This window comes from Zingiber officinale, chromosome 2B, assembly GCF_018446385.1.
Source record: "Zingiber officinale cultivar Zhangliang chromosome 2B, Zo_v1.1, whole genome shotgun sequence".
NCBI lineage: Eukaryota > Viridiplantae > Streptophyta > Magnoliopsida > Zingiberales > Zingiberaceae > Zingiber > Zingiber officinale.
The window spans coordinates 118489837-118561925 of NC_055989.1; the positions used below are offsets into that span (position 1 = coordinate 118489837).

General features: G+C 40.9%; 3 protein-coding genes across 4 annotated transcripts; 2 read left to right on the plus strand and 1 right to left on the minus strand.

Annotated features, from left to right (window-relative positions):
• The first annotated feature begins 12278 nt into the window (after positions 1 to 12278).
• LOC122048605 (UDP-glycosyltransferase 73C4-like) lies at positions 12279 to 13697 on the plus strand. The gene has a single exon (XM_042610153.1). The coding sequence runs from the start codon at positions 12279 to 12281 to the stop codon at positions 13695 to 13697; it is 1419 nt and encodes a 472-aa protein (XP_042466087.1).
• A 20434-nt stretch (positions 13698 to 34131) lies between these two features.
• LOC122048606 (UDP-glycosyltransferase 73C4-like) lies at positions 34132 to 35559 on the plus strand. Its single transcript, XM_042610154.1, has one exon. It carries the CDS (start codon positions 34132 to 34134, stop codon positions 35557 to 35559), a length of 1428 nt encoding a protein of 475 aa, XP_042466088.1.
• A 3459-nt stretch (positions 35560 to 39018) lies between these two features.
• Positions 39019 to 43849, minus strand: LOC122046922. 2 transcript variants are annotated; one of them, XM_042607882.1, is made up of 4 exons: positions 43719 to 43849; positions 42649 to 42840; positions 40127 to 40492; positions 39019 to 39989 (listed from the first exon to the last, which is right to left on the minus strand). In XM_042607882.1, the coding sequence occupies exons 2-4, from the start codon at positions 42836 to 42838 to the stop codon at positions 39286 to 39288; spliced, it is 1260 nt and encodes a 419-aa protein (XP_042463816.1). In that variant the 5' UTR covers positions 42839 to 42840; positions 43719 to 43849; the 3' UTR covers positions 39019 to 39285. The 2 variants fall into 2 exon arrangements, with proteins under 2 accessions (XP_042463816.1, XP_042463815.1); XM_042607881.1 differs by lacking the exon at positions 43719 to 43849 and having other exon boundaries at positions 42649 to 42863.
• Positions 43850 to 72089: the final 28240 nt, after the last annotated feature.

The following is a 72089-nucleotide window of genomic DNA, read 5'->3' on the forward strand; positions in this document are numbered from 1 at the left end:
TATACTCTCCGTGTCAACGAGAAGAGTGACATCTACAGCTTTGGAGTGGTAATTCTCGAGCTGGTCATTGGGAAACTTCCCATCGATCCAGAGTACAATGAGAAAGATCTCGTGAAGTGGGTGTGCAGTACGATAGAATAGAAGGGCATTGAGCATGTGATTGATCCAAAGTTTGATATGCGCTACAAGCAGGAGATATTGAAGGTACTAAACATTGGTTTACTCTGTGCCAACTCTCTCCCAATCAATCGTCCGTCAATGAGGGTGGTGGTGAAGATGCTGCAAGAAGTTCGACTATAGAACAAGGCCAAGCGGGTAACGATCATGGCAACATAATCTGAGTAGTGAAGGAATTGTTTCAGATCAATGGTGGTTTGGGGCAAGAACTGCTAAAGATTGAATTCTCCTTGTGCTCTATTTTTATCCAACCTTTTTTTTTCCCTTCTGTGGTATCTTCGACGGTGTTAGTAGTAAAAATTGCATCTGTAACAATTGGGAATGTGGCATCTGTATCTGCTTTATGAAAGAGAGCTTGTAAAATTTTATAAGAGTTTTTCTTATAAAATTTTATAAAAATAAAATTCCTTTTTTTCCCTTGATGAGGTGGCCGACCATCTTGCTTGGTGCCCAAGCAAGTGGTCGACCATATTAATTTAATTAAAATCATCACAAAATTAAAATTAGTGATTGATTCAATCAAGAGGAAAGAAAAGGAAAAATTAAAAGGGAAAAGGGAAAAGGAAAAACTCTTGGATGATTTTATTTTTTATAAAAAGTTTTTCCTTATTTGCCTTGGGCAAGTAATATAAAAGAAGGGGTAAGGGGGCTTCATGAGATACAACTCTTATTCTCTTGCTTGGAGATCTCTTGGTGGTCGGCCCTTTTCCTTCTCCCTTTCCCTTTGCTCTCTTCTCCTTGGTGGTGGTGGTGGCCGAATTCTAGAGGAAGAGGAAGGACTCTTTTGGGTGGTGTTCATCTTGGAGGATCGTCGCCCACACGACGTCCAAGGCGAGGCGAGGAATACGGCAGAAGATCTCGAGGTCATTAGCTTACAAAGAGAAGGTATAACTAGTAATTTTCTTCCGCATCATACTAGTTATTTTCTTTGTAAGAATTCTAAATACAAGAGGTAATTAGATCTAGTTTATCGAATTTATTTTTCGATTTTGTGTTTTCTTCTTTTTCGAATTTGTGATTCGATTGTTCTTTTTGGTTAACCTAGAGTTATTTAAGGAAATAAATATTAGCTTTCCTTAAAAGGCTTTGCCTAGGCGGTGGTAGTCGCTCTCATATCCAAGAAGGTCATGTGCCTCGCCATGCAGTCCTGGAAGCTAATTTTGAAAATTAATATTTATGGAATTAATAACTTAGGTAGATTTGAATCAATAGTGTTAAGTTCCGCTTGCGATTCAAATCTAAACCATTAAGAATAGATAAGTTAAATTTGGAATCAATGATGTTAAGTTCCGTCTGCGATTCCGAATTTAACTTCTAAAGAACATAATAGGTTATTTAAGGAAAAGTTCGACACTTGTACAAAATTTTTTATACAGTGGAATCGGTACGTTTTCCTAGGACTAACCAACAACCACGTGTTCTGGCTTGCTTGCAAGCTTGCCACGTGGCGAGCAGGCAAGCTTGCCATGTGGTGTGCAGGTAAGTTGGTGACCTTCTTTGTCTTGTATGCTGGCCAACAAGTTGTCTGACTGATGTTACAAACAATGGGATTCACAAAAAGACCCCTCGGGTTGATGTTATCCGGGTCCTGGATTCTCACCCCCTTTGTTCTGAATCAGCCGGAAGGCTTCACTTTCTTTGTGGGACTGAAACCCACACGTCGTATTTGTAAGACCGATGCGGCCGGCTAGAAGGGGGGTTGAATAGCCCTGAAAAATCAAACACAACCCTTTCTCGTACGATTAAACTAACACATAAAAAATAGATTAAACAAAAAATAAAGCATAAAAACGAGGCACCGAATTTGACTTGGTTACAACCGGGGAGGTTGTTAATCCAAGGATGAAGATCGCACTAAGAGCTCCTTCAGGCGGAGAAGCCTCGTTTACAGCAGTGTAAGCACAGAAAAACAGAAGCTAATCTAAACAGTGGAAGCACACAAGTGTTGTTTACAATTTCTGAACTGATCTAAAGCTTCTGGACCAAGGCTGTATTTATAGCCTTGGTCGGGGCGCCTGGAAGCACCCACAGGGGATAAATTTTATCCCCAACGTTGATCGAGAATACTCTGCTTAGCTTGTGTGACCGGTGACCATTACTGAACCAAAGTCAACATTGACTTTTCATCACTTTTCAATCGTTTATTTCAATTTGTCTCCGCTTGGGTGATCTCTGCCTCGGGAAAAGGGCTCACCCGAACCCAACTTCCGTCTTCTCGAGCGTGCTTCCTCCGGCTTCGTCCCTCGGAATTGCCGTTTCCTTCTCGTCCGCCAACTCATCCGCTCTTCCCTCGTGCGTCGACCTTCTCGCTACTTGTCTCTTGCTCCCCGAGCAATCTTCCGCTCCGGCTTCGTCCCTCGGAACCACCGCGCTTCCTTCTCGTCCGCCGTGTACTCTTCTAAGGCCTCGTCCCTCGGACGCACATCCTTCTCGCTAGCTGCGTCTTCCACTCGAGTACCTGTGTTCCTAAGCTCCTGCACACTTAGACACAAGGTTAAATACACAGGACCTAACTTAACTTGTTGATCACACCAAAACAACCTTGGGGTTCCAACAATCTCCCCCTTTTTGGTGTGATCAACCCAAGTTAAGCTAGGGTTAAAATAGACATAAAATTGAATTAAGTAAATTAACTTAAATTGCAATTTAAGTGCAAAAAGATAGAAAAAAATTAAATCTATCTACCTCCCCCTAGACTTATACTTTCCCTTCTCCCCCTTTGATCACAAAAAAAATGGGGTTCCAAGAAAAATAATCTAAGGGTTAAAGACTTAGAAAAAGTATTTCAAAAAAAAAAATCTAAGTTTTTAAGAAATTTAGAAAATTTTTCTAAGTAATTAAAGCTGAGATTTCTAGTTTCAAGAAAAAAAGTTCTTAACTTAGGAAAAAATAATTTTTGAGAATATTTCTAAGTATAAAAATAAAAAAAATTCTAAGTAGGTAAATTGAAATAAAATGTTTTGAATAACCTTTTTCAAGCACTAATTAATTCTTATATTAATGCTACATTAGTAAGTTAATTAAACATTTATTTCAATATTTTGACTTCCAGGTCGTGGCGAGGCACTAGGCCTTCTTGGTTATTGGAGCAACAACCACTTCCTTAGACAAAGCCTCATAAAGAAATTCTTTATTTAATTTTCTCACTTAAAGCGCTAATTTTACTTTTAAAATTAATTTAAGCATGATTTAGGAACCCAATATAGGTTCCAACCTACTGGATTAACTAAAAAGTTTTTAGGGACATATTTTCTAGAGATATTTTTAATTTGTCCCTGGTGATATCTATAATACCAATTCAAATTATTGAACCTTCTAAAATTGGTTTTAGATGAGCAAGCAGAGTTTTTCAAATTTTCTACTTGAAAAATTAAATTTTGAATTTCTAATTTTAATTTTTCATTTTCTAAATTTGATTTATCTAGCATTTCTAACGGACAAGATGTAGCTAATATTGCTTTTAAATCTTTATTTTCATTTTCTAATTTGCAGCAATCTTTTGTTAAAATTTTAATGAATTTAAACATTTTATTAGGAGGAAGAGATCGTACCTCACTTACCTTGTCGATCTCGTTGTCGGTTTCTCCCCCTGAACTGCTGCTCTCTTCGGACGTGGCTCCCCCTTCATTGATGCTTTCGATGCTCATTTCGGAAGAGCTTGATTCGCAGTCGTCGTCTTGATGACTCGCCATTAACGCGAGCCCGGAGAACTCCTTGACTTCTGATTCTGACGACGTATCGTCCCACGTCGCTTTTAGGGCCTTGCGATTTTGGATAGGCTTCTTACCCTTGTCCTTCCCGTTGTTCTTCAGTTTAGGGCAATTGTCCTTGACGTGCCCTTCTTCATCGCAATGGTAGCAGCGGATGGTTCTTTTCTTTCTTCCCTGCGGATGGTTAGATTTCCTAGATTTACAAATATTTTTAAATCGTCTTACCATCATTACCATTTCCTCGTCGTCGAGAGAAGATTCTGACTTAGGTCTCTTGAAGCTTTAAGAGCGACATTATTCTTGGGCTCCTTCGGACCTGCACATCTTGACTCATGCACTTCAAAAGTTGAAAAGAATTCGTCTAATGAAATTTTTCTAGATTTTCGAAATGTAAAAGGCATCTACTAGTGATGCCCATTTTGAGTTTCTAGGAAAGGAATTTAGGGCATACCTTAGCGAATCTCGGTTACTTACCTCTTCTCCGAGATTCGTAAGTCGGTGAGTTCCTGAATCTTCGAGTGTAGATGTGCAATTGTTTCACCTTCTTCAAATCGGAGGTTTGTAAGCTGGTTACGAAGTAAATCCCGTCTTGCAAGTTTGGCTTTGGATGTTCCTTCGTGTAACTCAAGGAATTTATCCCAAAGCTCCTTTGCCGAGTTGTAGGTACCGACTCGATTGACTTCTTGTGTTGGAAGTACACTTAGCAGATGAAATTCTGCTTTCTTGTTTGCCACGTGGTCAGCCTGCTCCTTCTTTGACCATTGATTTCTTGCTTTGCCCTCTGGTGCTTCATAGCCAAATTCCATTGTTAGTAATAAATCATAATCTGTTTCAAGAAATACCTTCATTCGCTTTTTCCAGCTAGCGAAGTCCCCTTCGAATTTTGGTGCGTGGATGTTGGATCCGGCCATCTTGTTGCTTCGTTCGGCGGTTAGTCCTCCTGAAGCGCCTTGGCTCTGATACCACTTGTAAGACCGATGCGGCCGGCTAGAAGGGGGGGTTGAATAGCCCTGAAAAATCAAACACAACCCTTTCTCGTACGATTAAACTAACACATAAAAAATAGATTAAACAGAAAATAAAGCATAAAAACGAGGCACCGAATTTGACTTGGTTACAACCGGGGAGGTTGTTAATCCAAGGATGAAGATCGCACTAAGAGCTCCGTTTACAGCAGTGTAAGCACAGAAAAACAGAAGCTAATCTAAACAGTGGAAGCACACAAGTGTTGTTTACAATTTCTGAACTGATCTAAAGCTTCTGGACCAAGGCTGTATTTATAGCCTTGGTCGGGGCGCCTGGAAAGGTTCCGGGCGCCCTGGGGGGGATAAATTTTATCCCCCAACATTCAGATCGAGATAATTCTCGATCTGGTCAACATTACTGTTCCGGGCGCCCGGAAGGGTTCCGGGCGCCCCGGATGGGTCCGGGCGCCCCGGACCCCGAAAGTCAACACAGTTGACTTTTTCATCCGGGACCGCTTCTCTGGTTCAGTCCCGCTTCGGTCCGGTTCTTCCGCTCCGGATCCGCTCGTTTGGGTGATCTCTGCCTTCCGGAAAAGGGCTCACCCGAACCCAACTTCCGGTCTTCTCGAGCGTGCTTCCCTCCGGCTTCTCGTCCCTCGGAATTGCCGCGTGTTTCCTTCTCGTCCGCCAGCGTACTCATCCGCAGTCTTCGTCCCTCGGTCGTCGACCTTCTCGCTAGCTGCGTCTCTTGCTCCCCGAGCAATCTTCCGCTCCGGCTTTCATCCCTCGGAACCACCGCGCGCTTCCTTCTCGTCCGCCGGTGTACTCTTCCGTAGCGCCTCGTCCCTCGGACGCACAGCGTGCCGTCCTTCTCGCTAGCTGCGTCTTCCACTCGAGTACCTGTGTTCCTAAGCTCCTGCACACTTAGACACAAGGTTAAATACACAGGACCTAACTTAACTTGTTGATCACACCAAAACAACCTTGGGGTTCCAACAGTATTTTCATTCAAGTTTTTCCAACAATCCCCCACATGAATGGAAACAAGGATGTGTGATAGTCTTCGACAGTTGAGTCGAGTATAGGATAGGTAGGTGTTACCCTTTGAACCTTCCCTTGTAAACTCTGTTTGCTCACTAGCTGATTAGTAGACGTGAGGTCTTTGAACTGTTCGGTCGTTGGTGTAAGCATGGACAGAGGTGTACCCACGACTCTCCCTGATATAGCTCAGGTCTTATGAGTATGTTCGTTCTTGGTCATGAACACGCCTGATTCTGTGAGAAGTTCTAAGAATTGTGCCTTCAATTCTTTTCGAAGCGGCCTCACTTCTTTCGCACATAGGTGATTCCTCAAGAGTTACACTTTACTCTTCTTGATCATTAAAAGTCTATCGGCTTACCCTAGTCTGGTCACTGTTTCATTGGGCTACCCACAATGTGTCTAGTTAGTGCAGATTAGTTGGCCCTTTGAACCTAGTTCTTGGGATCTCCAGTCAGCATAGGTTGGGTGTCCTCTGCATTGATTGCTGACAACGGCATCAAGCCAATTCCCTGTAATGAGCTTGCAACTAACTCTCGATTTAACTCCTTGGTTAGTGGATCCGCTAAGTTATCCTTTGACTTCACATAGTCAACAGTGATAACACCAGTTGAGAGTAGTTGTCTCATGGTATTATGTCTACGACGTAGATGTCTAGACTTACCATTATACAGATGGCTCTGTGCCCGACCGATTGCTGATCTACTATCGCAATGTATGCAAATCGCCGGCATAGGTTTTAGCCAATGTGGAATGTCTTCTAAGAATTGTCGTAGTCATTCAATCTCTTCACCATATTTGTCAAGATCTATAAACTCAGATTCCATCATGGATCTGGTTATTACGGTTTGCTTAGAAGATTTCCAGGAAATGACTGCACCAACTATAGTGAAGACATACCACTCGTAGACTTAGAGTCTTGTATATCAGATATCCAACTTGCATCATTATATCCTTCGATCACAGCAGGATATCTTGTATAGTGCAGTCCATATTCACGAGTGTACCTTAAGTACCTCAATACTCTTATTATCCCTTTCCAGTGCTCAATACCGGGATTACTCGTGTATCTGCTCAGTCTGCTTACAGCGTAGGCTAAGTCTGGTCGTGTACAACTCATCAAGTACATCAGACTTCCAATCACTCGAGAGTACTCTATCTGCGAGATACTTTCACCTCGATTTCTCGATAGATGTTGACTTGTATCTATCGGCGTTCATGCCAATGCAGTATCACCCTTGATGAATTTCTCAAGAATCTTGTCCACGTAATGAGACTGACTAAGAACAAGTCCTTCTGTCGTTCTAAGAATTTTGATTCCTAGAATCACATCAGCTAGGCCCATGTCTTTCATGCCAAATCTTGAGTTCAACATATCTTTAGTGGATTCGATTATCTTATCATTACTCCCAATGATAAGTATGTCATCTACATAGAGGCACAAGATGACATAGTCACTCTCTGTGGTTCTCATGTAGACACATTTATCACATTCATTGATCTTGAAGTCACATTCCTTCATGGCATTATCAAATGTCTTATACCACTGCTTTGGAGCTTGTTTCAAACCATATAATGACTTCACCAATCTACAGACCTTATTTTTCTGTCCTGACACAGAAAACCCCTCAGGTTGGTTCATATAGATTTCCTCTTCTAAATTCTTGTTTAGAAAGACTGTCTTTACGTCCATTTGATGTATTTCGAGATTCTATAGAGCATCGATAGCCAACAATACTCTAATGGAAGTTATTCTAGATATCAGAGAGTATGTATCGAAGTAATCAAGGCATTCTCATTGTCGGTATCCTTTGATTACCAATCTGGCCTTATATTTATTGATTGTACTATCTGATTTCATTTTCTTCTTGAAGATCCACTTACACCCTAGTGGTTTACTTCCCGGAGGAAGATCCACAAGTTCCCAAGTGTGAATTTGCAAGATAGATTCTATCTCAAATGCAATTGCCTCTTTCCAGTGAGGTCCATCAAAAGAGCCTACAACTTCTGAGTAACTTCGGGGCTCACTTTCCAACATGAATGTGATAAAATATGATCCATAGGATTTTTCTACCCGAACTCTTTTACTCCGTCTAGGCTCAACCTCCACGGTTTCCTCGTCATCATCATCTTCTTCTTCGCCTGGTGTTTCGGTTGCCCGTTTTGAGGAGCTAGCATCCTCCCGGGTCTTATATGGAAACACATGCTTGAAGAACGAGGCATTTCTCGATTCGATTATCGAGTTCTTGTGTATCTCCGGTATGTGTGACTCATACACACAAAATCTATACGTAGTGCTGTTTTGTGCATAGACAATGAAGATGCAATCAACAGTCTTTGGTCCTATCTTAATCCTTTTCGGATCAGGCACCAACACTTTGGCAAGACACCCCCACATTCGTAAATATTTGTAGGACGGTTGTCTTCTATTCCACAACTCATAAGGACTCTTATCTATTTTCTTCCGGGGTACCTTATTTAAAAGGTAATTAGCTGTTAACACAGCTTCCCCCCACATGAACTCTGGCAGTCCAGAGCTTAATAGAAGAGCCTTCATCATCTCCTTTAGAGTTCGATTCTTTCGCTCAGCAACTCCATTTTGCTGAGGAGTATAAGGAGCTGTTGTTTCGTGTCTGATCCCATGTTCAACACACAACTCAGCGAATGGTGATACATATTCACCGCCTCGGTCACTTCGAACCACCTTAATCTTTCTATTACGCTGGTTTTCAACCTCATTTTTATAGAGAGCGAATTTCTCTATAGCTTCATCCTTATTTTTGAGAAGATACACATAACAATATTTTGTGTTATCATCTACAAAAGTGATGAAATATTTATTACCACCACGTGTTGGCGTACCTTTTAGGTCGCACACATCAGTGTGGATTAGGTCAAGTGGTTCATTACTTCTTTTAATATGTTGAAAGGATGACCTTGTCATTTTCGCTTCAACACAAATCTCACACTTGTGTTTTGGGTCAAGGTGGAATGTATGTATGCTTTGCATGTTTATTAATCTACGCAATACATCGTAGTTAACATGTCCTAGTCTACCATGCCATAAACACGAAGACTCAAGCATATAAGTGGAAGAGCTTTCATTTTTATTTATCTTGGGCGTAATGGCCATTACATTGAGCTTAAATAGCCCATCAGATACATAACCCCTTCCTATAAACACTCCGTTCTTGGACAGTACAACTCTGTTTGACTCAAAGACAATGTGAAAGCCATGCTTGCTTAACAGTGATCCGGATACTAGATTCTTTCGAATCTCCGGAACATACAGCACATTGTTCAGAGTGAGATCCTTGCTTGAGGTCATTTTCAGCACCACCTTTCCTCGGCCCATTATGTCCGAGGTTGCTGAGTTCCCCATGAACAGTTTATCTCCAGTGACTTCTTCGAAGTTGTGGAGTAGCTCCTTGCTGCAGCACACATGTCTAGTGGCTCCAGTATCGATCCACCATTATCGAGGATTGGAACCTATTAGGTTCACCTCAGAGATCACAGCGCAGAGATCCATATCCTGTTCTCCTGCCAGGTTGGTCTAAGGCTTTTTCTTCTTTGGCCTTTTACAGTCTGAAGCCTTGTGACCCATACGATCACAATTGTAGCATTTCCCTAAGAACTTCTTTTTCATGTTTTGTCCTTTGGGTTGCTTCGTGGAAGATTTTGGATGTTTCCGTTTTGAGCTTTGTCCGTGCTCAACAACATTGACTTTTACAATAGCTTGAGAGAACAGTTTTCTCTCCGAATTCTTGTTGTATTCTTCTATATGAAGGCGAACAACAAGTTCCTCTAGGTTCATTTCCTTCCGCTTGTGTTTCAGATAATTCTTAAAGTCCTTCCAGCCAGTTGGTAGCTTTTCGATGATAGCTGCCACTTGGAAGGTTTCGCTCAGAGTCATACCTTCTGAGTGAATTTCTTGTAAGAGTACTTGAAGCTCCTGGACTTGACTGATTACAGACTTCGAGTCACTCATCTTATAGTCCAGGAAACGACCAACAATAAACTTTTTGGCCCCAGCATCCTCCGATTTATATTTCTTGTCCAGAGATTCCCACAGTTCCTTTGTCGTTTTCATCTCACAATACACAAGATAGAGTGAGTCGGCAAGATTGTTAAGGATGTAGTTTCGATAGAGGAACTCAGAATTGTTCCATTTGTCGATCAGAAGGAGAGTGTTCACCTCATCTGCACCCTTAACAACCTTGGAAGTTTCCTCGGTCAAGATACGTGTCAGACCTAGCGTGGTTAAGTAGAAGAACAACTTCTGCTGCCACTGCTTGAAATTCACTCATGTGAATTTTTATAGCTTTTCCCCATGATTGATTGACACATTCCCAATCGGGGCGGAGGAGGTCGGCACATGTTGAGCCTGTTGCATCTCAACATTTTCTGCCGCCATGGTAACAGAACGAATCTGTTTTAAGTTTTGTTGGGAGTAAACCCGTTACAATCTGTGTGATCGTCTCAGAAGCTTTTTTCCACGATTCTGAGTGTGTACCAGAGTCACAAGGACTTACAATCAAGTAGGTTGAGCAGATAATCTCAAACTGTCGACTCTAGCGAGCCGAGCCACGCGTCGAGTAGGTGAGTCGCGGACACCGTGAGTTGTCGAGTGGCGCCAAGTTGCTGCTGAGAGTTGCTGACAGGATGTCGAGAGCTGCAACACGAATTCAGAGTGGATGTCGAGTCTAGCAGAGCACTGTCTCCTTAAAACAGATTCGGCCCCTCTGCGGTGCTCAGAGGATTAGGTGGACGTCTGTTTCCCAGGATAAAATGGCAAGATCACGAGCACAACCGAGCACTGGTTGTCGTGACGATCTGAACTAGATCCGAAAACTATCACTATTTCTGTTGAGCAAAAGAAGTATACAACAGAAGGGAAGGAAACATGGGGATTCAAGGAGGACAAAGCTCATAGATCACTTGAGTTTTTTTTTTTTTTTTCTCTACTTTTGCTTCAATCCTCTCAAGGTCTTATATAGACCTCTGTTGACCTCTGTTCTGCTTGCAAACTTGTTGCAAGCACAACGAGCAAGTCACGTTGTGGCTTGCATGCAAGCTGTGGCAAGCTTGCAAGCTTGCCACGTGTTGTGGCTTGCTTGCAAGCTTGCCACGTGGCGTGTAGGTAAGTTGGCGATCTTCTTTGTCTTATATGCTGGTCAATGAGTTATTTGACTGATGTTATAAATAATGGGGTTCATAAAAAAATCCCTCAGGTTGATGTCATCCGGGTCCTGGATTCTCACCCATTTTGTTCCGAATCAACCGGAAGACTTCACTTTCTTTGTAAGAATGAAATTTACACGTCGTATTTCCATTCAAAATTTTCCAACATGTTCGTCATGAGAGCATCGATCCAATTGCTTTGGTAAGAGGGAATCTGGGAAGAAAAGCTTCGCATCAGGATAACAACAAACCTTCAAGGCTGTCGGGGACCACTAAGGGAAAAACTAGAAGAGGGTGATGATGCAGGAGCTTAAACGGTGATGCAGGTGGTTGGCGATGATATAAGAGATTGGTCGGGAGAATAGGATTTCGAAAAAAAATTTATGAACAAATGCTTAGAGCGAGAAATGCCATCCGATGACATCAGGAATTAGAGACTTACATTTGCAAAATGGTTCAAATGTTGCTTTCGTGAACACTAAAAAAGGCGAAGAGGTATAAAGAGAATATGCTGTGTTTTTAAAATTATAAAAGTTAGGTAGCCAAAATGGATAATATGGAAATCAGCATAGTTAGTTCAGTAAAATATTTCAACTTTTCAAGAGAGAGATATTTTAAATAATAATAATAATAATATTCTTTAATTTTTTTTCCAATTGTGTTGGACTTTAAATTGAGACAAACACTTGGTGGTAAACTAGAAAAATCTTAATTCTCCAACCATGTTATCCATAACATGAGAGGTGCAAGCATTTGTAGCAGTCCACCTTTAGCTAAAAATAGTCAAACCAATTATGATCTAAAGTCCAATCTCAATTCTCAACTCTCCCGTAAATTTCAACCAGTCGATCCAATTTAGTAACTTTTCCGCTCCCATCATTTCATAGATGGCAATGATTCAAGCCAGGAAACGAAAGTGGCACTATGACAGTGAGGTGGGAAAGCCAAGAATCTCATCCGGTACCTTAACAAGATGGGGCATTGCCCCTCGTCATTCCATTGCATTTTATATGCCCAAATCGCATGTCAGAGAGAGACTTGAGCGCCAAGGCATCCGAGAGGCGTAATTGGAGTCCGCTTCCTCCTTCCTTCCTCTCGGTGTGTATTAAACCCAACCCAGAATGGGGGCGGGGGCGAAGTTGCCAGAAGCTAGAGATCGATAGAGATCGATCGAGTAGGGAGGAGAGTGTCGACAGACAGAATCGGGATGGCCGAAGCTATTCCTAACTTGGAGGTTGACATCGTGGTGGTGCCGTTCCCTAACGCCGGACACATCTTCCCGGCCACCCAACTCTGCGCTCACTTCGCCCGCCGAAACTACAGGGTCGCTATCCTCCTGCCTACCTCCTCCACCGCCTTCGCTTCTCCTCACCCCCTCGTCCGCCCCCTCCAGATCATCCCCTTGCCGGACCCCTTCCGCGTCCAGGCCAAGCCTGTCGAGGACGCCCTCGACTCTCTCCTCCTCGCCTTCTTCGCCCGGAACACCTCCCTCCTCTGCGTTGTCGTCGACGACATGCTCAGCGGCCTCATCGACACCTGTCTCGCGCACTCCGTCCCCGCCGTCAGCCTCTTCACGTCCGGCGCATGCGCCGCAGCCCTCGACTACGTATCCTGGCAACTGGACGTCGACGCCCTCCCCGACTCCTCCACCGCGGTTCCCATCCCCGGCCTCCCCGACGACATAGCCCTCACCCCAGCCGACATCCTCAGCACCCGCCACAGGCCCTTCGGCGGCCCGGCTTGCCCCGGTGGACCTCGCCGCCAGAGGGGCGTCGAGGGGGCCGACGGCGCCATCGCGCTGCTCATCAACACGTGCGGCGATCTGGAGCGTCCCTTCTTGGACTACGTCTCCAAGGCGGCGGGGAAGCCGGCCTGGGGCGTCGGCCCGTTGCTGCCTGATTCGTTCTGGCGAGCCGCGGCGGGGTCGACGGGGGAGGGCGAGGTCCGTTCCGGGAAAGAGTTCGGCGTGGACGTGAAGGAGCTCGTGCAATGGTTGGACGCGAAGCCGACGGGATCGGTGATCTTTATCTCGTTCGGATCACTGGTCGCCCCCTCAGGCGAGGAGCTGGCCCAGCTTGCGGCTGCCTTGGACGACGTGAACCTGCCGTTCGTGTGGGTTATGCAGCCGGAGGCGGAGGCAGAGGACGCAATGGGACAGCCGACGGAGAGCGATGGCCGATTGCTGCTGCAGGCAGAGGAAGTGGCAAAGCGAAGGCAGGGAATGGTAATCCGAGGGTGGGCGCCTCAGCTGTTGATCCTAGGCCACCCAGCGGTGGGGGTTTTTTTAAGCCATTGCGGTTGGAATTCGACGGTGGAAGCGGTGGCGCGCGGGGTGCCGATTCTGGCGTGGCCCGTGCGGGGGGACCAGCACCATAACGCCAAGTTGGTAGTGAGTCACCTCAAGGTGGGGTGTGCCGTCCGACGCCCCGTCGACGGGTTGAGCTCGGCGACTGCAGTGACGAAGGAGGACTTGGCGAGCGGTATCCGAAGATTGATGGGTGACGAAGGCATCAGGAGGCGCGCGCGGGCATTCTTCGCCGGCGGATTTCCTGAGAGCTCGTCTTCCTCCCTGGATGCTTTTTTGGAATTAGCCTCGTCTCAATTTCGGCCAGGATTCTCGCACTGAGTAGGCTTACGGTCTACGGAGATGCCCTCCCTAATCACCATGATTCAATACAAATGTACGACCATTTCAAAATAAGTACGTAGTCTGTCCAGGATTTAATAGTCTTGTTTTCACATGACACGGCTTTGTATTCTCCGTCATAGTCATGTGAAAATACACGGTCAAAAACTTTTTATTGGCTCTAGAAGATGGGCACGATAGTGTGGTCATGTGTTGTCTGGCCACAAGAGAAGGGATATGTCCATGTGGTTTCATACGACTTGAGCTTGATTTACCTCTGGTAGGGGCATGATAATATGGGTTTATACGGTTGTGACCTTCTCCTCTGGGCATGTGGCACGGCAATATGGATTCCATATGACCGGACTCTTTTTCTTCATTTGTTCTTTGAGTCATCTACCAGAGTCGTTTTCGTTCCAAAAGTGCATCCTGTCAAATAAAACAAGCAAAGAGTAGATCTCCGAATAAAAAGAATAAAAATATGACATAATAATAAAATAGGGTGCAGTGAACATATATTATGTCCATAAAATATAAATAGATGTGCATTAAAATATGTATAAAAGTGAATATAATTTACGTACATCATCTATTTGATTGCTGTGTCAAATACATCTAGCCACCAATATGCTCAAAAAAGGGTTGGTTAATACCCTAGATATATCAAATAAAATCTTACCATTACTAATAACTGAAGAGAGTAAATCATTGAATATAGTTTTAGATGTGGATAGGAAATGAACTAGGTCCGGTGGTAGTGCCATTAAAAGAGATGATTCTTGGGGCATTGCTTATACAACACAAATCCTTACACTTTCATCCCTAATATCACCATGGTCAAGACAAAATATATCATCATCAACAACAGGAGTATCAATAATATCAGTAGATATAACTAAATCATTTTTGCAATTAATACCTCAGTGTCTTCATCCTATTTGTCCTAGTTGTTTTGAGTTGCAATAAAATTTTTCCACTTGATTTGTAAATCACGTAACTTGTTGTAAATATCGATTGTATGTCCTGTTTCTTCACACATCTCACAATACAGCTGTTGTAGCCATTAAAGATATTTGGGGGCAATATCTCGTTTTTCTCCATGCACTCTATATGCAGGGTCTAAAATCATTGGGCAATCATTGACATCATGCCATCTTACACCTTAAAGCTCACAATATCATTTTAAAAAATTTACAACATCCAATAAGTCAAACCATTAAGTTTGAGCATTCGTCTTGTTTATAAAGAAAACTTGTCCACCTGAAATAAAGAGGTCAGAAAGGACAACAAAACATTAGAAGAAGAATGAAAGATATCGTAGCAAAGAAATACAGAAAGAAATATAGATTAACTAAATTGTTAATCAATTAATATTAATTGAAATAGTCCTTGATAATGACACCAAAAATTTGATGCGGTAAATAGTAAGTGCGTGATTTTATTGTCAAGTAATACAAATATCGATCTATAGAGACTGTTGATTAAACACTAGTTGAAGTCTCAAAGCAAGTTGTCTAAGCAGTCGAAGGTTATGTGTGGTCATGAGAACAAGAGATTGAGAAAGAGAGAGAGTTGAGAGAGCAAGAGGGAAAGGTTTGAGAGAAGCCTAGAGCAAAGGTGGTTAAGGGAAGGCAAATGGTCAAAGAGAGAAGTCAGAATTGGGGGGAACAATTCTAAGACTTTGATTTCACTATAATGCTTGTAAACGCGTAATCTATGTTTGGTGTTCTATCCTCAATGATTATTTATGTAAGTAGACTATCGTATGATATCCGATATGAACTTCGGGGATTACACCGACATATCCATTCCAATTTATCGTCTACTTTCAGAGCGACGGAGCTAAGGGATTGTTTTCTTAAGGTTCCTTGTCACATGATCCCACAACCCTCGAGTTGCCTTCTCCTAATGTGTGGCGATAAATTAGAACCGATCCATTAAGATTTATGATAGCCTATTGCTCCTCGTTGCATAGGTGGCTCTCCACATCTCGGGTTTTTATGGGTCGGAAGGATTAGGTTATCCTTTCGGTTCATCCCTGCACCTCATAGGATACGAATCTTATGTTTTTAGCATCAAGATCATGTGTACATAGTAGGTCCGGACCACAAAGAAACATATCATAGAATATGGAAATGACCAAATACATAGTTCATGCATCAACAATCACATCATTGTTACTCCCTACTCCTAGAATTTAGAGATCTCTATGAAGACCGAAATATAACCAAGAGACAAAGAAAATTACAATCTACAACTTAATACACAAGATAGAGAGAAGAGAATGTTTATTGATGTGTTGTTAGTCTTCTCGGATGAAATCCTTGCTCTGGAAGTGGACGGATCGTCGAGATGGATGAAGATGGTTGCTCTAGGATTTCCCTAGAGAGAAGAACTCTCTCCCAAGGAAGGGGTCATCCCCTGGTCAGAGATGATCAAAAGAAGAGTTTCCTTCACCCTTTTATATCTTCCCCAAGCTGTCCAGATTTGTACATTTGGTTAGCTCCACCCAAATAGGTTTTTCAACTCTTAAAGTTGGTTTTCTCATGTTAGACCTTAAATCAAAATTATAGATTTTGAAATTATCTAACTTTTAATAGGTCATACGACTCATGACTCGAACCGAGCTAAAAGTTATGGTTGTTCAAACTTTGGTACACAGTGCAGTTCAGAGGCTAACACACCCGACCGTGGTTAGCTCTAGAAAATCTCCATTTTTGACACGATCGTGCTCGCCGGCAGGGTCAGGCCGTGGTGGAAGCTGTTGGCTCCATTTTAACACTGTTTAGCACCCGATTTCTTCTGAATGAACACACTCATGTTATGGGACACGACCGAAGCATGTTCTTTGATTAAAACTTTATATTAAAAGTCTTTTTCTTCATATATACTTCACATGTTTGGCTCGATAATGAGGCTCGATGATGTGGCATGGATAGCCTGTGTTTAGCATTTTCTCGCTCCATTTTTCATTTTTCTTGGTCGTAGTAGCACGTCCATATCTTGAGACACGACCATAGAGTACTGTTGGTGTGGTTAGTACTAACGATCTAACTCAAGTTTTGATGAATGACAAAGTAGGTTAAGTTAGTTTCATTGTGACTAATGCTTTGACCAAGTGTGCAAGAGAAGCCCAATTAGGTCGACGGGCCGACCGGATGGTTGGCACGAAGTCCAGACAGGTCGACGGGCCGATCAGATGTCTTGCAGGAAGCCCAGCTAGGTTGACGGGCCGACCGAATAGCTAACACGAAGTCCAGACAGATCGACGGGCTGACCAGATGTCAGGCACGAAGTCCAACTAGGTCAACGGGCTGACCTGATAGCTGGGACGAAGTCCAGATGGGTCGAAGGGCTGACCGGACGTCTGGCAGGTAAGTTAAGGTAAGTCACTGGAGGGGAGTGATTGTCAGGACACATTCTCGGGAAGGGAACTTAGGCGCCGATCCAACTTAGAACTATTTCGAAATTCTAAGTTGAGATCTTGACTAGATTTCGGTCTCGGTGAGATGGAATCTAATGAATACTCTATTTGATTATTATAACTGTGTTAACACTTTGTTTTGCAGGGTAATATAATTTTCATTGTGCTTTAGACTAACATTTTCTTGCAGGGAGTTGAAGCTGCTGGAAAATGGGGTCCGAGCGCCCGGAATGCAAACTCTATCACTTCGTCGCTTCGCCACGTGAAGCTCTCTGGTTGGTTGATCTATGTCAGAGTCCAGGCGCCCGGAAGGGATCTGGGCGCCCAAAGCTTTCTATATAAGGAGGGTGAGCCCTAGAGCAAAATACAATTCACTACAACGTCTTCCAACGCTTGCTCTACTGTGTTGTGCTCCTGCGACGCTGCGAAGCTTCTCCGACAACGTGCTGCTTTCTCTTTACTTAATTGTTGTCGGTATTTTACTTCTAAGCATTTCTGTACTTTCATTTGTAATATTCTTTTCAAACTGCTAGTGGATTGCCCAACAAAAGCACTCGACGAGTGCGGGCCTTGGAGTAGGAGTCGACGAAGGCTCTGAACCAAGTAAAACAGTTCTTGTTAGCGTTGTGACCCTACTTTTTTGCTGCTTACTCTACGAACATTTTCGATCGATATTCACCCCCCTGTCGATTTTCACGATCCAACAAGTGGTATCAGAGCAGGTACTGCTCTGATTAGCTGCAACCATCAATCAGACAAGGGGGTGAAATTCTTTTTCAATTTTTTTTTTTCGATTTTCAGTTTTACGTTATAATCAAAACTGGTATCGTTACCTTTTTGGAAAATTTCTCGTAGCAATTATTCTGAATTGGTGCAACACTAATTCAGTCTTAGATACTTTTTATTTAAATACCGCACTACTAATTCAAGACCAAGTCTTGGGACTTCTTGTTTTTTTTTGTGTGTGCAAGGTAAAAATGTCTCAAATCGAAGGCTTCAACACAGTCCATCCTTCTCTGTTCAACGGAGACGACTTCCCCTACTGGAAGAAGCGAATGGAGGTCTACTTGAAGAACAACTTCGACCTGTGGTTCAGCGTCACCAGAGGCTACAAGGCGCCGGTTGACAACTCCAGAAATCTACTGGACCCGGAACAGTGGACTCCAGACATGAAAAAGAAAGCCTCAACGGACTTCAAAACTCTCAACACACTGCAATGCGGGCTGATAAGGGAAGAACTGAACCGAGGGGGTCCACACCAAAATGCGAAAGAATTATGGGACAAGCTGGTAGAACTACACGAAGGAACGAGCGACGCCAAGGTAACTAAGTGTGATCTCCTTCTAAATAAATTTTTTAATATTAAAATACAAGAAGGAGAAACGTCAAATCAACTTCATGCGAGGATCAAGGACATCCTCAACGGACTTCACGCGATATGCCATCAGATGGAGAATCACGACTTAATCAGGTATGTCTTAAACACGTTTCCACGAAATACATTGTGGTCATCCATCGTGGATGCCTACAAGATTTCAAAGAACCTTTCTAAATTAAAATTAGACAAGTTATTTTGCGAACTTGAATTACACGAGCAGACTAATGCCAAAACCGAGAAAGGTATCGCTTTGTTTGCAGGTCCCTCCAAGGAAAGGACAAAAACCAAGCCTGAACCTGAAGATGAGTCTGACCAAGATCCTGAAGATGAAGAGTACTTGGTGAACCTGGTAAGGAAGATGTTCACTAGGAGGAAGAAGAACTTCAGCAAAAGGGGCTTGTAGAAGATCAACTCCTCGACTGAACCAAGGAACGTGACTTGATTCGGGTGCAATAAGAAAGGTCACTACAAGAACGAGTGTCTGAAATTGAAGAGCGACAAGTTGAAAACAACCAAGAAGAAGACTCTCAAAGCAACCTGGGATGACTCATCTTCAGAAGAATTGGAGGAGGAAGATTAAAAGCATCAAAGCTACCTCATGTTGATGACTTGCGAAGAAGAATCGAAGGACGAATCGAAAGACGGGTCCGAACCTAAATCAAGCCACGAGTCCATACTCGTTTCCGAAGGTCCCGAAGAAGCATACTGTAGCTTAAATAAGAAATTTTTTAAAATTATTGCTTGTTTAGATAAAAAATTAACTGCAATTGAAAATGAAAATAAATTGCTCCTTGAGAAAAACCAGAACCTTAAGGAACAAATCTCAAATTCTAATCCAACTCAAGACCTAAGACTTGAGGAGGAAAATTCAACACTAAAAATAGAAATTAATAAATCAAAAGGACTTTTAGAAAAATTTACAATAAGATCTAAAAATTTAGATCTTATTTTAAATAGTCAAAAGTTGTCTACAATAAAACCGGACTTGGCTACAAGTCAAGTTTAAATAAAACATTTAAATCACTATTAACCCAACACAAACAATAAACTAAAGCTTGAGTTCCAAAAGTGTGCTTAACCACGTAAGTAGGAATTAACCAATATTACATACCCAAAGATAAAATATACTATATAAAATCTGATAAACCAAATCAAAACTCAAAACACAAACCTAGACTAACTAAATCAAAATTGAAATATTTTAAAACTCACCAAAAACTAGACTATCATCAAGTTAAATATAATTATAAAAGTAACAGACATAAACCTAGAACTAAAACTTGAAAATACATGCAGGCCAATAATTTAGGGGGAGGCTCCAGAATAGCTGACACCTCCAAAACTAATCTACCCGACAGGGTAACCAAAAACTAACCTACCCGGCAGGGTAATTAGGACTAGTTTAAAAGGATAGCAGCTTAACTTGACCAACGATACTGGTGAAGTTTTGGATGATAGTACGTTAGGAAAACTTTGTTTATTCATGTCTAGAAAGATATGACTTCGACCTGGTGCATTTGGCTTAGTGGAACTAACTGAAGCTACCCTTTACGGATCCTAACCAGTTAGACCAAGGTTTTGTATTAAGTTCAGTGGATAGGACTATTTGGAAAACCTTGAAGGCATGGTTACTCTAATGATGTCCAAATGACTTACCATAGCCCAGAAGTTTATCCAAAGAATATCTATTTGTTGAGCTCAAAACTAAACCTGAATCTAACACAAAGTTAAACCAAACCCTAAAAATCAAATTCATCTCATAAAATTATAGGATTCCCTTATTGAAAATTTAGATCGGGTGAGATGACTAAGGACCAAAATCATGAATTAAATTGAATTGAATTGAATTAAATTGAATTAAATTAAATTAAAACTAAAAATTTAATTTCAGATTAACTTTAAAATTTGCTTAAAATTAATTTAACTTAAAATTTAATTTAGTAATTATCTTAAATATTTTTTTAAAAAATATTTTAACTTAAAAATTATTTTAACTTAAAAATTATTTTAACCAAAAAAATTTATTTTAACTTAAAAAATTATTCTAACTTAAAAATTATTTTAAACTTAAAAAATTATTTTAAAAATTATTTTAACTTAAAAAATTATTTTAAAAATTATTTTAACTTAAAAATTATTTTAAAAATTATTCTTAACCAAACAATTAAAATCATTTCAAGTAAAATCAAACTCAGACTAACCTTAACTCCTACCTATTATAGGAAACCAAGTGGATCTTGGACAATGGTTGCTCCAAACATATGATTAGAGATCACACCAAATTCACTCAACTTATCTATAAAAGCTTAGGAACAGTTGCCTTTGGGAACAACGACAAACTCAAGGTAATCGACATAGGTAATATTGAACTTAAAACTAACTTTATTATTACAAATGTGTTACTTGTTGAAAATTTCAAGTATAACCTTCTCAGTATTAGTCAACTATGTGACACTGAATATAAGGTTAGGTTCCTATCTTCAGAATGCTTAATCAAGCTCTTAGATAACCCTACAATAAGTCTAAAAGGGTTTAGAAGAGACAACATCTATGCAATTAACCTAACCACTTCTTCACTTAAGTGTTATTTAACACAAAAAGAAGAAACTTGGTTATGATATAGAAGATTGTCACACACAAACTTCATAAATATAAGCAAATTAAATGGATTAGTTAGAGGATTACCAAAATTACCTAACTTAGACTCAACAATTTGTAATGCTTGTCAACAAGGAAAGCAAACAAAATCCACTCACAAACCAACTAATCAACTTCAAACAAACTCTATACTAGAACTTTTACACTTAGACTTATTTGACTCTCATAGGGTCAAATCCATAAATGGAAGTTTATATTGTCTAGTAATAATAGACGACTATTCCAGGTTCACATAGGTAACATTCTTAAAAAATAAGGATGAAACTTTTGAAACCTTTACAAATTTTTACAAACAAGTTGAAAATGAAAATGACATTAAAATTAAAAGAATTAGAAGTGACAATGGGGGTGAATTTAAAAATCATAATTTTAATAAATTTTTTCTTGAAAATGGATATCATCATGAATTTTCGTGTCCTAAAACACCTCAACAAAATGAAATTGTAAAAAGAAAAAATAGAACTCTACTTGAAGCCTCTAGAACAATGCTAAATGAATATAATCTACCTAAGTGCTTTTGGGCAGAAGCTATTAGTACAACATGTTATGTTCAAAATAGAACAACACTAAATAAAACACATAACAAACTTTCTTCGAAATATATTATAATAAACAACATAATATAAAATACTTTAAAGTATTTGGGTGTCTAGCCTTCATACTAAACACAAGAAAACACTTAGGAAAATTCACTTCTAAAATAGAAAATGAAATTTTTATAGGATATTCACTGAATAGTAGGGGTTAAAAAATATACAATAAGGTTACACTAAGAATTGAAGAAACCACCAATGTAAAATTTGAGGAATCTAAACAAAACCTAGAACAAACCCAACTTCAGCCAATAGAGTTTATTCAAGGTAACAGTAATCAAGAAGGAACCAATCAATATCGCGAAGAGGAAGACGAACCTTAAGAGAATCAACCTCCTAGAACTATAAGAGTCAACCCAAATCATCCAATTAACCAAATAATTGGTGATCCAGACCTAAGGGTTCAGACTGTTAGGACCTTGACGTCCGCTAGAGGGGGGTGAATAGCGTCTCACCCAAATCTTTACTTCCTATAATGTTAGTGCACAGCAGAATACAAAAGCAAACTAACAAATACGAAAGTTAACCTAAAACAAGAAGGAAGAAGACAACAAACCAAACACAAACCCTAACACAAGGCGTGTACGTGGTTCGGAGATAACTTGCTCCTACTCCACGGCGTGTCCGTAAGGTGGACGATCCCTCAATCCGTCGGTGGATTAGTCCCCGGCAAACTCCGGCTAGCTCAATCTCCTTGTGGGTGGAGAAACCTCACCACAACTCCAACCAAGACCTCTTGGCACACAAAGATCTCTTGAGCACAAGTAGACTACTAATTAGACTTTAACCAAGTCCAATTTCGTCGCCTTGGCCGGCCATACCAAGCTCCTTCTTATAGAGCTTGGAACAAATCAGAACCTGATTTGCCCGTTACCAGTCGACTGATGCCAGCCCAACGGCTCTCTCAACGGCTATCTGCTACAGTGCATCAGTCGACTGGTCCATACACCAGTCGACTGCTACAGTATGCTACAGTAGATTTTACTCCGAGTACAATCTCTCATGCACTCGTACCCTCACGACTCATTTGACTCTTCTTTGCAGCCTTGACCTCTTGCCTTCAAGCCTACTTCCTTTGGCTCTCGTCCCTCGGATGCATCCAAGCCCGCGGCTCGTCCCCAATGTCATCCTTCGCGTATGCCTCGAAGTCGCTTCCCTCGGCCCTTGTCCTTGCTACCTTATCCACGGTCCCTCGGATGCTCCATCCTTCACCGGACCCAAAGCCGTCAACCTGAGTCACATGTGTCACCTGCAGTCCTGCACAACTCAAGTACACATATCAAATAATGAGGGTAATCCTAACTTAAACCCTTTGCCCAAACACCAAAACACATGGTCCCGCGGACCATTGGGATTGCTCCAACAATCTCCCCCTTTTTGGTGTTTGGCAATACGTTTAAGTTAGGGAAAACATATAGCAAATAAACATGCTAAAAACAATGGACTTACGATGCCAAGGCTACACACTTGGACTTACTCCGCCGAATGGACTTACATTGCCAAGGCTACACACTTGGCAACCGCCGAAACAATGCACCAAGCATTGGAACCTATCACAAGGCTCCCCCTACACCTAAGCTTCCCATTGAGCTAGGATTTTGTCACATGGCTTTTTAAGAACCTATCCCAAGGCTCCCCCTACGTAAAGGAACTTAAGGTTTTCCCAATTAAACCTTACTTCTCCCTCTTTGCCTAACATCCAAAAAGTTCTCCAACAATATCCCAATTGTTGAAAACTTGTCATCTAAATTGATCCTAAACTCATGTATTTATCCCCCATGGATCCCATACATCTAAACAAGTTGACACGGTCAAGAACGGCTCTGAAAAACAATATCAGTCTGGTATCAGTCGACTGCCCCCTTCGACACAACCTTACAGAAGCATTCTGTGGTCGAAATCTACTGTTACCAGTCGACTGGTATCATCACCAGTCGACTGGTATCGACAAAATGAGCTTACAGAGACATTATGTGCTCGAAAATACTGTTACCAGTCGACTGGTATCTGTACCAGTCGACTGGTATCCTATTTCTGAAAAAAAATCAGCCTTTTCAGGCCAACTTCAGAAATGCACCAAAAATTCCCTAGATCTCCAAAAATCTCCAAATTTTGTGGAGAGGTCTATTATATCAATATCTACTTGAGAAAAATATATATATAAATATATATATTACATATCCCAAGATTGACACAAAATTCAAAACTAGCTAAATGGTTCAATTAAACCTTGACCTAAAGTCCTAGTTTTAGCTTTCTCTTGATGTATCTGTCCATACTAAACCATAATGCATCACTAGCATTAGTTTATATGGCATCTATACATCAAAAATTAATTTTCATGCAATATGAATCCAATTCATATTTCTATGCATGAAACTCAACTCAATTGTGCCAACCCACTATGTTAGAGACTTAAGTTCGTCTCCTAACCACTTGGCACATTTGATAACCCATCTACCATGGGTCCCAAAGGCTCTTCCTAACCTTAGGAATCTTAACCTTAGTCACCTCCCTTGGTGACTCATCCACTATGGCTAGGCCACTTCGGTGCACCTCGGGTGATACTTGGCCTACAAAACTCACCTTCTTAACCTTAGACACCTTGTCTTTGATTAATTTCTTCTTGTCCTTAATCTTGGACACCTCATCCTTGCTATAATTATATGCTACCCTAGCATATTCCTTCTTATTGGCCTTGGATGACTCTCCCTTGTCCTTGGTAACACCTCTCATACCAATGTCATGTGCTACCTTAACACTTGACCTCCTTTTGGTCTTGGAAAAGATTTTTATGTTTACAAAGGGTAACTCCCCCTAAAAATATGGTCAAACTTTCATCATTGCACCAACAATGACTTGGGATTCCTAAATAATTAGGAAAACCAAAACTCGAAGTTTTAAGGTTCAAAATTCAATAATGAAACTAAACCTCAACCGAAACTTCACTTTGGTTTTTCTTAACCAATCCATACTTGTTTTCATCATGAAAACTCATGTAAACATTATTTAGGGTATACTTTATCAGGGAAAAATAGTTTTCTATGAAAATACTTCCTATTTTTAAAGATTGACACAAATTTGAAAACTCTTGAAAACTTCAATGTTTTCTCCTAATCTGTGTTTAACTTTTCAATGATGATTACTATCAAAAGATAGTCTTCACCAAGGTTTTTCGAAAGTATTTTGAAATCATTTTCAAAACCAATATCCAACCACGTTCTTTGGGCTCAATGCACATGACTTGTACATTAGCTTTCCCAATGATTGGAAGATACATAACTGTGTTTTGATGAACCTAAAACTCAACAAGATGCACTATATCATTATCTTGAGTTTTGTTCACCATCTTAACATCTCACTTGTATCTAACGTGTATTAAAACACATACAAGTCACCTTATAGTTCTTTGTGAGATGTATATTTGGTCTTGCCCTAAACTAAGGGATCATGCATCTCTATCTAGGCATTGTAAAAATCATGATCATCCATCTAGGATGTCACTTGATATGATCCCTCTTGTTGGAACACTTCCATACATAATAAATGCCTTTTGTCCTTAATTACAAGGAAATTGACATACTGCATGATGATTAATGACATACATCAAAATAAGCAATTTTCAAAAGAAAAGCATGTTATAGCTACATCATGTATGTATGACATGATATTTTTGTATTTTTCATAATAAAATGTGAATGCTAAATATGATTTCATGACATATGATGGGCAAACAATCATGGCAAGTTAGCATAAATAAAATTTACCTAGATTACCTATCTAAGTATTCTTAACCCTAGCTAACTCAAAATTTAACCCTAGATTGCCTAATTTTATCAAGAAAATATCAAACCCCAACTTGACATTTCCTTAATTTCTTTCTAAATGTGTCAATTTAAATTAAGTTCAAAACCTCAAAGTTTAACACATTTTATTCTTCCAAAGAGTAAACATCTTACATTAGGACCTAGATTTTCCTTTAATTACCCTAAGAAGATACCAAAACCTCAATTTGGTATTTCTTATGTTTTTCCACATTGTGCCAATTTAATTCAAACATAATTCCTTAAGATTTGGCACATGTTACTCTTTCCAAGAGTGACAATTTGGATTAAGGTTTGCATTTTCCTTAATTCCATAAGAAAATGTCGAATTCCAAATTTGGCATTACTTTTGCTTCTCTCTAATATGTCAATTTAAATTATATTTAACTCTTCAAATTTTGACACATATATTACTCTTTCAAAGAGTAACCCTAAAATCCTTTTCATTTTCAAAGGTTAACAATAACCTTGAAAATGCTCTCAAGTGTCAACTTTAACAAGTTTGGGTTAAATACCCTTCGAATTGGAGTTGACACTCTCTAAATCTATCTAGGGTGTAGAGAATATACTCGTAGGAACCCACAACCTATTGGTGCTCCTTGGATGCTCTAGGTACTCACTAGGGATGACTTCCCTAGATACCTTCCTAAGGACCTTTCTAGGCTTTTTAGAAGCCTTGGTCACTTCTAGGAATAACTTCCCTTGTAACCTTCTTTGTGACTTTATTAGGCCTTTTTGGAGCCTTAGTCACCTTTACTAGATCAACTTTAGGGATGGCCTCCCTTGCGACCTTCTTTGTGACTTTGTTAGACTTCTTAGAAGTCTTAGTCACATTTGTCTTGTCAAAAGTACTCTTAGGGATTCCTTCCCTAGTATCTTTGACTTGACCTCTACACCTAGGGTTGACCCCATAGTTATATGGAACCCTATGAAAAGAAGTCACATCCTTCTTGGCTTTAGGTTTGTATCCCAAACCCCTATCGCCATTGGATGACTCTTGTCTAACTTTTCCTAGGTTATGCTCATTTTGACCCCTAAGCATGTTTTCCATTCTTGCTAAGGTCCTTCCTAAATTATCAAGTCTTGTCCTCAAGACTTGATTTTCACTCCATAAATCCCTAGATTTTGGGTTTTCATTTAATCTTTGAGCATTTCTATTTTTAGGCTTATATCTAAAATCCTTGGTGTTATTGCCTAAGTTGTTATTTACCTTCCTAACCTTGGGTGTGGTAAATCTAGCATAAGAAGGAATATATTTATCCTTAAAGTTATCATGCCTCCTATTCTCATGATAAATAGCATTAAGATGATAAGAGTTATTTCTAGCATGCTTTTTATCATGTGTCAACGGAATGGATTCATTAAATGATACCTTGGTTTTTACCTTGGAAGCTCCCTTCTTCTCCCACTTCTTCAAGTGCACCAATTTCTTGAGCTCTCCTCTCCTTGGGCACTTTGTGTGGTAGTGACCCCACTCACCACATGTAAAGCACCTAATGTGCTTCTTCTTCTCCTTCTTCTTCCTACAACTCACATTAGTTTCTAAATTAACTTTAGTGAGTTTAGGGTTTACCTTCTTTACCTTCTTGAGCGAAGGACACCTACTCTTGTAGTGCCCCATCTTACCACACTCAAAACATTTGATGTGGTCCTTTGTGCTCGTCTTGGTAGTTGAAGTAGAGGGTTGAGCTTCCAAGATCTCCTCTTCCTCGGATTTCTCTTCTTCCTCTTCACTTGAAGATGTGGACTCTTCCACTTCTTCATCTCTTGAGGATGTGGAAGATCTCTCCTCTTCCACCTCTTCCTTCTCTTTCTCTTCCTCCTCTTCCTTTTCCTCCTCGAATGTTGACCTCTTGTCAACATCAGATTGGTCCTTCTCTTCTTGGACCAATGAGTCATTTTCCTTGGGCTCTTCCACTCCTTGGATTTTTATAGGGTCTTCATGATAGGCAATGATCTTTTTCCAAAGATCACTTGCATTTGTGGTTTCACCTACACTCAACAAAATATTAGAAGGTAGTAAATTATGCAAAATTCTCGTTACCTCCTTGTCCGCCTCCGATTGCTCTCGTTGCTCTTCGGTCCAATGCCGAGGTCGGAGGCGTTTGCCCTTCTTGTCCGTAGGAGCTTCAAATGGGTCACTCAAGACAACCCATTGGTTCCAATCCATTTGGAACTATGTCTCCAACCGCTTCCTCCAATAATTGAAGTCTTCTTTGTCGTACGAAGGTGGAATTCGGATATCCCATCCGAGCGGTCCTTCGGACTCCATCTTTTTCTTACTCTAGCTTCTTGCTCTCTTGGCGGTTAATCCGTACAAGAGCTCACCTTGCTCTGATACCACTTGTTAGGACCTTGACGTCCGCTAGAGGGGGGTGAATAGCGTCTCACCCAAATCTTTACTTCTTATAATGTTAGTGCACAGCGGAATACAAAAGCAAACTAACAAATACGAAAGTTAACCTAAAACAAGAAGGAAGAAGACAACAAACCAAACATAAACCCTAACACAAGGCGTGTACGTGGTTCGGAGATAACTTGCTCCTACTCCACGGCGTGTCCGTAAGGTGGACGATCCCTCAATCCGTCGGTGGATTAGTCCCCGGCAAACTCCGGCTAGCTCAACCTCCTTGTGGGTGGAGAAACCTCACCACAACTCCAACCAAGACCTCTTGGCACACAAAGATCTCTTGAGCACAAGTAGACTACTAATTAGACTTTAACCAAGTCCAATTTCGTCGCCTTGGCCGGCCATACCAAGCTCCTTCTTATAGAGCTTGGAACAAATCAGAACCTGATTTGCCCGTTACCAGTCGACTGGTCCTTTCACCAGTCGACTGATGCCAGCCCAACGGCTCTCTCAACGACTATCTGCTACAGTGCATCAGTCGACTGGTCCATACACCAGTCGACTGCTACAGTACGCTACAGTAACTGCTACAGTAGCTGCTACAGTGCCGCTATAGTAAAACCCTAAAACTAGGATTTTACTCCGAGTACAATCTCTCATGCACTCGTACCCTCACGACTCATTTGACTCTTCTTTGCAGCCTTGACCTCTTGCCTTCAAGCCTACTTCCTTTGGCTCTCGTCCCTCGGATGCATCCAAGCCCGCGGCTCGTTCCCAATGCCATCCTTCGCGTATGCCTCGAAGTCGCTTCCCTCGGCCCTTGTCCTTGCTACCTTATCCACGGTCCCTCGGATGCTCCATCCTTCACCGGACCCAAAGCCGTCAACCTGAGTCACATGTATCACCTGCAGTCCTGCACAACTCAAGTACACATATCAAATAACGAGGGTAATCCTAACTTAAACCCTTTGCCCAAACACCAAAACACATGGTCCCGCGGACCATTGGGATTGCTCCAACACAGACTAGGTCATCCTTTAGAAACCTAAGTCAAATATCTCTGATTTCAAAGATCGAACCCAAAGCCATAGCTGAATCTTTACTTGACCCAGACTGGGTCATAGCCATGTAAGAGGAACTAGCTCAATTTGAAAGAAATGAAGTTTGAAAGTTAGTATCACCACCCAAAAATAAAAAGATAATAGAAACAAAATGGACGTTTAGAAATAAATTAAGCGAAACTGGAGAAATTACTAGAAACAAAGCTAGGCTAGTTGCTAAGGGGTTTAGTCAAATGGAGGGACTTAACTATGATGAACTTATGCCTCAATAGCTAGATTAGAGTCCATTAGAATGTTACTCAATTATGCATCCCATAAAGGGTTCAGGCTGTATCAAATGGATGTCAAATAATCTGCCTTTCTAAATGGACTAATAAAAGAAGAAGTCTATGTAGGATAGCCGCCTAGATTTGAAAGTCTAGACCACCCTGACTATGTTTTTAAGTTAAAGAGAGCCTTGTACAGACTTAAGCAAGTACCTAGGGCATGGTATGAAAGATTAACATCTTTCCTAATATCAAAAGGGTTTAATCAAGGTCAAATCAACCCAACCCTATTTGTTAAATTAGTAAAAGAGGATATTTTTATAGTCCAAATCTATGTAGATGACATAATCTTTGGTTCAACCAACTCAGAATTCTTAGAAGAATTTACGAATCTAATGAAATAAGAATTTGAAATGAGTCTAGTAGGTAAATTAACTTATTTTTTAGGACTACAAATCAAGCAAATAAATGAGGGTAATTACATTTATCAACAAAAATACACCAAAGATTTACTAAAAAGATTTGGGATGAAAAATACTAAAGAAATAAAGATACCTATGGCAGTTAACACAATTCTAGATGACGACCCTAATGGAAAACCAATTGACTTAAAGTACTATAGAAGTATCATAGGTAGCCTACTGTATTTAACTGCAAGTTGACCCGATATTTTATTTTCAGTTAGTATGTGTGCTAGATATCAAACCTGTGCTAAAGAATCTCATTTGACTCAAATCAAAAGAATCTTTAGATATCTTAAAGGAATGTAAAATGTAGGAATTTGGTATCCTAGAACTAGCAATTTTGAGTTAATAGGCTATTCTGACTCAGATTATGCTGGGTATAAATTAGACCGCAAAAGCACAAGTGGTGGATGTCAACTACTAGGTTCATCACTTGTCATCTGGTTTAGTAGAAAGCAACACTGTGTTACTCTATCTACAACTGAATCAGAGTATATAGCTATAGGAGAGTGTGTCGCACAACTACTATAGATGATGCACGCCTTAAAAGATTTTAATTTAAATCTTACAAATGTAAAAGTATTAATTGATAATATTAGCTCAATTAACTTAACAAAAAATCCTATACATCATTCAAGAACCAAACACATTGAAATTAGACACCACTTTATCAGGGATCATATCACTAAAAGAGGCATTGAACTCAAATACATTGAGTCCAAGTCTAATCTAGCTGACATATTTACGAAACCCCTCCCTGAAAGTGAGTTTAGCAGTCTACGTTGGAAATTAGGAATGTGTTTAATAGACTAGGATTTCTTTTAAAATTGTTTTTAAAAATGTTCTTTTTAAATTTTAGGATAAAACGTTTATGTTTTCAAAATTTTCCATTTTTAGAATTTTCGAAAATCAGATTTAGCCTTAGAATAGATCAATTCCTTAAAAAGCATGCTCCTATATATCTAAGGTTTGAGCATCTCACCAACACATTAGGGCTAAATTGTTTGTGTATTTCCAAATTTAGAAAGGGGTGAGATGCATAGATAGATTGCCTAGACTTAAGATACTTATTTCAGTGCATCAACATAAGCCTAGGAGTTAAATACAAAACACATATTAATCAGGTTAAGTTATTCAGTTCAATCAAGCACTAACTGATTACAATTGACTTAACCTAACTAACCAAGTGAAAGTTACAATCCTCTAATAGTCAGTAAGTAACTAATTGGATAGATAATTTTTTTTATGTCAGGTTCAGGGGGAGAATTAATTCAAATTTCTCTTATTTTGTTTTCCTTTATTGAAAATATTTTGCAAAATTAGTTTTGAAAAATATTTTTTAAAAAACTTATTCTTTTTACATCTACTTTTGAAAAATATTAACTTTTATAAACTAAGTTTTTGAAAAATTAGATTTTACAAACTCAGTTTTGAAAATTGGATTTTGTCGACTTTGAAAATCAGAGCTTGTAAACTTACCTTTTATAATCTAAAGATGAATTTTATACAAATTTATTTTTGAAAATTTATATAAAACTAATTCTTTCAGAACTTAATACTTGAAAATTACTATAAATTTAAAAAATTAGTTTTTTGGATGTTACAAACTTAACTTTAAAATATTATAAAATTGACTTTATTTATCTTACTTTTTGAAAATTAGCCTCTATACAACTTATGTTTGAAAATTATCTTTAAATTTGCTTTCCATTTGCAAGCTTATTTTGAAAGTTAAGTTGATTTTCAACCAAAGTTACTTATTTTTCAAAACTTAGTTATTTTGAAAAACTTAAAAGCAAAATTTTTAAGCAAAATTTTTAAAATTTTCTACTTTAAACTCCCCCAAGTCAATATGATTTTAGTTCAGATTCTCTATTGCATTATTTTCCTTAACCGCTTATTTTTTTCCTATATTCTTTTTTTATGAATGTCAAAAAGGGAGGGTTAGGTGATTTAAGTTAATTAGCAATGAAAAATTACCAAAAATAAAACAAGACTAACTTAACATCATTGCTTGTAAGTGCTTATTTATTTGCATATTTTTTTTACTAACTTAACCAGGTTGTCATTGCATCAAAAAGGGGGGAGATTGTTGGTGCGGTTAGCACTAACGATCTAACTCTGTTTTGATGAATGACAAAGTAGATTAAGTTAGTTTCATTATAATCTAATGCTTTGACCAAGTGTGCAGGAGAAGCCTAGCTAGGTCGACGGGCCGACCAGATAGCTGGTACGAAGTCCAGACAGGTCGACGGGCCGACCGGATGTCTGGCAAGAAGTCCAACCAGGTCGAAGGGCTGACCGGATAGCTGGCACGAAGTCCAGACAGCTCGACAGGCTGACCGGATGTCTGACACGAAGTCCGGCTAGGTCGACGGGCTGACTTGATAGCTGACACGAAGTGCAGACGGGTCGAAGGGCTGACCGGACGTCTGGCAGGTATATTAAGGTAAGCCATTGGAGGGGAGTGACTGTGAGGACGCATTCCCGAGAAGGGAACTTAGGCGCCGATTCAACTTAGAACCATTTCGGAACTCTAAGTTGAGATCTTGACTAGATTCCGGTCTCGGTGAGACAGAATCTAATTAATACTCTGTTTGATTATTATAATTGTGCTAACATTTTGTTTTGTAGGGTAATATAATTTGCATTGTGCTTCGGACTAACGTTTTCTTGCAGGGAGTTGAAGTTGCTAGAAAATGGGGTACGGGCGCCCGGAAGGGATCTGGGCACTCGGAATGCAAACTCTATCATTTCGTCGCTTCGCCATGTGGAGCTCTCTGGTTGGCTGGGCTATTTCAGAGTCCAGGCGCTCGGAAGGGATCTGGGCTCCCGGAGCTTCCTATAAGGAGGGTGAGCCTGGAGCAAAATACAATTCACTATAACGTCTTCCAACGTTTGCTCTACTGCGCTGTGCTCCTGCGACATTGCGAAGCTTCTTCGGCAACGTGCTGCTTTGTCTTTACTTAATTGTTGTCGGTATTTTACTTGTAAGCATTTCTGTACTTTCATTTGTAATATCCTTTTCGAACTGCTAATGAATTGTCCAACGAAAACACTCGACGAGTGCGGACCTTGGAATAGGAGTCGATGAAGACTTCGAACCAAGTAAAACGATTCTTGTTACCATTGTGATTTTACTTTTTCGCTGCTTACTCTACGAATGTTTTCGATTGATATTCACCCTCCCTTCCCCCCAATCGATTTTCACGGTCCAACAAGTACTCCTTACTCCAAATTCACGTTGCAAATGATTTATACTCTATTTTAACCTTGAATTCATGTCCTATCAACAAAACAAGCAAAGGACAATTCTCCGAATCAAAAAAGTAAAAGTAACGAAATCATATAAAAATAAGGTGTGATAATATAAATCATTCTCGTAAAATACAGGTAAATATACTACCATTAATGTCTAAAAACATTGTTAATCTATGTTCGTCATGAGAGCTTCGATCCAATAGCTTTGGTTAGAGGGAATCGGGAAAGAAAAGATTCTAGTTCGAAAATCGCATTGGGACAACAACAAAGCTTCAAGGCTGTCTGGGAGCACTAAGGGAAAAAATAGAAGAGAGTGATGCGGGTGGTTGGTGAAAAAAAATTTATGAACAAATGCTTAGAGCGAGGAATGCCATCCGATGACATCAGGAATTAGAGACTTACATTTGCAAAATGGTTCAAATGTTGCTTTGGTGAGGACTCAAAAAGGAGAAGAGGTATAAAGAGAATGTGCTGTGTTTTTAAAATTATAAAAATTAGGTAGGCAAAATGGATAATATGGAAATCAGCATAGTTAGTTCAGTAAAATATTTCAACTTTTCAAGAGAGATGTTTTAAATAATAATAATAATAATAATAATAAAAATAAAGTCTTTAATTTTTTCCAATTGTGTTGGACTTTAAATTGAGAAAAACACTCGGTGGTAAACTAGAAAAATCCTAATTCTCCAGCCATGTTATCCATAACATGAGAGGTGCATGCATTTGTAGCAGTCCACCTTTAGCTAAAAATAGTCAGACCAATAATGATCAAAAGTCCAATCTCAATTCTCAACTCTCCCGTAAATTTCAACCAGTCGATCCAATTTAGAAACTTTTCCGCTCCCATCATTTCATAGATGGCAATGATTCAAGCCAGGAAACGAAAGTGGCACTATGACAGTGAGGTGGGAAAGCCAAGAATCTCATCCGGTGCCTTAACAATTTGGGGCATTTCCAGGAAGTGAGCCCCTCGTCATTCCATTGCATTTTATATGCCCAATCGTATGTCAGAGAGAGACTTGAGCGCCAAGGCATCCGAGAGGCGTAGAATCCGCTTCCTCCTTCCTTCCTTCCTTCCTCTCGGTGTGTATTAAACCCAACCCGAAGCTAGAGATCGATCGAGTAGGGAGGAGAGTGTCGACAGACAGAATCGGGATGGCCGAAGCTATTCCTAACTTGGAGGTTGACATCGTGGTGGTGCCGTTCCCTCACGCCGGACACATCTTCCCGGCCACCCAACTCAGCGCTCACTTCGCCCGACGAAACTACAGGGTCGCTATCCTCCTGCCTTCCTCCTCCACCGCCTTCGCTTCTCCTCACCCCCTCGTCCGCCCCCTCCAGATCATCCCCTTGCCGGACCCCTTCCGCGTCCAGGCCAAGCCCCTCGAGGACGCCCTCGACTCTCTCCTCCTCGCCTTCTTCGCCCGGAACACCTCCCTCCTCTGCGTTGTCGTCGACGACATGCTCAGCGGCCTCATCGACACCTGCCTCGCGCACTCCGTCCCCCCCGTCAGCCTCTTCACCTCCGGCGCATGCGCCGCAGCCCTCGACTACGTGTCCTGGCAACTGGACGTCGACGCCCTCCCCGACTCCTCCGCCGCGGTTCCCATCCCCGGCCTCCCCGACGACATAGCCCTCACCCCAGCCGACATCCTCAGCACCCGCCACAGGCCCTTCGGCGGCCCGGCTTGCCCCGGTGGACCTCGCCGCCAGAGGGGCGTCGAGGGGGCCGACGGCGCCATCGCGCTGCTCATCAACACGTGCGGCGATCTGGAGCGTCCCTTCTTGGACTACGTCTCCAAGGCGGCGGGGAAGCCGGCCTGGGGCGTCGGCCCGTTGCTGCCTGATTCGTTCTGGCGAGCCGCGGCGGGGTCAACGGGGGAGGGCGAGGTCCGCTCCGGGAAAGAGTTCGGCGTGGACGTGAAGGAGCTCGTGCAATGGTTGGACGCGAAGCCGACGGGATCGGTGATCTTTATCTCGTTCGGATCACTGGTCGCCCCCTCAGGCGAGGAGCTGGCCCAGCTTGCGGCTGCCTTGGACGACGTGAACCTGCCGTTCGTGTGGGTTATGCAGCCGGAGGCGAAGGCGTCGGACGCAATGGGACAGCCGACGGAGAGCGGTGGCCGATTGCTGCTGCAGGCAGAGGAAGTGGCAAAGCGGAGGCAGGGAATGGTAATCCGAGGATGGGCGCCTCAGCTGTTGATCCTAGGCCACCCAGCGGTGGGGGGTTTCTTAAGCCACTGCGGTTGGAATTCGACGGTGGAAGCGGTGGCGCGCGGGGTGCCGATTCTGGCGTGGCCCGTGCGGGGGGACCAGCACCATAACGCCAAGTTGGTAGTGCGTCACCTCAAGGTGGGGTGCGCCGTTCGACGCCCCGTCGACGGGTTGAGCTCGGCGACTGCAGTGACGAAGGAGGACTTGGCGAGCGGTATCCGAAGATTGATGGGCGACGAAGGCATCAGGAGGCGCGCTGCTTCAGCGCGGGCATTCTTCGCCGGCGGATTTCCTGAGAGCTCGTCTTCCTCCCTGGATGCTTTTTTGGAATTGGCCTCGTCTCAATTTCGGCCAGGATTCTCGCACTGAGTAGGCTTACGGTCTACGGAGTTGCCCTCCCTAATCACCATGAAAGATGGGCCTGAGAAATCAAAGGATTTTGGACCAATAGTAAAGTCATCTCCAAACCCAATGTATTTTGGCTGAAAAGCCTCAAAGGCACATGGATTCCTTTATCAAAGGAAGAAGTACTGAAGAAAGGTTGTTTCCTGACTGCCTCTGAAATTCTCAAGTAGAACAATAAACAGTGTGGTTGGTGTTGCCGACGATCAAAGTTGATTTTGTAAATGGATCATCAAAGTTAATTGGTAATTGGTGATGAGGTCTAAGTGTTGTTATTGCAATGATATACTTCTTGGTTGTGGTTGATGGCTATACTTGATCGTGTAGATTTATGTAGGCTTACAAGGTATAACCTTAGTGAAGTCAAAATCTCCAAACAGTTCAATGAGTTTTAGCTTATCAGAGGGTTAGTTACTTGAAAGCAAGAGTTCATAGGGTAGAATTTTTATAATCAATTGAAACTAGATCTAGAGATGTTTGAACAATTTGCTAGATAGGAATTTCAGCCCACCACCTACTAGTTGTTGGTTGTGCGATAGCTACTTGTGCTTGATTAGTCAACTAGAGGCAAAACAAAATCGAAATGTTGGAAGCTTTTTCTGTAATGATCAAGGAGGTTGTTTCGCTTAAAGGGGTATAGAAAATTGTTTAAGCCATGGCGGTTGAGACCAAGTGCTCAAGCTAAACAACGTCCAAAAGCTTGTGGATTGTATCAAAGGCTTTATCTCTACAAGCTCTTAGGCTATGTTTACTCGAAGGAGTGGATAAGTGAGAGAAAGGATTCCACTGTAGAAAAATATCCCTAGGGGTAGGGAAGGGGAAAGGACAAGAAAGGAAGGGAAGAGAAAAAAATTTCTACAAACAGAAGAGAAGACAGAGGGAGACGGCAGAGGGGGATAAGACTGTTCACCTCCGATAAAATCTTCACACCGTTTCCACCTCCGCCTGCTGTCAACTTCCACGATAAACAGAGCAAACTATCTGCCATTGTCTCCATTGGATTTTGCCTCTCGTTTGACTCTATTTCTTCTATATTCTCTGAAGAGCTTGCCAACAAAATGAGAGATGGATGAAATCGAGTAGATTAATCTACGATCAGGTAGCTTCAATTTCGATCCTCCTCCTTGATTTCTTGGTTCCAACTCACATCGAACAGATAAAAATAAGATTTTTTTGTTTGCCTCGTTTTGTTAGAGCAAGCAGCTATGGCGGATGTTGGCTCAGAAATAGCTACGACGAATGTTGTGCAAAGCTGGTGGAGCCGTCAGAGTCGTCGGAGGCTCGCGTGGTTGACGAAGGAAAGGCGTTCCAGCTTGTGGGCGAGCCCCCAACAACCCTTCGACTCACGAGTGAGCCCCTCGTCGCCCGTCTGCAAGCAAACGAGCCCCTCACCGCCTGTCAGCTCACACACACAAGATCAGGGCTTGAAGTGAGTAGGGAACTTGCGGGGGAGGAGGGAGTAGAGAGCGAGATCGATGAGGGGATATGAAGCCACTTTGAGCTTTGGGAGGCAGAACCGGATTTGAAGTGTTTGAGAGACTTCCATTGGAGCTGCTTTATCGATCTTTGCTTCTCCGTTATGAAGTAGATCTCGCCGGGGAAGGTGGCAGCGGACATGGAAGAGTAGTACAATACTAGGATGGTAGTCTGTTGGCATATAGAGGCAGCGCACAAAGTTGAGGCGGAGTTGCAACGAAAGACGGATGGTTACTTTCCGTCCGATTTTAAGAGGATGAAAAAATGCCTTAAAATGGATCCATTGATGGTTTCGTCAACCATCCATCCGTTTTTTCAGAAGATGTAAACAAGAGAAAAGATGAACAATCCATCCTCTTTGTGTAGTAAACAGTGAAAAATTTTGCATGCAGAAAACTTTCCTTTCTTTCACTCATCCATCCATCAGAGTAAACAGGGCATTAGTGACTCTACTCTGCTAAATTTATTTAATTGTTTCATTTTAAGAAAGGAAATACAGGAGATATTGTTAGACATTTGTAGGAGTGCTAAAACCCTATGTTTGTCGTTCTTAATATTGAAGCTCTACCACAAACTTGACTCGCTTCACGTTAAAACCCCCTCCACCCAACGATCCTCATTGAGAAACACTACGTCATGAAACTTTTGGTCACTTCATGTCGCTTGTTGCTCCTCCCACACTCTTCCAGCATTGTCGACTATTTGTCTACGATTAGTTTGCTTCACTTACAAATATAAGAAAGCAAATAGTTGCCTTGCGCTTGTCTTGAGTTCTTCAAAGGGCAAAGCTGCCCTTAACTCTATATCCCTTTGTGCATATCAATCAAAAACTCGATGTCTTGTTATAATCTCTCACCTAAGGCTTATGTGAAGATCTAATCTTTTAACTCATAACCTACTTGCATCCCTAGTAAATAGCATGAATTGGTGGTTATTGATACTTGGTAGATTGCCGTGGTTATTACAAATAGTCCTTTCAAATATTTCGGATTAAATTTGCCCTAATATTAATTCTTATAACCCACCTAAGTGAAAAAAAATTTGCCCAAATAACTTGCAAGCCCTAACTATCAACCTCAAATACTTAAACCCAAATCAGCAATAGTTAATTCATTCGGAAGGTTGGCCTCTGAATGTGCATAAACTATTCAGATTTATTTTATAGGTGAAATAAAAGGAAAATCATCTATCTATCTATCTAATAATAATAATAATAATAGTTAACTTATTTAAACTCTCTAATAGGCCATGCAATGTATCATGAGACTAAATTGAAGACTTTATGCATGATCTATTGGTGCTTCCCAATTGTAATAGAACTTTGGTATCAAACATTAATTTTCATTTCTTAAGATATTTATCAGTGAGAGAATTTACAAATTGTCTTTGATAATGTGTGATGATCACTTGGAGTATATAGAGAAATTTGATTTAAGAAAATTTGATCCTCCACCTATTGATGTACTTGAAGATGCCAAGTTGTTGTGATTAGGATGTACGTGCTTGTGCTTAACAAAATCAATATGGCCCAATGAATCTGACTGTCCACTCCAAGATTAATCAAATTATAAGCTAGATATATGATAAAAAAAAAAACCAAGATTAGAATAAGAATTTTTTTATATGAAAAATATATATGGGGCATTTATTTATTTATTTATTTATTTATTTTTAAAAAATAATGTCATGTTGACTATTCTGATAATTAGGTGTGTTCTTTTAATTCTTACCCATTGTTTTTGATAATTGGTGATAATAGTTTGGATTATATAGAGCACTTTGGTTTAGGAAGATTTGATTCTCCACCTATCCATGAACCTGATCCTGAAGATGCCAAGTTGTTTTAATTAGCTTGTACATGTCTAAACCTTTAATTGCTTGACCAGTGTGCTCTGCAAGCTGCTAGACCTTTAACTAATGTGAATATGATGAAATTCCCACTAGTAGGACTGTAGCAAAATGATAAGTATTCCTACGAATCAAATATAGAAATAAGTATTCCTTGTCAATTTCATTGAATACATATTCTTCCTTAGCTATTTTATTTCTAAGAATAACTATTTTTCTCCTTACATATTCTGACTTGTCATTTCTGCGAATCAAACGTAGCAATAATATCCATAGAAATGAGGCTAGTGACTCCTGTAATCTCCATCTCATTCTTGGTGAGGCTATAAAATGACCAGTCGATTAGCAACTTGATCAGCTCATGTACATCTACTCACCCTTTTGATTCCTTTGAACAGGTTTAAATGCTGCCAACAAAACAGCTATCTTACTAGTAAGGAATCCTGAGATCCCAACAAAGAGTTCAGTCGGTGACAATGCTAAGGTCGTAGTACCTCCCATTCGATACTTCAACATGACCGCACTGGTGGCAATGACTAGTACCAGAGGTACCCATTGCCTCTTTATGCCCCCGAAGGCTTGCAACAAGTTGTCACCACCCTTTGAATTATTTGCTGGTGCAGATAATCCATCTACAGATTTCTGTAGCAGTAATAGGTAAAAGAAACCAGCAAGCCCACCAGCTAAGAACGCATAAGTGGATTTCTCATTGGAACAGAGATTTAGAATCGATGAACCAGTCAATATAAGAATAAGGTCATAAAGTAGCAATGAAAACTTAAGCTCTGCGTACTCCTTCATGCTAGCCTCCCTAGTCTGTTTATGGTCTGGAAGGGTTTGTGATAAAGACTGCTTATTTAGTGAGCTTGAGAACGAATTCCGAGATAACTCAGTACTGAACGATGGTCTTAGCTCAGCTACAGATATCCCCCCTTCTCCAAGCAGCAAATTGTGAGATTCAAACGTGTACTGAAGACAATCAAAACCACTTTCATCTTTGTTTACAATAGATTCAGATAAGTGTGCAGGGCCATTTACAACCGTCAACTTTAAACCATCAAGCCTCCAAGAACCTGACATTGAAGATTAGAAATGAAAACCACATCAATCTTTGATTGGAAAGATTATTTTGTAAACGTTGACCTTGGTTGAGGAAATCATTCATAAGGCTACTCTAAGATATTTCGATACTGAATACCTCGTAGCCTACCTGTTTCAAGACCAATCCAAATTGCTTCAATTTTCCCTAACTTGGATCCTTTGAAAGTGACAACATCAACATAACCTCTCTGGAAGTGAAGAGATTCATTTGAATTTGTGTCTACCCCTGGCATGGGGATCACAGCTAACCTCTGTAGTATTGCATTTCCATTTTCATCTATTAAGCAAAGCAGTAATGCAGCGTTTATGTCATTCAAAGAAGAGCCATAATCACTACTTGTGCAGAGCTCAACTATGTAATAAGAGTTATGCAAGTCCAACTCCAAGGAAGACAATGTATCTTCATGTAAATATTTTGTGTGCTTTGCTTCAGTGCTCTGCAAAAGACGTGAAGGTTTTGCAAAACCCTGAAAATCTGAAGACAATCGGTCAGTTTATAGACCTTGAGGTTTATGCAAATAAAAGTACAAAAAAAAACCATTTTAGAAGACTTCTCAATCAATTACCCCATAAACATGCATGAGGGATATGAAATATGGCCGTGGTACAATGACTGAATTAAAAGGAGATGTTAACTCTAACCAAAAGATAAATCCACACCCAACAGGATATCAAAATATCCAAATTGTACATACACAGTTATCCAAACTCCTTAATTAATCAGAGAGCATTAGCCATCAGAAAAGCATATAAAACAAAGCAAGCACCTTTCATCCAACACATTGGCAAACCCAACTTATCATTCCAATGCAAATTTATGAACCATTTCCAAACTATAGCATGAGATAAGTACAAAAATTGTATGTATCATCCTTCTGATCTAATATACCCTACATTAAAGTTGAGGAACAGAAGTGTTTTACACTTTTAACTATCCAGTATCATCTGTCAGTCTCACCAGCAAAGGTTGCTGAGAAAAGAAAGGTTGCAGTTGAAAACAGTCAGACCATAGAGAAAGGAGATGACTTAGGATTTGTTTTGCTTTATGAGATAGATGGTAACAGGTTTGCACATACTGTAGGATCTAATGTCTGTATTCATTATCAATGATCTTAAGACTTCCAATAAGACAAGAAGAGGCTGCTGGTAATTTGATCCACATGATCCTCCTACAACACTATTTTTTCGTTTTTCGGTTTTTTAGCAAGATATAAACACCTGTGAGATTTCCCAAGGTAGTTCAAACTAGAATGACTGTCATTGTCATACTACTTAAATGAATGCAACCATTTATATAATAGTGAAAAGTGTGACACAGAACAAAGAAACTTTCGCATGCCTCAGGAAATACATTAGAACTGCAATATTTGACACTAGAGCAAATTAGAATGACAAATCACAAAAATTCAAAAATTTCATGAAACTAATACAATGACATGATAGATTGATCTATTAATTGATTGAATTATTCTTTAAAAAAAACAGAGAAAGTATGCCCCCTAGATATTCCTCTTTTTTCACAGAATGCTCCATTGAAGCAATGTGTTATTCCCTGAAATAATAGAACTAATTTTTACATCATCAACCTTTCCATGAATTTATTTATTTATTTTTCATATAATATTTCTTCTTCTTTTTTTAAAGAAATAATTTCAACTAGGTTCCTATAATTTAGTGTTAAATATTGTCACAAAGTGACACAAGATGCAAATTGTACTTAGAATTCATGGATGCTGTAGCAAACAACAAAAATGTAAGTGATGATGCTAGCAAAGCATGACACATTGCCCACCAGCAAGGTTAGTCAGATGGGGATCCTACCAAGGAACAAGAAGAGAGATCACATCGTAATATTATAAGATTTTACATGTATTTTGCAAAAGAAGGGTAGGAAAAAGAATGAGGAGATCCTTCAATATACACAAAAACAATACAGGAGGAATTTAGGACATTTAAGTTATTTTACAAATTGCAATTGTGCTAGTTCATTGTATCTTTCTTGAACGAGTTAATAGCTTGGCCTCAGGGTATGTTTATACATTAGTTATGGGCCTGTGAGGAGCTAGATCCGTAATCTTGAATATAAACAAACATAAGAATATTATGGAAATGTAGACTCCTTATAAATACTTTGTCTATGTCTTGAATATTATAGGGTAACTTCAAAAAAAAAACTTCAAAAATTTAGAAAATTAAATATAAAAAAATGATGTATTTTGTTAATTTACTTTATTTTAATTAATTTGCATTGAAAAATTGGAGTTTCCAAGCAATGTCTTGGGACCTTGTCATTAAAAGAAATCAATATTTCATCAAATATCCCTAAGAAGTAGCTGACAAGTGCACTCAATAGTAGCAAACGAGAATATGAGGACTTAGTTTACATGATCTTTTAATTCTAGTGAGAACTAAAACAATGACAGTGTCAAAGAAGCGTATATTAAAAATTGATGATTAGTTATGAGTTGTACATAGATAAACTAGGAAGAAATAGATAAACTACGAAACAGTCATGCTTTATAGAGACATGAAAGGTAGTCTTCAAACGCAAAACAATATGAAAGTAATTTAACACTGAAAGTTACACTAAGAAATGTCCAAGTTACAATATATTAGATAGCAAGTGCATACCTTGCATAGGAGTTCGTTTTGACTGTGTAGCAAAACGAGAAGAATTCATATGCTTGTTGACCTTCCATTGAATGGGAAACATGTTTGGTATATTTGAAACTTCTAATATGCTATTTTTGGAATACCCCTTTGCAAAAGAAGGATTAGCATGAGTGGAAGTTATGAGATACTTCAAAATGAGATCCTCCATTCCTACCAACAACAAAAATAAATCAATGATAAAATTGATGTGTTCAAAACAAATGTCTATGAACAAAAGCAATCTCATTCAACATAAAACCCAACCAAGTCAACAAATACGCAAGATGGTATGTCATTCAATTAAACCTCACTATCTAGCCAAGTACCAGTACAGGATTGTGCACATGTAAGTCAATATAGGCAGATTGCAGTTTTTATTTATTTCAAATAGTTGAAGGACTCTCAACTATCCAAGGTCCTAGGACTAGGTGAGGTATAGGCCTTGGTTGGTTGGATTGAAAAAACTAGTCCTTTCTTGACTTGCAAGGATGAGTGATGTCAATGGTATATATTACGGACTGGGAGAAATTACAGCAGCCACTGCAATTTATTTAAAAATATATAGATGGTAATACAATTTTCCATAGAGTTGGAAACGTTAGGAACAGACTTAGGGAAATGGTGATTCTTTTATGAATTTGGAAATCAAAGAGCCTTTTCTAAAGAGTTTGTGCTGGTGATGGTCTCTTCATAATCCACCACTTCTATGCACAAAAAGTTATAGTTGAAAGCTCAATTAAATGGAACTATTAACCAAGTATGAAACTTTCCATCATCAAACAACAAGGTCGGCAATAATTAGAGAATTTCAGTAGTTCAATCGCCGTCCAACTTGTTAGCTTGATATTTCAGGCATACGCATGTCTATTTTGCTCTGGTTTCAGGGTTGCACTTTCTGATTTCTCCTTTGAACGATTGCCTGTTCCATCATGGCTTATCTCACGACAATGGGTGTGGCGAAAAAAAAATGATATATTGCACAGACGAAGTAAATGACAAAAGAAATTAGAATTTTGTGCAAGCATCATGAGGAGGATTGAGCATCTAACCTCGATGCCCCCAAATACGAGAGAAACAGAGCGATTTCAGGCTACGGGCGACCTATTTGCCAAAACGCCATTGTTGCTTCTTCCTAATCCTACTGCACTTGCTTGCTCCTCTCTTCTTCCTCTATTTGTTTGTTTGCCCCCCAAAATATCTGATGCCTCAATGTGGGCCGGCGGCCCATTTCGAGATGGATTGGGAATATTTTAAATTAGTTTGAAATGAGATTTTACTCTGTTGTTTTTGTTTTTGTTTTTATTTTTATTTTTATTTTTATTTTTGATGAAATGTAAATTATGTCTAGAGAGTGTAAAGTGTACAAAAATGATCCTTAGTTGCTGACGAAGTAACAAATCTAAATAAATATCTAGGGATATATATATAGAGATTATATTCAGGAATATACAAGTGCATATACGATGAATACACTTGCATTTTCTTGAATATAATCTTTACATCAAACTCACTCTCTTAAACATACTCATATTCCTTACCCGCCATATAAGATGAATCATGGATGATATGGTGAGGTGACAGGTCTTCACCATTCTACTAGTCCCCCGATAGTGAAGAAGGAAGACCCTCAGCATATGCATGTACATGCTCATCTTCGATCTCATGTTCAACCACCATATGATCTTTGCCCATAGCTGACTAACGGGCCAACAACGGAAGAAAACATGAACTTGTGTCTCATTCTCTAGCCCACAAAAGGTACATTGTCGATCCTCCATATAGTTGTGCCTGTAAAGTGTAGGTAGTTTCCCATGTGCCAACATCCAGAGTGTGAAGTAATGACTCTGCTGCAAGTAGGGTTGTCGTACGGTCCACGCCCATGCTTTCGACTCATTGGTGCCCCTGAAGAAGTCATAGGCCTTCTTGGTATCCCTGCTTGGTCCACTGAACGATGTTGTCAATCGTTGTGCGGCCCCCTTTGTTGATCCTATTGAGGTGAGAATGATGCCTCAGATATGTAATAGTTTCTTGATAAGTGGTCAGTCGACAATCCTAGCTTGTCGTTCCTATAGCCCCACCTATCTAAGGTAAGTAGGATGGACTCATCATATTCATAATGTGTCTTTTTTTTCTGAATGTGCCATAGCACTCTGTTAGTAATGTCAAGTTATAGGATTTCAAGTCATCAAAATCCAATCCTCTCTCTTTTGACTTACACATATCAGACTAGGTAATAGGAGGATATTTGGTTGTCCACATAAAGTTAATGTAGATGTTGTAAATGTGATCAACGATCCCTTGTGGAAGTGGCAGAAAAGACATCAAAAAGCACTCCACCCCCTACAGAAGTGAAGTGTTGAGATGTATTTTCCTTGCATAAGAAATGATGTTTTCAGGTAAGAAATGATACGTCTAACCAGGGAGTCCATGATAGGAGAGTAATCTTCTATTGAGTTCAAGTATCTCCATATATCTTAGAAGCATGTGGCCCTCCTTAAACCCCTTGATAGCAAGCAATCTATCTCTAGAATGCAAATCTACCTCAATCTTGTACATGTTAGATTTGTCTTAGTTGGCCTTCAGTCCTGTCATCTCTCCAAATTGAGTGAGGCACTCAGCCATGATGGACACACATGTGATGCCCCCCATGAGAAGAGTTGAAGATTGTCAGCATATGTCAGGTGAGTTATCCTCAGGTCTGTATATTTCAGATGAAAATAAAATGAGATTTTACTTGATTTGCTTATGTTAAGCATCGATTCTTCTACAAAATAAGAATGCTACTCTGTGTTAATGCTAATGTGTGGTATTTCATTGCCCTCATGGGTGTGGTTCAGTGATAAATAACTTAGGGGAATAAATAAGAGGATTAGAATTTGAATCTCAATAGAGATAAATATTCTAGAGGTCGACTTCTAAGTATACATGAGTTGTGCTAAGGAGTTATCTAGTAGGTGAACTAGGAAAAAGACCACTATCTCCAGGATTAGTCGAATCTTGGACACCTGAATTATCAATAATGTGTGGCATTTCAATACTTGCTTATAAAGGTAAATTTTTCTTAAAAAAATAAAATTTAAACTCTTTGTGCCTAGGGGTGCAAATAAGTCTAATCTAATTGAGTAATATAAAAATATTAATATTTGAGTTCAAGCTTAAAAAATATATGTTATATTTGAATTTAATTCAATGCTCAAAAATACAAATATTGACTCGAGCTCGGTTCGAAATGAAATTCGAGCTTAAGTTTGGTTCAAATTGTTTGAGGTAAGTAGGATGGATCCACAGTATCCATAATGTATCTTCCTTTTGTAAGTACCCGGGGTAGTTTTGATATGCTCAACCAAGTTCAGTTAGGTTCTGTTGTGTTTGATCCTTGTGTCTAAATGTGTAGGAGCTTAGGAACACAAAAAGTCGAGCAGAAGATGCAGCTATCGAGAAGGATGACATGGGAAGGGAGTCGATGGACTCGGTACATCTGAAGGACGAGATGCTATGGAAGAGTACACCGACGGACGAGAAGGACGTGTGCGGTGGTCCGAGGGACGAGAAGCCAAGGAGGAAGGCTACTCGAGGAAAAAGCCAGAGTTAGGTTCGGGTGATCTCAATTCTGGATGGCCAAAGCATCACCCAAGCGAGCGGAGTAAAAATGGTTAATAAGGGAAGCTAACCATTTTTGGATGAACAGTGTCAAAGAAAGTCTTAGAAGGCGCCTTCCATGAACAGTACCGAAGGCACCTTCAAAGGCTTGAAAGGCATCTTCCATGAACAGTACGAAGGTATCTTCAAAAGTGCTTGAAGGCACCTTTAGTCAACAAAACCAGCCTAAAGTTACTGTTTGTTGTCATTGAGTTGTAGATAAAACTTTATCCACTTGAAGGTGTCTTGAACCCTTTTGAAAACGCCTTCCACCCACTGATAGGATTTTTCAGGAGCTATAAAAAGACCCCTAGAGCTAGGAAATATTCAACAACTTAAACAACAAGTATTATACACTTTCCTAGTCTTTCTTTTGAGCTGTCAACTTCTGTAAGAAGTTTCTCCGCCTGCAACAAAAGAGAATTCTAGTAGAGCTTTTTTCAACGTCTTGGATTAATAACCACCTAGGTTGTAACCAAGTAAATACTATTATCCTCTTACTTTTTTTTATTTTATTGTTCAATTAAGTTATTATTATTACTTTGTTGGTCTAATCTAATCAAAGGATCGAGAAAGAAGCTTTTATTTTCTACAAGCAATTCAACCCACTTTTGTCGGCCACCAGCAGTCCAACACCATTTACTAAATGCACCATAGCACTTTGCTAGTAAGGTTAGGTTCTAGGATTTTAAGTTAGGAAATCCAGTCCTCATAGGAGGATACTTGGTCGTCCACATAAAGTTACTGCAAATGTTGTAAATGTGATCAATGATCCCTTATGGGAGTGGTAAAATAGACATCAAAAAGCACTCCACTTCCTACATAAGAGAAGTGATAAGCTATGTTTTCCCTGCATAAGAAATGATGTTTTTCGGGCAGGAAATGATACGTCTAATCTGGGAGTCCATGAGAGGGGAGTAATCTTCTATTTTGAGTTCAAGTATCCCTAGATATCTTAGAAGTATGTGGCCCTCCTGAAACCCCTTGAAAGTAAGCATTCTGTCTCTAGTTGCAAATCTACCTCAGTCTTACAGATGCTTGATTTGTCTTGGTTGGCCTTCATGTTGGTCTCTTGGTGGCCGGAAAGAGGGGTGAATTTCCTTACATAATATAAAACAAGTAAAACACCTTTCTTGACTTTTTAAACTAAATTAAGACACACTTATTTTATAGTAAACTAATTAAAAAGAAAGTAGAGGACGATCTTTTTACTTGGTTTGCAATCAGAAGATTAATAGTCCAAGACGCTGAAAGCTCACTATCAAATCTCCTTCTGGCAGAGAAGTCTCTTACAACAATTAAAGCACTAGATCACAAAGTAGAATAGAAGAGCAGATTGTTTACAAGTGATGTTCTGACTACTGAAATCAGGGTTGTATTTATAGCCAAGTTCCAAGTGCCTAGAAGGCTCTGAGCCCCTGATCATGGATAAAACTTTATCCTCATTGTAACGACTACACAACCGCTGAATGATAAGATGTTATCTAGTCTGGGTGCTTGGTGTTGGTGCAACCTTAGGTCAAGGTTGACTTGGTTGACCTGACTCGAGTTGTGTTTTGATGTTTGACGATGTTTGACGAGGAGAGAGTTGTATTCTTGATGTTTGACAAGAATAGGTGTTCGGGAGATTGTAGGTGCAACCTTAGGTCAAGGTTGACCTGGTTGACCTGATTCGGGAAAAGTCCAAGCAGGGAGCTTGGCACGCGAAAAGTCCAAGCAAGGAGCTTGGCATTGGAAAAGTCCAAGTATGGAGACTTGGCACTGGAAAAGTCCAAGCAGGGAGCTTGGCACGCGAAAAGTCCAAGCAGGGAGCTTGGCACGCGAAAAGTCCAAGTATGGAGACTTGGCACTGGAAAAGTCCAAGCAGGGAGCTTGGCACGAAAAGTCCAAGTATGGAGACTTGGCACGGGAAAGTCCCGTGAGTGAAGCCGGGGAAAGTCCTAACTGGGATGTTAGGCGTTTGGAAAGTCCGGTGAGTGAAGCCGGAAAATGGAAACTGGGATGTTAGGCAATGAGAAAGTCCTAAGCGGGATGTTAGGCGGTGTGGAAAGTCCTGGTGAGTCAGGCAAGGGAAAATCCAGATGGATCGGGGATGATCGGACATCCGGTGTTGAGGAAAGTCCAAGTAGGTCAAAGGATTGACCGGACACTTGGCGGGGAGTTCTAGCAGTCAAGGGTGACCGGATGCTAGGGATGAAGTACCAATAGGTCAAGGTTGACCGGATATTGGTTTGAAGTCTTGGGACTTGGTTTGGGCAAAACCAAGCTCTGGATCGGTCACCGCGACCGATCCAGTGATACCTGTTTTCTCTTATCGGTCGGTGACCGATCGATACCGAACGAAGCTCTGTTAGTTATCGATCAGTGACCGATCGCAAGAAAACAGAGGCGAAAGCTGATCGGTCCACGCATCGATCAAAGATGTCCCGATCGGCGTGGACCGATCGAGACGCAGCGCGAAGGAAAGGAAGGGATCGGTGCGTGGACCGATCCAGGTCGATCGGTCCACGATCGAAGCACGCCTGAGAATGTCTCGTACGACGATCGATGCGGGACCGATCGGTCGATCGGTCCGCCGATCGAGTTCTAGCCGTTGCAACGCAACGGCTAGTTTCTTCGCTGTTTCTTCTTCGCAGGTATAAAGGAGACGAGGGCATCTTCTGTGCGTATGCTTCTTCCTCTTCTCTTCTGCTACAGAGCTGCTGTTCTGGTGCTTGAGCTTTGTTGAGCTCTTCTTCGCAAGCTTCGCGTGAGCTTCTTCCTTCGGCTGGGCTGCTGTGGTTGGCGTCTGAGAAGCTGTTGCTTCTTCAACAGTCGACAAGAAGGCAAGGGTTGTTTACATTTGCTGTGTATTTACTTCTTGTTTCTCTTGTATTTGTACTCCTTATCTTGCTGTTGCAAGAAGTAGTTGTGGCGAGGTTTCTCCACCCATAAGGAGCTCATATTTAGCCGGTTCTCCGGGGACTCATCCACCGACGGATTGGTAGGCTTCGTCCACCTTACGGACACGCCGAGGAGTAGGAGTTCATCTCCGAACCTCGTTACATCGGTTTGTTTTTCTTCTCCTTAGTTTCTTCCTTGTATTTCCGCTGCGACTAACCCTAACTGTAGGAAGAACGCGAGAATTTGGGGCGGCTATTCACACCCCCCTCTCTAGCCGAGTACGAACGATCCTAACAAGTGGTATCAGAGCGAGGCCGCTCTTCGACGGATCAACACCCGGGGGAGCACGGGCTAGAGATGGATCTCTATGGAGAAGATGTCACGATTCAACCCTTCTACGAGTCTCACGACAACTTCACATATTGGAAGGTAAGGATGATGTATTTTCTTAGGACTAATATGTTAAATTGGTTTTGTGTACAAGAAGGGTTTTCCCCTCCGATGGATGAGGAAGGAAAACCTATCAAGAAGAAGGAGTGGACGAAAGAGCAAATCCGACAATCCGAAATCAATGACGAGGTAACAAAAATTATTGAATTTGCTTTACCTAATAATGTTTTGTGCAAGATAGATAGGTACAACAACGCCAAGGAATTATGGAACAATTTGGCAAAACTCCATGAAAAGGAGCCTAGTGAGTCAAGTAGCTCACATCATGGAGGAAGCGAATTGGGAGTTGAGGGCTACTTAACATCCAAGGAAGAAGAGGAGAGTTCTTCTTCAAGATCGGAGCACGAAGAAGAAGCTTCTACCTCCGGGAGGGATGAAGAAGAGAGCATCCATCCATCCTCAACCCTAGGTAACTCAAACACTTTAAGTTCAAGTAAATTGCATATAATGTGTTTTGAGTGTAGGGAATTTGGACATTACAAGAGTAAATGTCCAAAGAAAACTAAGAAGACTCCACCGGCGCCAAAGATCAAGGAAGTCGGAGTCCCAAAACGCAAGGGCAAGGAGCACGTGGTGTGCTTCCAATGCAAGCAACGGGGACACTATAGGAGTCAATGTCCAAGGGGGAGGCAATCTCACAAGGACAAAAGACCAAGCACGTGTAAAGGGGGAGCGAAGGCAAACCCTAAGGTATCCTCTAAGGTTCATTCTTGCACTTCTAATAAGATACATGCTAGTAGTCTTATTGCAATTGTCAAGAATGATAAGCATGATAATCATAGAAATCAACATGTGTGCTTAGGTGCTAAACATCTTAGCTTAGATAAGAACAATACTAGGAAGGCCAACCCTAGGATTAACTCATCTAAGGCTAAGGAGAACCTAGGTAGAAACCCCAAGACAACTAGACATATGCCTAGGAACACCTCAAGAAAGAATGATAAATTAAAACTTGAGGTTTTAGAGAAAGAAAATCAAGTCTTAAGGTCAAGACTTAACACTCTAGAAAAGGCCCTAAAGAATTTAGAGAAGTCAACTCTAGGGTCTAAGGGTCAAATCTCAAAGCCCAAGGACAAGAAAGGTTTGGGTCACAAACCTAAGTCCCAAGTGGTCAAGCCCACTTATCATAATGTTCCATTCGATTATGGAACAAAATCTAGGGCTAGGAAGACCATCACCAAGGTCACAAGGGGAGTCACCCCTAGAGTTGATCTTGATGAGTCCCAAATGACCAAGGCTTTAAAGCCTAAGAGGGTCATTAGGAGGGTTGCTAGGGAAGTCATCCCTAGTGAATTTTTAGTGAACCCAATGAGCTCAAGTAGGTATTGGGTTCCTAGGAGCATTTTCTCTACCCCATAGAGGGGTTAGAGAGTGTCAACTCCAATAAGAAGGGTAGTTAACCCAACTTTGAGGAAATTGACACTCAAGGAGCATTTTCAAGGTTTTTGGGAACCTTTGAAAATGAAATGGAATAATCTTTATCATTCACTCCTTGGAAGAGTAAAGTGTGCCAAAGTGAGAATATATTAATCTTACTTTAAATTGACACAATGTGGAAAACCTAGAGAAATATCAAATTGGGATTTTGATATTCTCTTAGGTAATCAAGGCAATCCAGGCCTTAATTTAGAAGTGCTACTCTTGTAAAATTTTTAAAATGGTATAAATCAAACAAGAGATCAAGAAATGCCAATTTGGGTTTTGACATTTTCTTGGAGCACTTTGGGCAATCTAGGATTAGAATTTAAGTTAACTAAGTGATTAAGGATACTTAGATAGGTAATCTAGGTATTTTATTTGTGTTAACTTACCATGGTTGTTTGCCATATGACATGTCATGACATCATGTTTAGTTTTATCATCATTTGAAATGTCATGATAGTGCTTAGGCTAGTTTATATGTCATGCTCTATTTAAGTTTTCATACTTTATGCCATGACATCATGACATTGGCACATGTTTTCCATTTATGATATCATTTATGCCATGTCATCATCTCTTGCATTAATAATCAATTGAATTGATTTAAGGATGAAGAACACATCTTGATATTGAGATCAAATTTGTGTTTAGAAAATGCATGAGACCTTAGCCTAAGTTGACCTTAACCCATATCTCACATCAAATTGACTTGAATGTGGTTTGATGCACCTTAGATGTGTGTGAGATATTAGGATCATGAGTTAGGATCAAGGTGCATAGTCATTGTACCTAGATGACCCTAATTCAAGAAATTAAGGATCACAGGGAAAGCTTGTGTACAAGTCATGTACATCTAGCCCTAAGATTATGGTCCTAAATTCAAATGGTTTTAAAAACATTTTAAAATTGATTTGAAAAACCTTGATGAAGCTTTCCTAGTGATAGCATTCTTCATTGAGCAAGATGATACAAAGATGACTTAAACTTGAACTATTTCAAAGTTTTTGAACTTTGTATCAAGATTGAAAAATGGAAACTATTTTCATAGAAAACTATTTTTCCTTGATAGTGTATGACATGAGGAATGTATCCTCAAAGTTTCGTAATTTTTGGAATTTTCTGTAATTTTCTATGAGTTTCTGAACTTCTTCCGGGAGAAAATCAGAAATCTCTGATTTCAGAGGTTGGATCGGTCACCGGACCGATCCAGGGAAGGCCTGATCGTCTGGTGACCGATCGGTGACGATCGATGCGATCGGTGAGCGTGGATCGGTCTGGGGACCGATCCAGGGGCTTCGATCGGTCTGGGGACCGATCGAGCGTGCCGAATTTCTGATTTTCAGTTGTTGGTCTGAAATTTCAGCTGGAAGTTGGGTTTTGGGGATTTCTAAAGGTTTGAAACTCTCCAAGACATTGTTGGTGCAATGGTCGAGGGGGAGTTGACTTTTAGGGGGAGTTTTTACTCCTTGAGGATTAGTGATATGGGATTATCACTAAGTTGGTTGTTGAGTTTAGTATCAAGGGGAAATTAAGAGTTTCAATGAAAGGTATGGGACTTTCATTAGGAAGAAACTCTTGACCTTGATACCCTCCTTTTCTTTTTGATGTGTGTCAAAAAGGGGAGAGCGTTCATTGGAGAATTATTGGAGAACCCAAGTTAGGTTATCGGGTTAACCTAAGCTAGGGGAAGAATGTCAAGGAATGTTCGAGGAAGAACATTGGAATACTTTTTGATGTGTGTCAAAAAGGGGGAGAATTATTGGAGAACCCAAGTTAGGTTATCGGGTTAACCTAAGGGGAGAATGTCCGGAGAATGTTCAAGAAAAGAACATTGGACATTGGAAGATGGTTGAAAAACCTAAGTTAGGTTATCGGGTTAACCTAACTTGATTTTGGATTTTGTCAAACATCAAAAAGGGGGAGATTGTTGGTGCAACCTTAGGTCAAGGTTGACTTGGTTGACCTGACTCGAGTTGTGTTTTGATGTTTGACGATGTTTGACGAGGAGAGAGTTGTATTCTTGATGTTTGACAAGAATAGGTGTTCGGGAGATTGTAGGTGCAACCTTAGGTCAAGGTTGACCTGGTTGACCTGATTCGGGAAAAGTCCAAGCAGGGAGCTTGGCACGCGAAAAGTCCAAGCAAGGAGCTTGGCATTGGAAAAGTCCAAGTATGGAGACTTGGCACTGGAAAAGTCCAAGCAGGGAGCTTGGCACGCGAAAAGTCCAAGCAGGGAGCTTGGCACGCGAAAAGTCCAAGTATGGAGACTTGGCACTGGAAAAGTCCAAGCAGGGAGCTTGGCACGCGAAAAGTCCAAGTATGGAGACTTGGCACGGGGAAAGTCCTGGTGAGTGAAGCCAGGCAGTGGGAAAGTCCTAACTGGGATGTTAGGCGTTTGGAAAGTCCTGGTGAGTGAAGCCAGGCAGTGGAAAAGTCCTAACTGGGATGTTAGGCAATGAGAAAGTCCTAACTGGGATGTTAGGCAGTGTGGAAAGTCCTGGTGAGTGAATCCAGGCAAGGGAAAATCCAGATGGATCAGGGATGATCGGACATCTGGTGTTGAGGAAAGTCCAAGTAGGTCAAAGGGATTGACCGGACACTTGGCAGGGAGTTCTAGCAGGTCAAGGGAGTGACCAGATGCTAGGGATGAAGTACCAATAGGTCAAGGTTGACCGGATATTGGTTTGGAAGTCTTGGGACTTGGTTTGGGCAAAAACCAAGCTCTGGATCGGTCACCGCACCGATCCGGTACTTGTTTTCTCTTATCGGTCGGTGACCGATCGATACCGACGAAGCTCGTTGTCGATCGGTGACCGATCGAAGAAAAAGAGGCGAAAGAATGATCGGTCCACGCCGATCGAGGCCATCAGTGATCGATGCGTGGACCGATCGAGGCAGCATCGCGAGAAGGAAAGGAAGGATCGGCGTGGACCGATCCGATGGATCGGTCCACGGATCGAATGTCTACGTTCGATCGCGGGGACCGATCGGTCTGATCGGTCCACGCATCGATCAGGTTCTAACCGTTAAGCAGCGGCTAGTTTCTTCATTTTCTTCTTCGCGGTATAAAGGAGACGAGGCATCTTCCGTGCGAATGCTTCTTCCTCTTCTCTTCTGCTACAAAGTGCTCTGGTGCTTGAGCTTTGTTGAGCTCTTCTTCAAGCTTCGCGTGAGCTTCTTCCTTCGGCTGGGACTCCGTGGTTGGCGTGTGAGAAGCTGTTGCTTCTTCAACAGTCGACAAGAAGGCAAGGGTTGTTTACATTTGCTGTGTATTTACTTCTTGTTTCTCTTGTATTTGTACTCCTTATCTTGCTGTTGCAAGAAGTAGTTGTGGCGAGGTTTCTCCACCCATAAGGAGCTCATATTTAGCCGGTTCTCCGGGGACTCATCCACCGACGGATTGGTAGGCTTCGTCCACCTTACGGACACGCCGAGGAGTAGGAGTTCATCTCCGAACCTCGTTACATCGGTTTGTTTTTCTTCTCCTTAGTTTCTTCCTTGTATTTCCGCTGCGACTAACCCTAACTGTAGGAAGAACGCGAGAATTTGGGGCGGCTATTCACACCCCCCTCTCTAGCCGAGTACGAACGATCCCAACACTTGGAACAGCTCCGGGTGCCTGGACCGCCTTCGCATAGGGGCGCCCTGCCAAGGTGCCCCGGCTGGACCAAACTAGTCCGAGCGTCCGGAGTAGCTCCGGGCACCCGGACCAGAGTCAACTTCAAGTTGACTTTTCGTTCGAGTCTTCCGCTCCGACTCTGCTCGCTTGAGTGATTTCAGTCATCTGGAATAGGACTCACTCGAACCTATTTTTTGGTCTTCTCGAGCAACCTTCCACTTCAGCTTCTCATCCCTCCGAAACATCGTGTGTCTCCTTCTCGTCCGTCAGCGTACTCTTCCGCAATGCCTCATCCCTCAGATGCACCGAGCCCGTCGACTCTCTCCCGTGCCATCCTTCTCATTAGCTACATCTTTCGCTCGACTTCTTGTGATCCTTAGTTCCTGCATACTTAGACACAAGGCATCAAAAAGACAACAGGACCTAACTTTGAGTTGGTTGATTACATCAAAACTACCATGGAGTACTTACAATCTTTTCCTTTTTGATGTGAGCAATCCAAGTTAAGTTAGGATAAACTTAAACAATTAATAGTAATGTGATTAGTATAAAAGTTTACAATTAAAAAAAATATGCAAAAAGATGTACCCTCCCCCTAGAGTTTGTTGAAGTAATCCCAATGGTCCGCGGGACCATGTATTTTGGTGTTTGGGCAAAGGGTTTAAGTTAGGTTCATCCTTATATTTGATATGTGTACTTGAGTTGGGCGGGACTGCAGGATACACATGTGACTCAGGTTGATGGCTTCGGGTCCGGTGAAGGATGACATTGGGGACGAGCCGTGGGCTTGTATGCATCTGAGGGACCGTGGACAAGGTAATGAGGACAAGGGCCGAGGGAAGCGACTTCGAGGCATACGCGAAGGATGACATTGGAGATGAGCCGCGGGCTTGTATGCATTCGAGGGACGAGAGCCAAAGGAAGTAGGCTTGAAGGCAAAAGGTCAAGGTTGCAAAGAAGCGTCAAGTGAGTCATAAGGGTGAGGGTACGAGTGCACGAGAGATTATACTCGGAGTAAAATCCTAGTTCTAGGGTTTACTGTAGCGCTACTGTAGCAGTACTGTAGTACTACTGTAGCAGTTGACTGCATGTTTTAGCAGTCGACCGGTGCAGTCAACCGGGTAGTCGACTGGAAGCGAAGAAAATGCTTCTGTTCGTTCGGTCAGTGTGGAGCTGTCGACTGCTAGTTTTAGTAGTCGACTGGTATCGAGCCGTTGGAATGTAACGGTCGAATTTCCACAGAGGGCAGTCGACTGCATGTTTTGGCAGTCGACTGGTAGGCGGGATTTTCAACCCGCGGCCTATATAACAAAACCTTGGGAGCTTGGTTATAATTGACGAAATTAGTGGTGGTAAACCCTAATTAGTAGTCTACTAGTCTCAAGAGTCTTGGTTGGTGTTGTCGTGAGGTTTCTTCACCTACAAGGAGTGACTTGAGATAGCCAGAGTTTGTCGGGGGCTAATCCACCAACGGATCGGGATCGTCCACCTCAAGGACACGCCGTGGAGTAGGAGCCTTAATCTCCGAACCACGTTAAACGAACGTGTTAGCGGTTTGCATTTCCTTTCTTAGTTTTAGTCTTTAGCTTGTTTGTTTTGTTTGTATTCCGCTACGCAAGGTAACAAGTGTAGGAAGAAGCGATCATTTGGGGGTGTCGTCTATCCAACTCCCCCTTCAAGTCGGCCACTGATCCCCTTACAAGTGGTATTAGAGCAAGGCCGCTCTACATCGGACTAACCACCGAGGAAGCTAAGAAGATGACCGACTTGATTGAACCGCCGAAGTTTGAAGGCAGAGGCTTATGGGACATCACATATTGGATGATGAAGATGGAGGTCTTCTTCAACACGGATTGGGACACCATGATGGTGGTAAAGGAACCGTTCGAAGTCCAAAAGAATAAGAAATGGAAGAAACTCCGACCGCGATATTGGACAGAAGAGCAAACCTCACGGTCAAAGGCAAATTCAAAGGTAATATCGATTTTAATTGATATTTTACCTAATGACATGATGAGTCGTGTAGGTGACTATGAGAACGCTCACGATTTGTGGAGCAAGATAAAGAAGGTTCCATGGGAAGAACCTTTGTCTACACAAGAGGAGGAAAAATCCGAAGAAACGGATGAAGAAGCTCAAGTAGAGAAGAACCAATCGAATGTGGAGAACAATTCAACATCAAAAGAAGAAGAGGAAGTGAATTTGGTCACATTTGAGGAAAAGGATGAAGAAAGGTCATCCACAAGTGTGGATAAGGAAGATGAGGCATCATCCAAGACAAGTGAAGAGGATGAAGAAGAGGTCTTGGAAGTGGTCAACCTAGCAAGCACCTCCACCGAAGTCAAGTTAAAGGACCACATAATATGTTTCGGGTGCAATGAAAAGGGACACTACAAGAGTAGATGCCCATTGGGTAAGAAAGAGGTATCTCCTAAACTTATTTCAATTCATTTTGAATCTAATTTGAGTTGTAGGAAGAAGAAGGAGAAAAAACACATAGTGTGCTTCAACCCGCGACCTATATAACCAAAGCTTGGGAGCTTGGTTATAGTTGACGAAATTAATGGTGGTAAGCCCTAATTAGTTGTCTACTAGTCTCAAGAGTCTTGGTTGGTGTTGTGGTGAGATTTCTCCACCCACAAGGAGCGACTTGAGATAGCCGGAGTTTGTTGGAGGCTAATCCACCGACGGATCAGGATCATCCACCTCAAGGACAAGCTGTGGGGTAGGAGCCCTAATCTCCGAATCACATTAAACGAACGTGTTAGCGGTTTGCATTTCCTTTCTTAGTTTTAGTCTTTAGCTTGTTTGTTTTGTTTGTATTCCGCTGCGCAAGGTAACAAGTGTAGGAAGAAGCGATCATTTGGGGGTGCCGTCTATCCAACCCCCCCTTCATGCCAGCCACCGATCCCCTTATAAAGTTAACCTCTAATTCTCCCCCTTTGATCACATTAAAAATGGGATAATACTTGGACTAAATTCAAAATAGAGTCTAAGGGATAACAATAGAATGACAATCATCTAGAAAAATCTTGAACTTTAAATTTCAAAAATCCGCATTTTCATAATTTATAAATCATCTTTGGAAAAAAATAATAGGAAAAATATATTTTTAATCATGAAAAAATTCTAAAATTTGTTGTAACGGTTAAAACTTGCTTCGTCATCTTCTTGGTGATTTGCCATCAATGCAAGTTCAACATAGGCTATAACGTCCGAATCTAATGAAGAAGTTTCATCCCATGCCGCCTTTAGATTCTTGTGCTTCTTCGGGTCACTCTTTTCTCCTTTTCCTTGTCCTTGTTCTTCAATTTTAGGCAGTTGTCTTTGACATGCCCTTCTTCATTGCAATGATAGCACCTTACTTTCCTTTTCCTTCTTTTGGCCTGCACTTGATTAAACTTATTAGTTTTAAAAAAACTTTTGAACTTCCTTACCATGAATGTTGTTTCATCATCATCGAGGGACATTTCAAAATCTGGTTCGTCTATTTTTGCCTTTAAGGTAATATTGTGCCTTTACTCCTTTTTTAATCTGCACATCTAGACTCACGAATTTCAAAATTTAAAAAAAGTTATTCTAAATTACTTACCTCTAAGTCCCTAAAGATGAAATATGCATCTACTAGGGTTGATCATTCAAGAGTCCTAGGAAAAGTGTTAAGCACGTACCTTAGTGAATCTCGGTTGGTTACTGTTTTTCTGATATTCATGAGTCCGGTGATGAGTTTTTTGATCCTTGAGTGGAGGTATGCGACAGTCCTTCTAACCGGAGGTTACTGAGCTGAGCAAGTCCTGTCTCGCAAGTTTAGCCTCTGAGGTCCCTTCGTGTAGTTCCAGAAATTTCTCCCAGAGCTTTTTGGTTGACTCATAGGTTCTGACCTGGTTGACTTCTTGAGGCGGTAAAATGCTCAGCAGATGAAATTCTGCCTTACCGTTTTTCACGAAATTGGCTTGCTCTTTTTTTGTCCATTAATGTTCCTCTTTGTCTTTCCCTTGCTGATCCTTTGGTGCTATAAAACCTACTCCATTATTATTAATAATTCAAAGTCAATTTTGAAGAATACTTCCATCTTCTTTTTCCAAATCGTGAACTCCCCCTCGAACTTAGGCGGATAGATGCTCGGTCCAGCCATCCTCTTCTATGCTTCGGTGAACAATTAATTCTTCTAAAGCCATTGGACTTTGATACCACTTGTTAGTCCCTTGGTCGCCGATAAGAGGGAGGTGAATTACCCTGCACAATATAAAATAAACAAAATAACTTTCTTGAATTTTCAAACTAAATTAAGACACACTTATTTAGTAGTAAACTAATTAAAAAAGAAAGTAGAGGCAGATCTTTTTACTTGGTTTGCAATCATAAGATTGCTAGTCCAAGACATTGAAATTTCACTATTAAATCTCTTTCTGGTGGAGAAGTCTCTTACAATAATTATAGCATTAGATCACAAAGTAAAATAGAAGAGAAGATTGTTTATAAGTATTGTTCTGACTACTGAGATCATAGTTGTATTTATAGCCAAGTTTCGAGTGCCTGGAAGGGCTATGGGCGCCTAGGCATGGATAAAACTTTATCCACGTCAAAACGTCTATGCAATGGCCGAATGATAAGATTTTATCTGGTCTAGGCGCCTGGATCAGCTCTGGGTGCCTGGACCGCCTTCGCACATGGGAGCCTCGGCTGGATCAAATTAGTCCGGGCGCTCGGACAATAGTCAACTTTAGGTTGACTTTTCGTATGGGTCTTCTACTCTATCTCCACTTGCTTGGGTGATTTCGGCCATACGGAATAGGGCTCACCTAAACCCATTTTCTAGCCTTCTCGAGCAACCTTTCGCTCCAGCTTCTCGTCCCTCAGAAATGTCACACATCTCCTTCTCATCCGCTAGTGTACTCTTCCGCAGTGCCTCATCCCTCGGATGCACCGAGTCCGTTGACTCTCTCCCGTGTCGTCCTTCTCGTTAGTTGCTTCTTTCGCTCGACTTCTTGTGCTCCTAAATTCCTACACACTTAGACACAAGGCATCAAAAAGATAACAGGGCCTAACTTTAACTTGATTGATCATATCAAAACTATCATAGAGTACTTACATTTCAGTCCTACCATCTCTCCAAATTGAGTGAGGCACTTAGCCAAGATGGGCACACATGTGATGTCCCCAGTAAGAAGAGAAGAAGATTGTTAGCATATGCGAGGTGAGTTATCCTCAGGTTTGTATGAAAACAAAATGAGATTTTAATTGATTTGATTATGTTAAGCACCTGTTCTTCTATAAAATAAAATACTACTCTATGTTAATACTAATATGTGGCATTTCATTGCTCTCATGGGTGTGGTTCAGTGATAAATAACTTATGGGAATAAATAAGAGGATCAAAATTCAAATCTCAATAGAGACAAATATTCTAGAGGTCAACTTCTAAGTATGCATAAATTGTATTATAGATTTATCCAATAGGTGAACCGAAAAAACCATCTATCTTCACAATTAGTAGAAGCTCAGATACCTGGATTATCAATACTATGTGACATTTCAATACTTGCTTATAAAGGTAATTTTTTCTTTAAAAAATAAAATTTAAACTCTTGCCTAAGGATGCAAATAAGTCTAATCGAACGGAGTAATATAAAAATATTAATATTTGAGTTCAAGTTTAAAAAATATATGTGATATTTAAATTTAATTCAATGCTCAAAAATACAAATATTGACTCGAGCTAAGTTAGAAATGAAATTTGACCTTAAGTTTGGTTTGAATTGTTCAATCTTGATTCGAGCATAACCGAGTTATAATTCAAAAATAATTTAAATTTAAGTTCAGTTTGAGTTATTTAAACCTTAATTTAAATATATTTAAATTAAAATTATCTAAAAATAATCAGAGTTTAGTTCAAGTTTGGCTTGCAAGTGATTTGTGAACAATCGAATAATATATACAAGTTCAAATTTGACTAAAAAAATTATTGAACAGGTTTAAATTTGACTTGAATTCCATCAATTCAAATAAAAATGCATACATTAGGAACAAGTTGTTGAATAAGTGAATGGAGAAGAAATGGAAGAGGAAAGATGCTCCATTGTAAATGAGACTTTAGTCCCACATTGAAAGTATCAAGGTAATTTTGTTGGTTAATATTGATTCACATACATTGAGGTTGTGAACAAATGCATGGGGAGAGGCTCTCTCTCACGCGTGGGTGCGCATGGGGGTGCAAATCCAGGGCCTGAATTTGCACTGAACCAAGTTGACTCGAACGCGACCTGTGCACATGAATGCCAGACCGGTCGGGGCAAAAATTTGCCCAAGTGGAACAATCCAGGGCCCAAGTGAACCAAGTAGATCTTTTGCTGCTAAGAAATGGACACATTAAATTTGAGATTAATGCAGAATAAAACTGATCGAGTAATAATGAGTGAAACGGTGGCCGTTTCACTGCTCGGCTAATAATGACCATTAAGGTCATTAACTCTGGCCACTAATCCGAGCTCCTTTATAAGGAGGCTCCGATCATAGGCAGAAACTATAGCAAGCAAAGCTCTCCATTTTTCTTCCTCCTCCTCTGTCGTGCAGCTCCTGCTCAGCGGAGTGCCCGTGATAGCAATCGAGTGCCACTCAGTTCGCCGTGACCACCAGTGCTTGGTCAGATTCACGGTCTGTTGTTGTATCTTGGGAAACAGACGACCCTTGTAAGACTCGAAGCACAGCTGGAGGTGGGTGAATCTGTTTCAAGGAAACTGCGACTCTCGTAAGCCTTGGTCAGTTTTCTCGGTCGGCCAGTCTCCTCGCCCGATCTGTCTTTTGCCAGATCAAGTGCAGACCTGGTCTTCCACTCTGCAGACCTGGTTTCCCACTTTGCAGACCTGGTATTCCACTCTGCAAATCTGGTCTTCCGCTTTCCAGGTCTGGTCTGGCGCTCTGCAGACCTGTTCTACGTCTCTGGTCTTTCGCTCTGCCTGCAGACCTTGTCTTCCTCTCTGCAGACCAGCCCTGTTGCTCCGCTCTGCAGACCTGGTCTTCTACCTGTAGACCTTGTCTTCCGCTCTGCAGACTAGCCCTATCGCTCCGCTCTACAGACCTAGTCTTCTTCCTACAGACCTTGTCTTCCGCTCTGCAAACCAGCCCTATCGCTCCGCTCTGCAGACCAGCCCTATCGCTCCACTCTGCAGACTTGGTCTTCTACTCTGCAGACCTGGTCTTCCGCTCTGCAGATCTGGTTAGTCGCTCTCCAGACCTGCTCTGACGCTCTGGTCTGCCGCTCTGCAGACCTGCTCTACTGCTCTGCAGACCTGCCCAGTCACTCTTTGGCATGTAGCAGAAACCAGCCCCTACTGGCAGCCTGAGATTATCCACTCAGGTCATTTCGACTGTAAGTTGAATTTAATTCAGTATAGCTTAAATTCAACTAATACCCATAAATCTCCGACATTAGATTATTTGTGTCCAACAATCTTGAAACAGATTCGACTTTGTTGAGATGGCCACAGAATGAAATGTTAAGGTGCAACAGACTCAACATGTGCAGGCTCCCTCCACCCCGATTGGAACTGTGTCAATTAACCACGGGGAAAAGCCAGAGAAGTTCAGTGGACTGAACTTCAAGAGGTGGTAGCAGAAGATGCTCTTCTACCTGACCACGCTCAACCTGGCTTAGTTCTTGACTGAGGACCCTCCCAAGTGAGTTGAGGATGTTAATGCGCAGACCATCAGTACAGTGGAGGCATGGACTCATTCTGAGTTCCTTTACCGAAACTACATCCTCAACTGCCTTGCCGACTCATTGTACATTGTGTATAGCATGAAGAGAACGACTAAGGAGCTGTGGGAGTCCCTGGACAAGAAATACAAGACGGAGGATGCAAGGGCAAAGAAGTTCATCGTGGGTCGATTCCTGGACTACAAGATGGTTGACTCCGAGACAGTGATTAGCCAAGTCCAGGAGTTTCAGGTGATCTTGCACGAGATCCACTCAGAAGGGATGGTTCTGAGTAAAACCTTCCAGGTGGCTGCTATCATTGAGAAGCTACCTCCCGGCTGAAAGGACTTCAAAAACTACCTGAAGCACAAGCGGAAGGAGATGAATGTGGAGGAACTCATTGTTCGACTTCGCATCGAAGAAGACAACAAGAGTTCAGAGAGGAAACTGTTCTCTCAGGCTACTGTGAAAGTCAACATGGTTGAGCACGGTCAAAGCTCGAAACGGAAGAACCCCAAGTCTTCCAAGATGGGACCCAGAGGAGGCATCAATAAGAAAAAGTTCTCTGGGAAGTGCTTCAACTGTGACAAAGTGAGTCACAAATCTTCAGAGTGCAAAAAGTCGAAGAAGAAGCAAGAGGCCAACCTGAACGAGGGACCAGAAATAGATGACCTTTGCGCTGTGGTCTCTGAGTTGAACCTGATCGATTCAAACCCGCGGCAATGGTGGATCGATACTGGAGCCACCAGACATGTGTGCTGCAACAAGGAGCTACTCCACAACTTCGAAGAAGTCACTGGAGACAAACTGTTCATGGGGAACTTAGCAACCTCAAACATCATGTGCTAAGGAAAGGTGGTGCTGAAGATGACCTCGGGCAAAGATCTCACTCTGAACAATGTGTTGTATGTTCCAGAGATTCGAAAGAATCTAGTGTCCGGATCACTGTTAAGCAAGCATGGCTTTCGCATTGTCTTTGAGTCGGACAGAGTTGTATTGTCCAAGAATGGAGTGTTTGTAGGAAGGGGCTATGTATCTGATGGGCTATTTAAGCTCAATGTAATGGCGATTAGGCCTAAGATAAATAAAACTAAAAGCTCTTCCACTTATATGCTTGAGTCTTCGTGTTTGTGGCATGGTAGACTAGAACATGTTAACTATGATATATTATGTAGATTAATTAATATGCAAAACATACCTACATTCTACCTTGACCCAAAACACAAGTGTGAGATTTGTGTTGAAGCAAAAATGACAAGGTCATCCTTTCAACATATTGAAAGAAGTAATGAACCACTTGACCTAATCCACACTGATGTGTGCGACCTAAAAGGTACACCAACACGTGGTGGTAATAAATACTTCATCACTTTTGTAGATGATAACATAAAATATTGTTATGTGTATCTTCTCAAAAGTAAGGATGAAGCTATAGAGAAATTTGCTCTCTATAAGAATGAGGTTGAAAACCAACTTAATATGAAAATTAAGGTGGTTCGAAGTGACCGAGGCGGTGAATATGTATCACCGTTCGCTGAGTTGTGGGCTGAACATGGGATCAGACACGAAACAACAGCTCCTTATACTCCTCAACAAAATGGAGTTACTGAGCGAAAGAATCGAACTCTAAAGGAGATGATGAATGCTCTTCTATTGAGCTCTGGATTACCAGAGTCTATATGGGGGGAAGCTGTGTTAATAGGTAATTACCTTTTAAATAAGGTGTCCCGGAAGAAAATAGATAAGAGCCCTTATGAGTTATGGAATGGAAGACAACCATCCTATAAATATTTACAAATATGGGGGTGTCTTGCCAAAGTGTGGGTGCCTGATCCGAAAAGGATTAAGATAAGACCAAAGACTGTTGATTGCATATTTATTGGATATGCACAAAACAGCACTGCGTATAGATTTTGTGTGTATGAGTCACACATACCGGAGATACACAAGAACTCGATAATCGAATCAAGAAATGTCTCGTTGTTCGAGCATGTGTTTCCGTATAAGGCCCAAGAGGATGCTAGCTCCTCAAAACAGACAAATGAAACACAAGGCGAAGAAGAAGATGATGATAACGAGGAACCCGTAGAGGTTGAGCCTAGACGGAGCAAAAGAGCTCGAGTAGAAAAATCCTATGGATAAGATTTTATCACTTTCATATTGGAGAGTGAGCCCCGAAGTTACTTAGAAGTTGTAGGCTATTCTGATGGACCTCACTGGAAAGAGGCAATTGCATCTGAGATAGAATATATCTTGCAAAATCACATTTGGGAACTTGTGGATCTTCCTCCGGGAAGTAAACTACTAGGTTGCAAGTGGATTTTCAAGAAGAAAATGAAGTCAGATGGCACGATTGATAAGTATAAGGCCAGATTGGTAATCAAATGATACCGACAATGAGAAGGCCTCGATTACTTTGATACATATTCTCCGGTGTTGAGAATAACTTCCATTAGAGCACTGTTGGCTATCGCCGCTCTATGGAATCTCGAAATATATCAAATGGATGTAAAGACTGCCTTTCTAAACAGAAATTTAGAAGAGGAGATATACATGGAGCAACCTGAGGGGTTTTCTGTGTCAGGAAAGAAAAACAAGGTATGTAGATTGGTGAAGTCATTATATGGCTTGAAACAAGCTCCAAAGCAATGGCATGAAAAATTTGATAATGTCATGAAGGAATGTGGATTCAAGATCAATGAATGTGATAAATGTGTCTACATGAAAGCCACAGAGAGTGACTATGTCATCTTGTGCCTCTATGTAGACGACATACTTATCATTGGAAGTAATGATAAGATAATAAAATTCACAAAAGGTATGTTGAACTCAAGATTTGATATGAAAGACATGGGCCTAGCTGATGTGATTCTAGGAATCAAAATTCTTAGAACAACAGAAGGACTTATTCTTAGTCAGTCCCATTACATGGACAAAATTCTTAAGAAATTCACCAAGGGTGATACTGCGTTGACACGAACGCCGATAGATACGAGTCAACATCTATCGAAAAATTGAGGTGAAAGTATCTCTCAGATAGAGTACTCTCGAGTAATTGGAAGTTTGATGTACTTGATGAGTTGTACATGACCAGACTTGGCCTACGTAGTAAGCAAACTGAGTAGATATACGAGTAATCCCGATGTTGAGCACTGGAAAGGGATAACAAGAGTACTGAGGTACTTGAGGTATACTCGTGAATATGGACTACACTATACAAGATATCCTGCTGTGATCGAAGGATACAGCGATGCGAGTTGGATATCTGATATAAAACACTCTAAGTCTACGAGTGGATATGTCTTCACTCTAGCAGGTGCAGCCATTTCCTGGAAATCTTCTAAGCAAATCGTAATAACCAGATCCACGATGGAATCTGAGTTTGTAGCTCTTGACAAATGTGGTGAAGAGACTGAATGGCTAGTACACTTCTTAGAAGATATTCCACGATGGCCGAAACCAGTGCCGGCGATTTGCATACATTGCGATAGTCAATCAGTAATCGGTCGGGCACAAAGTCATCTATATAATGGTAAGTTTAGACATATACATCGTAGACATAATACCATTAGATAACTACTCTCAACGGGAATTATCACTGTTGACTATGTGAAGTTAAAAGATAACCTAGCGGATCCGCTAACTAAGGGGTTAAATCGAGAGTTAGTTGCAAGCTCATCAAAAGAAATGGACTTGATGTCGTTATCAGCGATTAGTGCAGAGGACACCCAACCTATGCTGACTGGAGATCCCAAGAACTAGGTTCAAAGGGACAACTAATCTGCACTGACTAGACACATTGTAGGGGGATAGCCCAATGAAACAGTAACTAGACCAGGGTAAGCCGATAGGTTTTTAATGATCAAGAAGAGTAGATGACAACTCTTGAGAGATCACCTATGCGAGAAAGAAGTGGGGTCGCTTCGAAGAGAATTGGAGGCACAATTCTTAGAGCTTCTCACAGAACCAAGCGTGTTCATGGTCAAGAACGAACACACTCATGAGAACTGAGTTGTATCAGGGAGAGTCTTGGGTGAGATTTGTCACTGTTTACACAGACGACAGTATAGTTCAAGGATATTATGTCTACTATCAGCTAGTAAGCAACCAAATCTTCACAAGGGAAGGTTCAAAGGGTAAAACCTACCTATCCTATACTTGACTCAACTGCTAAATGTTATCACTTACCCTATCTCCATTCATGTGGGTGATTGTTGAATAAGTGAATGGAGAAGAAATGGAAGAGGAAAGAGGCTCCATTGTAAATGGGACTTTAGTCCCACGTTGGAAATTTCAAGGCAATTTTGCTAGTTTAGAGGCTCTCTCTCACGCGTGGGGGGGGGGGGGGGGGGCAAATCCAGGGCCCAGATTTGCACTGAGACAAGTTGGCTCGTGTGCGAGCGCGACATGCACACACGAATGCTGGACCGGTCGGGGCAAAAATTTATCCAAGTGGAACAACCAACATTTTGCCACGTAGATCTTTTGTTGCTATGAAACAGACGCATTAAATTCGAGATTGATGTAGAATAAAACCGGCCGAGTAATAATGAGTGAAACGGTGGTCGTTTCACTGCTCGACTAATAATGATCATTAAGGTCATTAACTCTGGCCACTGATCCGAGCTCCTATATAAGGAGGCTCCGATTATAGGCAGAAAATATAGCAAGCAAAGCTCTCCGTTTTTCTTCCTCCTCCTCTGTCGTGCAGCTCCTGCTCGACGGAGTGCCCGTGATAGCAATCGGGTGCCACTCAGTTCGCCGTGACCACCAGTGCTTGGTCGGATTCACAGTCTGCCGTTGTATCCTAGGAAACAGACAACCCTTATAAGCCTCGAAGCACAGCCGGAGGTGGGCGAATCTGTTTTAAGGAAACTGAGACTCTCGCAGGCCTTGGTCAGTTTTCCCGGTCGGCCAGTCTCCTCGCCCGATCTATCTTTTGTCAAATCAAGTGCAGATCTGGTCTTCTGCTCTGCAGATCTAGTCTGGCGCTCTGCAAACCTGCTCTACCTCTCTGGTCTTCCGCTCTGCCTACAGACCTTATCTTCCGCTCTACAGACCAGCCCTGTCGCTCCGCTCTGCAGACCTGGTCTTCTGCCTACAGACCTTGTCTTCCGCTCTGCAGACCAACCCTGTCGCTCCGCTCTGCAGACCTGGTCTTCTGCTCTGCAGACCTGGTCTTCTGCTCTGCAGACCTGGTCTTCCGCTCTGCAGATCTGGTTAGCCGCTCTCCAGACCTGCTCTGATGCTCTGGTCTGCCGCTCTGCAGACCTGCTCTACCGCTCTGCAGACCTGCCCAGCCGCTCTTTGGCACGTAGCAGAAATCAGCCCCTGCTGGCAGCCTAAGATTATCCGCTCAGGTCATTTCGACTATAAGTTGAATTTAATTCAGTGTAGCTTAAATTCAACTAATACCCATAAATTTTCGGCATTAGATTGTTTGTGTCCAACACAAGTGACAGGGTCTAATGACTAATAGTTCTTTGGTAGCTAGCGATAGGACACAATTTACAATGGCCTTGTAAAGTAAGTTATCAATAAGACTTAGGTTGACAACGTGTATCATTTTAGGCCTAGGGCCATGAAAGAATTCATGGTATATCAGATCTAGTGTAAGATGTGCAAAGGGTTCAAGTAAGTTCTTGGGAAACTTTAGGAAGCATAAAAATGTGCCATTGGACATACTAAGTTTTAGCATGTTCACAAGGGACTCAATATCAAAAAACATGTCTATAGTGGCATTCCTAGTCTTATAATGCAAGTCATCTATGGGAGTTAGGTTGTGGTAGAATTCTGCATAGAGGGCAGGTTGACTGATGATTGCAATAAAATAGTCCTGCTAGGGCATAATAGTTGATAATTTCAACTATATTAGGGTAATAGGTTTGGAAAAAGTCTCGATCTAGGTATCGAGTGCCTACAACCTCATGGGTCCTAGTTTTGAGGGACAACCAAGTTCTTCAGAGAGAAATCAAGGGTGTCAAAGGTTGGGTTAGAGGAACCTTGTTTAGCTTGGCGTTTTGACTAAAGTGCAACAATAATAATATAAAAAAAACATAAGTATAAATGTTGCCAAAATGAAGAGGGTAGGTTTAGGCATAATTACCGAGGCATCTTGATAGAGTCAGAGGCTTCGGATTAGAGGAAATCGGGGGCTTCAGATCAATCGACAAAATGGGGGAAAGGAGAAGTGAGTTGTAGGGTGTCATCTACCCATTCCCCAGGGTTATCTTTTTATAGATTGAAATTGGTATACCGATCATGGGATTAGTCTACCGATCTAGTTAAAACTGATTAAATGTTCAATTTCCAACATACCTTTTTGGGTTCCCGAGGACGATCGGTATACCAAACTTAAGGATCAGTCCACAGATCTCGAATGGTCACCATTAGTTTGATGATCAGACTAACGATTCGACTATCCAACTGACAGTCAAATTTATCAACTTTTTGACTAGGATCAATCTATCGATCAAAGTTTTTGATAAACTAATAAATCAGTTTTGTTCTATTGTGACATGTGTTCGATCTTTGTTGATTAGGTCGGTTCAGTCTACCAATCAGGGTTTTTGGTAGGTCGATTGGCTAATTTTGGGTGTTTAGTTCTAATTTCGAATTTTGATAAATTTGGTCATTATTTGTCCTAGGTAGCTGTTTAACCTTGTTTCATGCTAGTTAATTACTATGAAAGACACTTAACTCGATTAATTTATAATTTTTAGCCCAGATTTATAATAATGTATTGATATCTGAAATCTAAGTTTGAACCTAAGCATCTCACACTAGTCTAAGTCACTCAAGATAAAAAAAAAAAAGTTCACCTAATTTGTTTGTGAGATGGGTTTCAATGTAATTAATTAGATTGATTTTTTTATTGATTAGGATTTTTAATTGAATTTGAATTATTTATGTTTAGAATTATTAATTAAGTTTATTAAAATCAGAATTATGAATTAAGCTTATTAATTAAGTTAGATTTATTAATAAAGTTTAATTAAGTTTAATTAAGTTAGATTTATTAATTATTTAATTATGAGTTAAGTTCTACTTTTTGATTTAAACTTAATATTTCACCATTCTAAATTATCAAACAAGTTAATTCTAAGTGTTGTGTGAGATAATTTGTCAATTTTATCTTTAATAGTTTAGTTTGAGTTCTAAGGATTGATTGATCTTAAGTTAAATTTGGGTTTAACTGTCGATTAATTAAGTGCACATTTCAAATTTCAAATTTTAGCTTTCAGATTGTGGCGAGGCACATAGACTTTTTTTGGTATCGGAGCAATGACCACTTTCTTACATAAAGTTGATTCAAGAAATTGAACACTTAGCTAATCTATAGAAAAATTATAATCGATAGTCTAGGATATGACGATATAGCTTCAGTTAGTTTCACTTAGCTAAGCCGACTAAGTAAGGTACTCCTTACCCCACTTGACCACTTAGACTAATCTTTCCTAACATACAATCATCTCACCCCCACCATAGTACTATATTAGGCAAGTATCAATTCAAACATATATCCTTATCTCACCATTCTAAGTTAAGTAGAAAAATAAGTATGCATAATAAAAGTTGTAAATCAATCAGGCATACATTTTATCTAACAAGAAAAATTATTTTTCTATTGACTCCCCTTGAATCATAGCCTTAATAAGGCCTATCCAGATAGTGAATATGATTCTTAGAGATCCAATATTGATTTAGTCTAACTTGATTGATCAAACTTGATTAGGGGCCAATATTGGGACTCAATTTCTAGCATTTCGATTCACTAAAGATAGATATGATTTGAATTGAGTCTTAGCCTAGTATTCGAGTTTGGATCGATTATATATGGGCATTTGACTTCTAAGTATCATATTAAGGTACTTAGAGCCCGAAGTGAACTGTTCCAATGACTCTTTTGTTAGGACCAAATAAATTAAGATATCTTCATAATAGTATGATATTGTCCACTTTGGGCCTAAGTCCTCATGATTTTATTTTTGAGTTCTACCCAAAAGGCTTCATACTAATGAAGATATATTTCCCTTATAAGTTCATGATCCTTTCCATGTGCTTTCAATGTGAGACTTTGTTTGTAACCATACAATCCCTCCCCCCCCTCCCCCCCTCTCAAATGAGGGGCTGCCCCCTCAAGCATATCTGCTTGATGTCATCTAATCCTTGACCCACTAGAAATTTCTTACCCCTCGGTCTAACCGACCTACTATGACTTCCTTGTCCTTCAGTCCAACCAACTTACTAGGTCTTCCTTGCCTAGTCGCAACTAGGACATCTCTGCCTGGAATCTGATCATCTTGATCCAGACATGGGAGCCCCCACTTCCTTTATTAGAGATCAATATTTTATCCACATGGCTCGATTGGACCATGAATTTTGTGCACAATCGATGATTAGTCCTTTTGGACATTCGAGCTCTGATACCAACTATTATGGCCAAAAGAATTAAGATATCTCTACAATGATATGATATTATCCACTTTAGGCCTAAGCCCTTATGGTTTTATTTTTGGTTTATATCTAAAATGTCTCATACCAATGGAGATATCTTTCTCTTATAAGTTCATGATCCTTTCCATGTGTTTTCAATGTGAAATTTTATTTTCAACCATTGCAACCCAACATCTTTAAGTTCATTGACTTGAACTTTCAAAGTGAAATTTTCTTCCTCAAGTTATTGGACTTGAGTTGAAGTTTTATTTTAAACTTGTTCAATTAAAGATCTTGGGTTAGTCTCTTCCTTAAAGTCTTTTACCTCCTTTTAGAGTGACTGACCCAGACATTAGATTTGGTTAGTTCTCAAGCAAATCATAAATTAAAGAATATAATTTATTAACTAAGGGAGAGTTTTGTTAGGGTCGATTTGTGATTTGGGAGGGGGGGGAGGTGAATAGCTCATCGTGCTTCATTGTCTTACTTCGTGATGATGATATGCAGCGGAATGAACACGAAACAACACTTACAACGCTAATAAAAGGATTTACTTAGTATCCACCTCAAGAAGAGGTGACTAATCCAAGGATCCACACGCGACACACACTCCACTAATGAAAACGCTCCTTCTCGGTAACTACCGGAGGTGAAGAAACCTCGTACAAGACTCACACAACAAGATACAACTCACGCAAGAAGAAAATACAAGAGTGAAAATAAGAAAAACCCTCTTCTTGCTTGACCTTGTTGATGAGAACGCCTCTCGACCAGCTGGAGAGTGCAACAGCACTTGTCTTCCACACTCGAAGTCTAGCGAACAGTAGAAGTGGAGAATTGTGTAAGCGCTGCTGAGAAGAAAGCTCGCCATGGGCTTTATACTGTGCGCTCCTAGGGTGCCTAATCAATTGGGCTTGCTCCCAATCGATTGTCACATCAAATCGCATCAATCTCAGCCGTCCAAAACCTACATCCAGCGCAATGGTCATTTCCCAATTGATCGGATGATAGATTGGGGAGGCTTGAATCGATCAGCCTCCCTCGCATCTTCACGAGAATCTAGCCCCAATCGATCGACTGATTGATTGGCGTTGCCCAATTAATCGACTGATCGATTAGAGAAGCTTTTGTGCTCGTGACAATTGCTCCCAATCAATCAATTGATTGATTGGGCCGCTGCTTGTCGCAGCACTCTCCAATCGATCGGCTGATAGATTGGGCTTCGGTTCGATCGATCGGTTGATTGATTGAACACCCTTGACTTGCTTAAATCAAG

Bases quoted from the DNA above. Each gene is read 5' to 3' on its own strand.
- LOC122046922 (XM_042607882.1), bottom strand. From the start codon at position 42,838: ATGGAGGATCTCATTTTGAAGTATCTCATAACTTCCACTCATGCTAAT. The intron at 40,493-42,648 runs GTATGCACTTGC...GATTGTCTTCAG, and splicing joins AAAACGAACTCCTATGCAAG to ATTTTCAGGGTTTTGCAAAA. The intron at 39,990-40,126 runs GTAGGCTACGAG...CTTCAATGTCAG, and splicing joins TTGGATTGGTCTTGAAACAG to GTTCTTGGAGGCTTGATGGT.
- LOC122048606 (XM_042610154.1), top strand. From the start codon at position 34,132: ATGGCCGAAGCTATTCCTAACTTGGAGGTTGACATCGTGGTGGTGCCG.
- LOC122048605 (XM_042610153.1), top strand. From the start codon at position 12,279: ATGGCCGAAGCTATTCCTAACTTGGAGGTTGACATCGTGGTGGTGCCG.